Here is a 60,543-nt window from a genome sequence, read left to right on the forward strand (position 1 = left end):
ATAAATTAATTAGTGTTTGGGGAGAAGGTGGAGTCCCCCACACCTGCCCCTCAGGTCCCCATCGCTCCTCCCTGATTGAATTGGCCTGGTTAGCACTGACCCCCCCCCACTTGGTAAGGCAACTCCCCTCTTTTCATGTGCTGTATATTTATACCTGCCTTCTGTATTTTTCACTCCATGCAGCTGATGAAGTGGGTCATAACCCACAAAAGCTTATCCTCATATAAATTTGTTAGTCTCCACGGTGCCACAAGGACTCCTCATTGTTTTTGCTGATACAGACTAACACGGCTGCCCTTCTGAAATCAGCTCCTCCTGCAGCTCCAGCTCACACCCCTCCTCTCATCTCTGGGGCTGCAAGAGGGGAGGGGGCAGGGCCTGCAGAGGTCAGAGAGCTCAAAGGTTGGGTAGACAGGAGTCTTCCCAGGTCATAGAGATAAGCCAGAACGCTGGGTAGATGGGAGTGCTCCAGGTCATAGGGGCTAGGAGGACTGTGGCTAGAGAAGCCTGTTTTTCTATTCCCAGTGGGCTGTTTCCCCATGTCTCAGTGGCACTGTCTGACCCAGGATCCCCAGAGTCCTCCTGGCTCATAGAGGACAGTGGCAAACAGGCTGCACAGTCCCTGGGGCAGTGATGAGATTGGCTTCTCCACCTCGCTCAATAAATGCTCTGTATGGATTGACAGTGCAAAGGCTGAGACCCAAAGCAATCTCCAGGGTCACAGAGACTGCGCTGTCTGAGAGCAGACAGGCTGATCTCAGGGTTTACAGTACTATCTTTCCCACCCACCCCAGCTCAGGGACACAGTCTGAGCCGGGTGTCTGGACCCCAGACCTGTAGCCAGGGTCGGATTCTCTCCCTATTGAATGTGGCTGGCGGGAAAGTGAAGATCGGGGCCCTGTCACCAGCATCGATAAATGTCACCTGCCCCCGGTCACAGTCCAGACAAACCCGGATCCTGCTGGGGGCCCGGCTCAGGGGCAGGGGGGTCACAGGGGAGGTGAGAGCCCGGAACTGACCCCACCACCGCCGCACAGCCCAGATCCCCCCCTTAGGGCTACAGTTCATCTCTCCCTTCCTCCTCACAGACTCTCTGGCCACCCCCACTGCCCAGAATAGCCCATCCCCCACCTCCACCTCCCAGCAATGTCTCCCCGAGGTGAATCCCTCACAGCCCAGCACACAGGGATCAGAGTCAAATCTTTCAGGGTTGTCTTGCAGTCGCTGCTGCGTGTCTGCCCATCTCACACTTTTCCAATCCTCAGACAGGATGAGGATGGCATGAGCCGTGTCTGGATCCAGAGTCACGTTCACTGGGAAGAGAGAATCAGAGCATTAGGGGCAGAGCTCAGCCCTGGGGGAGGCTGGGACCATTTCTCACACTCCCCAGCAGCACCGTTTTGGCTGGGACAGGCCTGGATCCCAGGGAGCTGCCTCTGTCCTGGGCACCTGAGTATGAGCAGAGATGTTCCTGCAGTTCTTCAGCCTGTTTGACAGGAGCCACTTTATTGGTTTCTCATTTCCTTGCAGGGGCTTCAGCTCCCCTTGCTGAGGCTGCTCCATTCCCAGCATCAGAGACACAGCCAGGAAGGTGTCAGGAAGGTTTTAGTGAGAAAGGAGCAGAGGAGGCAGGTACCAGCTATAAGCCCCGCAGCAGAAGGAAACTCCCTCCCCTAATGCAGCCTCCACTCCCAGGCCGGGGAACAGAGAGGAAGGTGCAGCAGTGGGGAAGAGCTGCTTAAGAGCAGAGAGTAGGAGGTGGCATTGGGTGGGGGAGCCCCATCCCCAGCCCAGAGAGAAGGGAGGAGCTGACAGCCTCACAGGGAGAGCATCTCCCCAATCCAGGAAGCAGGGAGCAGCTCCAATGGGAGAGCCCAGCCCTGCCAGAGGAAAGGCAGGATGTTGGAGACGAGCTATGGAGACCTCTTGCACCGGGGTAGAGCAGAGGGATGTGTCAGCCCTCAGGGCAGAGAGCTCTGTTCGGGTAATGCTCAGTGCCACTGTTTCAATTCATTTGTTTGGGCATGAACGCAGCACCAAAGTTGGTGTCAGGAGTGTTTGTGTGACTTCAGCCTGGGAGCTCCTCCCTGTTTAATGCATTTATTTATGGGGCTGTGTGTGTCGTGGTCGGTGTCGGTTTGGTCGGTAACTTTAGCTACAATCTCATGAAAATGTTTTCACTGGAATTTTCTCATAATTTAAAGACAATCTCCACCTCCAACCTCACCCTGTCTGTGTGCTCCGATGGGTTCCCCTCTTGGTGTCTCCAGTGCAGACGGCAGAGTGTCTGCCGATGGAAAGAAGAAAAGAGACGAGATTTCAGACTTTCATATTTATAACAGCATCCCCACTCTGAACTCATAGACAGTCTTCATCATGACAGAGAAACAGACAGAGTCCCAGAGACACACTCACATATTTAATATAAACCAATCTGAAACCTTCTCCTGCCTCTCTCATTCAGGTATCTCTCAGCAATGGAACCAGCATCCTTGCTGCCTCACAACCTGCCCAGGACACCATAATCCATAAAACAGATTTACTTTCTCCTCATCAACCCCTCCCACCTTTCAGATTCCAGCTGGTTTGTCTCATTCACTCGCTGCCTTTTGTCGTAACCTAGATCCAGACCATACAAAGACTTTGGCATCAAAGTAACTTTGCCCTTTTCCACTAATTGGATGTTGAAAGTTTGCAAAATCCTGGCTCTAATTGTGAGCTGTTGGGTCTGTTTACACAGAATCACAGATTATTAGGGTTGGAAGGGACCTCAGAAGATCATCTAGTCCAACCCCCTGCTCAAAGCAGGACCAATCCCCACTTCCCTAAATGGCCCCCTCAAGGATTGAGCTTACAACCCTGGGTTTAGCAGGCCAATGCTCAAACCACTGAGCTATCCCTCAGCATCTCTACAGAGAGCAGCATGACTGGCCCTCGTCCTCCATACGCAGAAATAGGAATAATAATAAAATCATTTTATCTACGTGGACATTGAGGCAGGGGGAAGGTTGGCTCCATGGGCCAGATTCACCCCAGTACATTTATACCGACTGACTTGGCTTTGGCCTGGTGAGCAGTTTGCTTGACATAAGGGAAATGTTGTGACCTTCATATCAAGTGATGTGTTCCTAAGTTGCTATGTGGGACAAAAACGTATTTTGACCACACAATATGCTTAGGGAGAACAGATACCCAAAACTTACTGCCCAGGAGTGGAAAGCAAAGTCCTAAAATCCCTGTGCGGAGGAAAGAGTCAAAGTGAGCTACGCATAATTAGCGGTAATAAACTGATGAGAAAAGAGAATAACGTGAAAATATCTTGGAGCGCAAAGTCCTACCAATAAAAAAGTTCATGCATGTGAATTGTATGAGTTATATAAGATATGAATATTAAATAACACTCAAAGGTGACTGGAAAAGAACTAATAAATATGTAATTTGGATGCGTATAATATGTCAGACATTGTAAGGGATAGTCAGAGCTTCATAGGAGAAATCCCCTGTGACCTGCCTATGCCCCAGGAGAAGGGAACTGGACAACACTTCTTTCTATAGGCGATGGCAAGCAGCAAATATCCCAATGGCTGGTGATGAGGCAGTAGATGGGGAGGGCTCTGAGTTATAGAGAATTCTTTGCCAGGTGTCTGGCTGTTGGGTCTTGCCAAAATGCTCAGTGTCCAACTGACCAGCACATTTGGGGCTGGGAAGGAATTTTTCCCCACGTCAGATTGGCAGTGTGCTGGGGGGTTTTCACTTTCCTCTGCAGTATGAAGCATGGTTCGTTAGCAGATATTAACCTAGAATAAATGGTGCATTCTCTGTATCTTGAAGTTGTTAAACCATGATCTGAGGACTTCAGTAACTCAGCCAAAGGTTAGGGGTCAATTGCAGGAGTGGGTGGGCGAAGTTCTGAGGCTTGCAATGAACAGAAGGTCAGACTAGATGATCATGATGGTCCCTTCTAGCCTTAAAGTCTATGAGTAATTTCTTACTTTAACAGTAATTGTAATTGCTAGGCATACTTTTGATAGAAATAAAGGTTTGAATTAATCAACCTGAGTGTCTTGCACCCCAACGGTGTGGCATTCTCACCCAACAATTAAATAGACCCATCATCTAATTATGAACCAATTGGCCAGACCCATTCTCCTCCCCGAGTCTCAGAGGCTCATCCCAATTTCCCCTCCTAGATCCCTTCTTGGTACCTTTGAAATTCCTCAGAGTCTCCATTACAGCAATAGTCTTCTGGGAGAAACCACTGAGTCTCACTTCCAGTTCAGGAGAAATCTCCACTGCTTGCTGGAACGTCCCCTTCTCACACCTAGGCAGAAACAATGTCACATGGTTTTATTTCATGTAGTGACTCATAAGTTCTGACTATTGAGTTGCAGCTGTAATGGGCCTGGAGTTACAATTCATCTACATCTCCCAGCCTCAGAGCAGGTGCAACACAGCCCATGGCTTTGAAACATTCCCACTTAAGGTCCCATTAATATTCTTCAACTCTCGCCTGGAGAGACCAGCTCTGGAGATAAGAGGGGAATTGAGTCTCCAGGGTGAATTTACTCTTTGGCCTCCATGCTCTGAGGGACATGAGGTTCCCATGCAAAGTGCTGTAGAAATCTGTCCGCTAGGAACTAGAGTGAGACATAAGAACATAAGAACATAAGAAAGGCCGTACCGGGTCAGACCAAAGGTCCATCTAGCCCAGTATCTGTCTACCGACAGTGGCCAATGCCAGGTGCCCCTGAGGGAGTGAACCTAAAAGGCAACGATCAAGTGAGCTCTCTCCTGCCATCCATCTCCATCCTCTGACGAACAGAGGCTAGGGACACCATTCTTACCCATCCTGGCTAATAGCCATTTATGGACTTAGCCACCATGAATTTATCCAGTCCCCTTTTAAACATTGTTATAGTCCTAGCCTTCACAACCTCCTCAGGTAAGGAGTTCCACAAGTTGACTGTGCGCTGCGTGAAGAAGAACTTCCTTTTATTTGTTTTAAACCTGCTGCCTATTAATTTCATTTGGTGACCCCTAGTTCTTGTATTATGGGAATAAGTAAATAACTTTTCCTTATCCACTTTCTCAACATCACTCATGATTTTATATACCTCTATCATGTCCCCCCTTAGTCTTCTCTTTTCCAAACTGAAGAGTCCTAGCCTCTTTAATCTTTCCTCATATGGGACCCTCTCTAAACCCCTAATCATTTTAGTTGCTCTTTTCTGAACCTTTTCTAGTGCTAGAATATCTTTTTTGAGGTGAGGAGACCACATCTGTACACAGTATTCGAGATGTGGGCGTACCATGGATTTATATAAGGGCAATAATATATTCTCAGTCTTATTCTCTATCCCCTTTTTAATGATTCCTAACATCCTGTTTGCTTTTTTGACCGCCTCTGCACACTGCGTGGACATCTTCAGAGAACTATCCACGATAACTCCAAGATCTTTTTTCCTGACTCGTTGTAGCTAAATTAGCCCCCATCATGTTGTATGTATAGTTGGGGTTATTTTTTCCCATGTGCATTACTTTACATTTATCCACATTAAATTTCATTTGCCATTTTGTTGCCCAATCACTTAGTTTTGTGAGATCTTTTTGAAGTTCTTCACAATCTGCTTTGGTCTTAACTATCTTGAGTAGTTTAGTATCATCTGCAAACTTTGCCACCTCACTGTTTACCCCTTTCTCCAACTCCCCTCTCCCCAGCTCATTCCATACAGATATCAGGAGGGAAAGTTTCTTGACCACTGCAGCCCTGGGCTGAATGGTGACCAGTGCCCCAGCAGTGACAGGCCCATAGTCCATCCCCACAATTCTGAGGCAGCCAGTCCCCCAGGGATGTGACATTTCTAGGAAATATGACCTTTCCCCACACATTTGCTTGTAGAGCCCTGCGGACATGCACCTCTAACCAGCTCCAAGCTCTTTCCCAGGGTTGTGAAGTGTGAGGGGGAGTGAGAGAGAGTCACGTACCTGCTCAAGATGCTTCTGACATCCTAGAGGAGAGAGAGAAAAGAATCTCAGTCCCATCTGACACACACACGGGATCCTAGGGAAGGGATTTAGCAAGTACGAGCAAAAGAGCCCCTTCCCTGACCCAGAGCCATGAATTCGCTGAGCTAATGGTGCTTTTCCATCTCTAATATCTCTGTTCTCTGTAACTCTGTAAAGAACAATAGTCACTCACATGTCAGGAATGAACACGCCGAGTTACACTGAGATCTCCGACTGCTGGACCCCAATGTTTGTGATTCAGGAGCCCTCCCTTCCCTGTGCGGGGATCTGGGATGTTTCTCACTCAGTCTCACCTGCAGGAATTCACTTGCTGGCTTCTGACACTTCTTCTCCATGTCACTGATCCGCTCACTGAGATGGGAAATCTGCTCGGAGAGTTTACTGACATTTTCATTCTGTATCTTCACAATCTCCTCACCCAGCTTGTCCAGCTGGGCCAGCAGGAGTCGCTCTTGTTCCTCCAGGAACTGCCGCAGTCGCTGAAATTCAGACACAATCTTCTGCCTCTTTGTTTCTGTCTGTTTCTAGAATAAATAAGGACAGGGCTGGTCAGGAACATGGATGAAGCCTGAAGGCCTTTCATACAGTCCTACAAGAGAGAGTTTATTTACAATCCTGAAGACATCGGTGTAGGGACCAAGACATGAGCCGTCAGGCCTAGTGCTCAGAGCTGCAGTTGGAAGCCAGGAACTACCGCCAAAGTCAGAGCTTGAGTCAAAGTTAGGATCTCACCCAGGGCTGAGGATGGAGTCAAGGTCAGGAGTCATGCCAAAGGCTGAGTTAGAATCAGTGTCAGGAGTCACATTAGGGGTCAGGACTGGAGTCGGAGTCAGTCAGCCACATGAAGGGTCAAGATAGCAGTACTGCAGGTCAAACCTGAGCCAGGAACAAAGGCCAGGCCAAGCCAGAGTCAGAGACCAGTCCAGCAGCAGACCAGGAGTTCACTCAGTTGTTTTCACAACTTCCTGTGACTCCTGCTGGTGTAACTCGTGCATCCGAACGTCTGCTCCAATCAGGAGCTTTGTAGGCAGATCCTCTGGTGGGCCAGAGTTCCACTAGCCCCTCCCCTGCTGGCTGTGGAGAGCTGCTGGGTTGTAGTGACCCTCTGGGACCCATAGACTGGGGTTCAAAATCTGCGATCTTTCACATCGTAGCACTGGACTCTACGTTCTCATCACGTGGGAGAGGATTTTCTTACAGCTTCCCATTTGGCCCCAATGTCTCTTAAAGGGATGTCTCCATGTCTGACATGGTTCGGACACTGCGTCTGGTGGCCTCAGAAGGTACATCACACAGCAGCGAGCCTCCAACACTCAGGCTCTTGCAGCTCATGCTACTGCACCAACAACAGCTGTTTAGACATTGGGCCTCTGGCTGGAGCGACTGGGATATAATCAGTGCAGTTTGGGAGAAGTTTTGTGAACGCCACAAGGAATAGTAATTAACTCATTAATTAAAACACATCTTAGATGCTGCGGAAGATGCTGTTGTCTTTCTCCAGGGGGGAGAACATTTGTGATACACACATCTGTGTACACACACACACACAGGGGCAGCTCTACATATTCCGCCGCCCCAAGCAGTCATGCGCGGGAGGCGCCCCGGAGCCCCGGGAGCAGCGGACCTCCCGCGGGCTTGACTGGTGAGGTTGGTCCGGCGGCTGCGGTTGAGCTGCCACAGTCACGCCTGCGGGAGGGCCAGCCGACCCGCGCGACCAGCGCCCCCTCCGCAGTCATGCCTGCGGCAGGTCCGGTCGTCCCGGGGCTCCGGTGGACCTCCCGCAGCCGTGACTGCGGCAGGTCCACCGGCCCAATCTGCCGCCCCTGCCGGCAAGTGCCGCCCCACGCGCGTGCTTGTCGCGCTGTGGTCTGGAGCCGGCCCTGCGCGCGCACACACACACACACACACACACACACAGTATTCCATGATCATGGAGAAACACACACAAGCCCACATTCACCAAGGCCACAGAGAAATCTACCAGCAAACAACCCTTCCATCCCTTCACCTTCCCCAGGTGAAGAACAACAGGCACCTACCAGATGCTCCTGGCTTCTCTTCGTTACAGCCTCTTTAAATCCCAGCAGCTTTTCTCTCTCTTCCCTCAGGGTCTGCAAATGGGCCTGGATTTTTGCCTGACAAGCGGAAATGATTTAATAGGTTTATTTTGAGGCTGTCTGTTTGTAGGGGGTGGTTTTCCACCTAAAATGCAAGATATGTCAGTCTTCCTAGATAGACTAGGTGGGGGAAGGTAACATCTTCTACTGACCCAACTCCTGTTGGTGACAGAGACAAGCCTTCCAGCTTACGCAGAGCTTAGCTCTGGGGAACATACTCTTTCCTAGACCTGAGCTCCGTGTAAGCTTGAAAGCTTGTCGTTCACCCACAGAAGCTGGCCATGAGCAGATATTACTTCACCTACCTTGTCTTTCTAATATCCCGGGACCAACGCAGTTACAACAACATTGTGTGCAACAGTGGGTTCTTCTAGATGTAGAACATCAGAGACACCAAGGAAATGAAACCTTATTTACAGAAACTAGGAGCGTTTTATATTCAGAGTTGAGTTATTACGTCCGCTTTCTCCATTGATTTAAACGGGCAGGAAACTGGTGTCACATGGTGGAGAATTTATAAAGCTGGTTTTGAGCAGATTTCAGAAACAGTGATATCAATCCCAGAAGCCTCTGGGGCAGCCATATAGGCCAGGATGTTCAAAGGAATCCAACTCCATTGACTTTCAGCCCTGTACCCCTGGGAATGGGACGGGTTGGACAGCACTGATCTAAGGCCTAGGGCAAACCCCATTAGATGTGTTGGTTTGTGTTAGGAACAGCTGGGGTTTGCCCTACTGCTGTCCTAGCCCCTTTCCGGGGCAATGGCCTCCGGGTAGCTCCCCCACCGTCCCCAGCAAAGGTACCGGAAGCAGTGGATTCTGAGAGATTTGCATAAGCTGCATTATGAGACTAAAGGAACCACTCTGACTGGTCCTTGCCCACGTACACAACAGAACAGGTCAGACTGGCACCGGTCAGCTCCAGCCTGGGGTTGGTTTTGCTACAATCCAGTGAAATCCCAGTGGTACTTGGCATGGACCTGAGCTGCCTGGAGCCCTTTTGTGTGCGGACTGAAGGTGCTCGGGGTCCCACACAGCGTTTAGCCCAGTGATCTCCTCTAGTGCAGGCCGGCAGCATCTGAGTTTAACCCCTCATGGAGCAACACAGGAGTTCAGAATCCAGTGGGAAACCTCGTCTCCCTGCTGGGCCTGGGACCTTTATCAAGGAGTCTTTTCCTCCTACTGTCCGCACTTCATCACTGCTCAGTGCTGCTGAGGGGGGCAGTGTAGCCTAGCAGTTAGCATGCTGGACGAGGCTTTGGAAAAGCAGGATTTATACCCAGCTCTGCCATTGACCCACTAAGTGACTTTGGACTAGTCACTTCCCTCACTCTGCCTTGGTTTCTCCTCCCATCCTTTGTCTCTCTTGTCCAATGAGACTGCGAATGGCTCAGGGCAGGGATTGTCCCTCACTGGGTTTTGTGCAGGGCCCCCCACAATCGAGGTCAGATCTCAGCTGGGGGCTGTAGGGGCTGCTGGGATGCCAATAACAATAATAAACACTGTGATCCAATCAGTAATAACAGACACAGCTTGTAACTCCCACTTCTCCAGCCTGAAGGCAGCACTCCCACATAGACTGGCCTGCAGCTCTTGTGAGTCAAACCTCACTGGTCATTTAACAACTTCCACTCTGTAGGAGGCTCCCAGAGTTCACTGGTGGGAGCTGGGTTTGAAAAGATTCAGCTGCTCGGATAAAACTTTCCCACATCAGACAATTTTTAAATCGCTCTGTTGCCTTTCTTGCCAGGCTGGAGTATCATTAATTTGTACAGCCTCTTTCATGCAATGAAAGCTACACACAGCTGAATGACACAGTTGCACCTGTCTCGGGCAACTTGTGATGCCAGTAACCTGTAATTAAAAGCCTAAGTTATTACCCATTAGACTGGACAGTAACTCGGTACCTTGTACTCCTGGGCAGCTTCCTCTATGGGAACCACCGTGTGAGTGCGGTGAGCCCAGGATCTGTCACACACCACACAGATGGGGGTTTGATCCTCTTCACAGAACAGTTTCAGAGCCTCCTGGTGTCTTTCACACACCCCTTCCCCTCCGGCCCCCTTTGCTGCCTGTGAACTCAGCCGTTTGGTGATTTCTACAACGTTTGCCAGCTGCCTGTTGGGCCTGAGGTTTCTCTGTTGCACAGTTTCTCTGCACTGAGGGCAGGAGGCGGCTGTATCGGATCCCTCCCAGCACTGGCTGATGCAGGCTCGGCAGAAATTGTGCCCACACTCCAGAGTGACAGGTTCTGTGAAATACTCCAGACAGAGGGGACATGTAGCTTCCTCCTGGAGACTTTCCACAGGGTTCTCTGCAGCCATGGCCCCCTCTGGGCAGTGGAACAGGGTAACAATGTATGTTTCAATTTTCTGAGTTCACACTATGCCCCACCTGCAGCAACACATGGGTGTTTCCCTTCCTGGAACTGACTCGTGCTGTTGGTTAAGCAGGAATAAGCCCGTTGTGAATTTCAGCCCTGGAGGCTTTAGTGAAAAAAATACCACTAGGGCTCTGGTCCTGCAATCAGCTCTTTAGCTTGTGTGGCGGGTCAGTGGGATTTGACTGGGGCATCCCTGTCCCCCTGTGATGCTGAGTCTGCAGAAGCAGGGAAAAGATCTTAATCTTTATCTAAAAAGATAAAGGAAAATGTTTGTTTTTATATTTAGGTTCTTAGACCTTAGCTGGAGAACTCAGGCCAGAAAACAAACGGTTTCTTTGGTTTCTGAGTGATGAAGTTTCACTCTGGTCACGTTCTCAACCTTTTCTACTACGCCATGAGCCCAAGAAGCTTCCCATTTTATTCAAATGAGAGCTGAGATTCTCATGGCATCACAGGATTCCAGGAGCTGGGGATTTAGAAAACACACCGGGTACTGAAAGACTTGAGTTGAAATCATGAGTTTGTGGCAGCCCCAGCGTGATTTGATGTGGAAAAGAAACAGCTGCACTTCTGACTATTGAAGGGCCTTGTCTGCCTCCCATCCCTGTACCATGTGTTTAGCCTCACAACATTGCTACGAGGTGGTGAAGTGCTGTGACCCCATTTTAAAGAGGAGAACACCCAGCGCAGAGCAGAGAAGTGGCTGCCTGAAGCCACACAGGAAGACTCTTACAGAGCAGAGAATTGAATCTGGGTCTTCCAAGTGAAGAGTTAAACCACCAGACCAGACTTTTTGTCTGCATTAGGAGCCTGGGAAAGGAGGTGTCATGGTGTATGCAAACCCCATCCCCTTTTGGGGCAGGGCAGGGTTGTGATACTACCCCTGTTACAATCTACCCAACTATCCCTAGGCTGAGAGCTGCATGACCCAGTGGCCGGGGGGTGACTGCCAGCCGGGATAAGGGGCCCTGAGCCCTCCCTGCTCCCCCGGGTCCCGGTCCAAGGCCCAGTCAGTGGTGAGTGTGGTCGCCCCCCAGTCAGCAGGGGTCCTACCACAGCATGCTGACCTTCCTCGGGTGGGAGATAGCACTCGCACCACCTCCCTGGGCCACTTCCTACCGTGTCCCCTGAAACCGGGGTCTGTACGTCATTGGGGTCTCCAAGATCTTCAGTGAGGGTCGCTCCCTAGGCTTCCGAGTCCACTCCTGGGCAGGATCTTCCGCCACCATGTCCTCCCTCCTCGGGGGTCAGCCTCGAATGAGCTGGGCTGCTCCCTTTTATACTGAGGCACCACTTGGTACATACCCAGCATGGTCTGAGGGGCGCGACTTCCACCATCCATAGCGTTGGGTTAACTCTTTCTTGCCTAGCGTGGGCTATGCACAGCCCATCACAGGAGGATAAAGACAAAGATACATGCAGGGAAAATACATCAGTAAAGTTTATCTAATAAACCTCTGACTGACCCTCCCACAATCACTGGGCCAGCCCTGTGCAGAGTCGGGTGATCACAGTGGACAGGAATCGACTACGTGGTGAGATTGAAAACAGAGTATTTTCTCAGGCCTGATCTACAATGCTCAGCCTGCCTTTGAACGCAGTCACGTTCTGTGTTCAGGGCCCAGCTGACCACAGCCCTTCCCCTCTCCTGGTCTGTTTGTGTTCCCTAGAGAAACTTCTCCACCTGTGACCGCTGCTTCTAATCAGACCCCTTGGGAGGAAGAGATGAGAAACGGAGAAACAAACATCTCTCCCTCATCCACAATCTCTGCCAGTCCCTGCTCCTGGTCTGGTGGGGAAATACACTAAAAAAGAGTCTGTTTGGATTCTGAGCTGGTGAAGGTGCTTCCTCCCCAGCAGCTCCCACAGCTGGTTGGCTCAGGTTTAATAAGCCAAATTGCACCTATGTGGGAAGTGGCTGAAAGTCCATATGTGTTGCTCAGGGGCCGGGTTGGTCCATAGTGAGGCAGGTCTCCCCGTCACACACAAACATAACCAGCAACTTCTGTGCTGACTGGCTCCTTTCTCATCAGTCTCAGGGGAGAAACCAAGGGCTCAATGGAGTGGGGAGCTCCTCTTTCCCCCAGGCAGGGTTGTATAATTTTTGGTGATGCCCACAATAGGTCCATTTCCCCCCCCCCACCCCACCTGCCTAAGGCTCTGGGAGGGAGTTTGGGTGTGGGAGGGGTGGAGGCTCTGGGAGGGAGTTTGGGTACTAGGTGCGGGCCCTGGGCTGGGGATTGGGATGCAAAAGAAGGTGCATGAGGGGGATTGGGGTGCTGGGTGTGGGAGGGGGATTGGGGTCCTGAGTGCAGGCTCTGAGCGGGGGTTTGGGGTGCTGGTGTAGGCTCTGGGCTGGGGCAGGGGATTGGGATGCAGGAGGGGGCTTGGGGTGCTAGCTACTGGGTGTGGGCTCTGAGGTCTTGGCTACACTTGCAGATTTGCAGTGCTGCAGCAGGGTGTGAAAAAACACCCCCTTCAGCGCTGCAAGTTGCGGCGCTGCAAAGCGCCAGTGTGATCAGAGCCCCAGCGCTGGGAGCGCGGGTCCCAGCGCTGTACGTTAATCTCCATGAGGAGGTGGAGTACGGACAGTGCTGGGAGAGCTCTCTCCCAGCGCTGGCACTCTGACCACACTCGCGCTTCAAAGCGCTGCCGCGGGAGTGCTCCCGCAGCAGCGCTGTGCAGCGCTAAGTGTAGCCATAGCCTGGGAGGGAGTTTGGGTGCTGGGTGAAGGCTCTGGGAGGGGGTTTGGAGTGCTGGGTGTAGGCTCTGGACTGGGGAAGGTGATTGGGGTGCAGGAGGGGGTTTGGGGTGCTGGCTTCTGGGTGTGGGCTCTGGGAGGGAGTTTGGGTGCTGGGTTTGGGCTCTGGGCTGGGACAGAGAGTTGGGGTGTGGGAAGGGACGTGGGGCTGGGCCATGGATGAGGAGTTTTGGGTGCAGCAGGCAGGCTGCCCCAGGGCTGAGGGCTAGAGAGGACTCCCCACAGCCCTCTCCCTGCCAGCAGCAGGGAGCTCTAGGGGAGCGGTCCCCCTCAACTCGCCTCCTGACACTACACTCACACAATCCCCTCCCACCACAGACTGCTGCTCAGGAGGTCCAGCCAGGATAAGCCCCCCCCCCCCCCCCACACCCGGAGTCAACTTGAAGTTACCTGCCATGGGGGTGGGGCTGCCATGCACCTCCTCTTTCCACAGGTGTAGCAGCCACATCCGCCTGTCCCTGGCGCTGCTCCCTTGTAGCCAGCAGCAGAGGTGGCTGGCCGGGGAGCGCAGCGTGGAGCTGCAGGGGGCAACCGCCCACTGCCCGGGGCAGGCAGTGATGCTCGCGGGAGGTGCGCAGGGATGGAAGGCGGGGCTGGGAGAGAGACCTGGCCCCGAACGATGGTGAAGCCACCCCGCCCCCAGCCCTGAATTTGCTGGAGCCCAGGCACCACGGGCCCATACACACCTCTGCCCTGATATAACGCAACCTGATATAACATGAATTTGAATATAACGCGGTAAAGCAGCGCTACGGGGGGGGCAGGGCTGTGTGCACCGGCGGATGAAAGCAAGTTTGATATAACGTGGTTTCACCTACAACACGGTAAGATTTTTTGGCTCCCCAGGACAGCGTTATTATCGGTGTAGAGGTGTAACTCGTCACCCCTGCCCCCAGGTCAGGCTGGGGCCTTTTAGCTGAGGGCAGCAGATTGTGCATCTGGGAGCCTGGAAGAAGCAACCTGAGATAGGAAGAGGAAATTCAAGTGTGGTGGGGAAACCGTGATAGCTAGAGAAGCTGCTGGGGATGTAGACTGAGGTGAGTAACGCAGATCCACAGCTGTGACTGCCCCAGCCCAGCTGTTCCCTGGCTGCTGCTGGCTGAAGGATTTTCCTTAAGGGGAAGGAAATCACTGCTGCTCTGTTGCTGCTGAATGTATTTCTTCAGATTTGTAGTGATCCATCAAACACATTCACCCTGCTGCTGGCTCAGGTACGTAGGTTTTTCTTTCCATACCTCAAAGCAGAGCAGAGTTATAATAGTAAAAAAAAATCATAGATGGCAGGATACAATATCAGAGGCGGTAGCCGTGTTAGTCTGGTTCTGTAAAAGCAGCAAAGAATCCTGTGGCACCTTATAGACTAACAGACGTTTTGCAGCATGAGCTTTCGTGGGTGAATACCCACTTCTTCGGATGCAAGACATCTTGCATCCGAAGAAGTGGGTATTCACCCACGAAAGCTCATGCTGCAAAACGTCTGTTAGTCTATAAGGTGCCACAGGATTCTTTGCTGCTTTTACAGGATACAATATATAACTCCTCTGACTGTAGGAAGCAGAGTGCCCAGCTGGTTAGAGAGGGACATTCAGCCCTGGTCTTCCCAACAAAATTACTTTGGTATAACTACATCGATCAGGGATGTGGATTATTCATTGAAGTCATATTGACTAAAGTGCTGGCACAGACAGCGCTATGTCGGCAGGAGAGCTTCTCCCACTGGCATAGCTACCTTCTCATGGAAATGGAGTCATGAGGCCGACGGGTTAGAGCGTCTTCCCCAGAAGTGCCACAGCAGCGCAGTGTAATTTTGTAAATTTGTAGCGTAGAGCAACTGCCCTGAGATAGGCAGTTGGGGATGGCCCCTTTGCACCTTTCTGAGTAAATGTTGATGGTTGTCGGATCTTATGTCCCTCCACAAATGTAGGCTAAAGATTAATACAAAGTCTAGGTGAAATGTTACTCTTTATTTAGCTTCTTTAATCAGGTGGATTTTTACACATACACAAAACTGGAGCCCAGCTGTGGGACTTGTCACTAAAATTTCACTGCAACATTGATCAGTATCATGAAATAGCTACATAGAACCACAACTCTGCATGGAGCTTTACAGGATTGATGCTGCAGTGATCAATCCACTGGGGAACCCACTAAATCAACCCCTGGTCACTCTACCAGAATGAGATAAGTCAGGGGAGTCGACGAGAGAGTTTCTCCTGTCGGCCCAGTGCAGCATGGACCCCGTGCGGTAAGCAGATCTAAGCTACTTCAACTTGAGTTACACAACTAACATAACTCAACTTGCATAGCTTAGACTGACTTTTCCTTGTAATGTAGACCTGCCCTCCCCCTCCCCCTTGTCTCCATCCCCCATGACCCACAGATTGCTGGATTCTGCTGCTCGCCCAGAACAAGTGGGCATTCTGACACCTCCTTCAGATCATTGCTTGAAACACTCCTCTGCTAGGATGTCTACAAAAAAACCTTTGCAGTGGTGAGGCAGCTGGTGTGCTGAAAGCATGGCTGATCGTGCTCCCCAGGGCTGTCTCCTTGTGCATAGGCGGCAGGTTTGTATAATTTTTGGTGGGGCCCAAAACGGTGGTGCCCCCCCGCTCCCGCCCTGTAAGCCGATATAAAATGAAGCTACAACGCGTCAGCGCCACAAGATTACAAGGGTCAATTAAAAAGTGGAAAGTCAGAAGCAGCACTTGCCTACTTCAATATACAGTATTATATTTTGTTGCACCTGTTGTGATGAAGTGGGAATGTTCTTAATATTTTCTCTGAATACTGTTGTGGGTGCCTCAGTTTCCCCTGCAAGATGCCAACTGAAGGTGTTTGGGGACAAAGAGATCAGGTGGCCTCCTTGTCCGGAAGAGACACAGAGGCCAGAGGAGGGAGTGTCAGTTTGGAGCTGGCTGGGGAAATGGGGAGAGACTCAAAACTTGGTTCTGGGCTCCCCACCCCGCAAGATGGACCTGACAGAGGGGTTCTGTTTTCTGTACCAACAAGCTCTGTTTAAACTGTGTTCCCGTCATCTAATAACCTTCTGTTTTACTGTCTGGCTGAGAGTCACATCTGACTGTGGAATTGGGGTGCAGGGACCTCTGGCTGCCCCAGGACCCTGCCTGGGCGGACTCACTGCGGAAAGTGCATGATGTGGAAGGGCATGCTGAATGCTCTGAGGTCAGACCCAGGAAGGTGTAAGCTTCTTGCCCTGGAGACAGTCTGCTCAGAGAGGAGGCTCCCCCAGAGTCCTGACTGGCTTTGAAGGAGTGGTTCCAGAGCATCCCAGCATCCCCTTCCACCCCATGCACTTCCCAGAAGTCCGCACAGGCACTAACACTCCCTCCTCTGGCCTTTGTCAAGAAGGCTAACAGCATTTTGGGCTGTATAAGTAGGGGCATTGCCAGCAGATCGAGGGACATGATCATTCTCCTCTATTCAACATTGGTGAGGCCTCATCTAGAGTACTACGTGCCGTTTTGGGCCCCACATTGCAAGAAGGATGTGGAAAAAATTGGAAAATCCAGTGGAGGGCAACAAAAATGATTAGGGGGCTGGAGCACATGACTTCTGAGGAGAGGCTGAGGGAACTGGGATGGTTTAGTCTGCAGAAGAGAAGAATGAGGGAAGATTTGATAGCTGCTTTCAACTACCTGATAGGGGGTTACAAAGAGGATGGATCTAGACTGTTCTCAGTGGTAGCAGAGGACAGAACAAGGAGTAATGGTCTCAAGTTGCAGTGGGGAGGTTTAGGTTGGATATTAAGAAAAACTTTTTCACTAGGAGGGTGGTGAAACACTGGAATGGGTTACTGGAATAGGTTACCTAGGGAGGTGGTGGAATCTCCTTCCTTAGAGGTTTTTAAGGCCCGGCTTGACAAAGCCGTGGCTGGGATGATTTAGTTGGGAATTGGTCCTGCTTTGAGCATGAGGTTGGACTAGATGACCTCCTGAGGCCCCTTCCAACCCTGATATTCTATGATACTCTAAACTGACCACCAAATTTAAGTTGCGTGTTTTTCCCGTCAGGTGAGGGACTCTGGGGCAGGGCTGGGGATAAGGAACTTGGGGTGCAGACAGGCTGCCCCAGGGCTAGGGCCAAAGAGGACTCCCCTCCACCCTCCCTGGCAGCAGCAAGCTCCAGGGGAGGGACCCCTCCTCTCCCCCGCAGTTCACTGCACATGCTCCTAGGTCCCTCTCGGTCCAGAAAGCCCACTCAGCTCCCCTATGGTGGGTACCGAGGGGGGAGGTTGCCATCACGTGTGGCCTCCCCTGCTGCCACTGGGGATGGGGCTGCCCCTTGCCCAGCATGGTGCAGGAGTGGGGACTGCAGGGTGGTAGCTGGGGAGGGGCACAGTATCACAAAATTCACCTAAGCCCCAGCTGCACAGGTCTAGGAAGCTCCCCTCCCCAGTGGTGTAGCCAGGTTCTAACATCAGGGGGATCGAACACGTAAAAAAAGATGCCAGCCAACATATCCAATTACTAATCAGGCTATAACAGGCTGCCCTGGACCCCATCACCCCTTGAAGCACAAGGTAGGGGTAGGCACCACCATGTTGTGCAACAAACACTTGACAACATTACTGGACTTAGTGATGGACAATGTGGGCAGGTGGGTATTATGTCATTCAATCATTCAACCCATAAAATTGCACACATTTTGCCTCAGTGAAATTAAATATCCAGAGAATTACTGGGCCTGTGATGATGACCAGGGCTTGCTCACCTGTGGCTTCCTGCTCCCTGTGCTGTGGAGGCACAGCCAGGCAGGTCTGCATCTGTAAGCAGGCACCCTGCCTCAGGTGCAGCTCCCGTGGGCCCTGATAGCCAATAGACTGGGAGCCTCCCAGCCAATGGAATGGGCTGGGCTGGGCTGGGGGGCGGAAGGCAAAGGGGGAGATTGTAGGGAGCTTTGGAGGAGGGGAGGCAGTGGGGGAGGGGAGTGGGCTGGCACAAAGGGGAGGGCTCTCTGGAGAGGAGTGACAGGGGTCATTGGGAGTCTCTCGAGGGGGCTGTGGGTGGTGTGGGGCTCTGTGGGGCCGGGGGCTGTGTTGGCCCGAGCCAGCCGCACCCTGGGTCTGCCCGGCGGGGGGGTGTTGCTATAGTCCCCTCAGGAAGCTCCCCCCATCCTGTGTATTTTATACCAGCCCCGGGGCGCCCATTGCTGCTCCTTTCCCCGCCCACAGGCTCCATCTGTCTGTCCCCACAACCTCCCAGCTGTGTCCGTCTGTCTGTCCTCACTACCCCCCTGGTTGTGTCCTGGTGTGTGTCTGTCCCACAACCCCCTGGCTGTGTCCTTGTGTCTGTCTGTCCCACAACCCCCCAGCTGTGTCTGGCTGGCTGTCCCCACCACCCGACTGTGTCTGTCTGTCCTCACCACCCCCAGCTGTGTCTGTCTGTCCCCACCAATGCCCCCCCAGCTGTGTCTTTGTGTCTGTCTGTCCCCACCACCCCTGGCTTTGTGTGTCAGTGCCACAACCCCCCTGGCTGTGTGTCCTTATGTCTGTCTGTCCCACAACCCCCGGCTGTGTCTGTCTGTCCCCACCACCCCAGCAGTGTCTGTCTGTCCCACAACCCCCCAGCTGTGTCTGTTTGTCCCCACCAACGCCCCCCCGGCTGTGTCTTTGTGTCTGTCTGTCCCCCCCACCCTCGGGGGTGTGTGTGTCTGTGCCACAACCACCCTGGCTGTGGTCTTTTTGCTGTCGGTCCCACATACCCTGGCTGTGTCTGTCTGTCCCCCCCTCCCGGTGTGTCTGTCTGTCCCACAACCCCCCGGCTGTGTTCTTGTGTCTGTCTGTCCCCACCACCCCCTGGCTGTGTCTGTCTGTCCCACAACCCCCCGGCTGTGTTCTTGTGTCTGTCTGTCCCCACCATCCCCGGCTGTGTCTGTCTGTCCCCACCACCCCCAGCTGTGTCTGTCTGTCCCACAACCCCCGCGCTGTGTCTGTTTGTCCCCACCAACGCCCCCCCCCCCCGGCTGTGTCTTTGTGTCTGTCTGTCCCCACCACCCCCGGCTGTGTGTGTGTCTGTGCCACAACCCCCTGGCTGTGTCCTTGTGTCTGTCTGTCCCACAACCCCCCGCTGTGTCTGGCTGGCTGTCCCCACCACCCCGACTGTGTCTGTCTGTCCCCACCACCCCCCAGCTGTGTCCGTCTGTCCCCACCAACGCCCCCCCCCCAGCTATGTCTTTGTGTCTGTCTGTCCCCACCACCCCCGGCTGTGTGTGTCTGTGCCACAACCCCCCTGGCGGTGTCCTTATGTCTGTCTGTCCCACAACCCCCCAGCTGTGTACGTGTGTCTGGCTGCCCCCACCCCCCCGGCTGTGTCTGTCTGTCCCCCCCCCCCCCGCTGTGTTGTGTCTGTCCCACAACCCCCTGGCTGTGTCTGTTTGTCCCCACCAAAACCCCCCTCCCCGGCTGTGTCTGTGTCTGTGTCTGGCTGCCCCCACAGCTCACCGGCTGAGTCTGTCTGACAGGCACAGACCCTGCTGCTGCTCGGCTCAGGGCTCAGACGCTGCCAGTGGCTCGCTCCCCCTCCCTGCTGTGGAGGCGTGGCCAGGCAGCTCCGGCACCGCCCCCGGCAGCTCCCATTGGCTGGGGTTCCGGGCCAATGGGCTGTGAGCCCAGTCGCTGCTGGGGCCTCTGCCGGGAGCTGTTGCTGCAGTGAGAGCACCGGGTGTTGCGCCGCGGGGACCCCCAAAGCACAGGGCCTGGGGCCCAAACAGTGGTGGAGCTGGGCCCAGCTTTAGGATTATTGGTGGGGCCTGGGCTCCACGGGCCCATAGAAACTCGCCGCCTATGTCCTTGTGTCCTTCTGTTCCCGCCATGTCTGTGTGATGGGCTGTACCCCTGTGTTCGCCCCTTTTACAGGATTATGATAAACGTGGTACAAAGTCTGCCTTGTGAGGTATCATTTGAAATGAAGGTCTGGTCTCCACCACAGAGTTAGGTCAACACAAGGCAGCTTACAGTGCTGCACTGACACAACCAATTTGGGGCGGGGGGTGAATCCCATGTCTGCTTCAAAAGTGACAGCTAGGAAATTAAAGGGATATAGACAAGAAGAATGTTTTATATGTTTTATTGACCTTAAGTAAATGCAAGCTTACAAGGAGCGGAGAGGAAACTTTCATAACCAGACCACATGGCAAAAACATCCAAAGATTTGAAGTGTTGTTCTGAAAGGAACTAAAGTGGAGACACTGTCCATGAATGATGGGGTAGAATTAATATTACAGTCTCACTTTCAGAAACATTGTATAGATCTCCACCTCCCTCTCCCTTTCCTCTTCACTTGTCTTTCATTTCATCCAGCGTTTTCTCTAGCACTTGTTCTCCATCTGTTTAGTTGTCTGAGTCTTCCTAACTCTTGTCTAATCCGCGTCACAGATCATTACAAGGCAGGTGTCCTCTGCTGAATGTATTCCCTCCCCTCTTGGTGCCTCATGAGTTTTTCCCTTCTCAGGGTTGTTTCACCTTCATTCTTCTGATTTTAGCTTCACCCACTTTCCCCAGGCTTCTCCCCTTACTCCTGTTTTAGTTTATCTTCACCTTTTCCCATTTCATTTCTTCTCTCCCTTCTGGTGAAACCTGCCCCATACCTGACTCTCCCCGCCTCACAGCCACCTCTTCTTCATCCAGGTGACATCTCCCCACCCACAACTCCTCAGTGCCTGGGTCTCCCTTCCCCAGGCTCCCTGCTGGTGCAGAGCCTCCAGCTTCTCCCCAAACACTAATTAATTCATTGTGTCCCTGCCACCCCACATCTGCTTGTCCCCAGCCTGACTGTTAATTCTACCCCCAACCCCCCCCATCCCTTCTGCCCCCAGACCCTCCCTCAGTTCTGACCCTGCAGCCCCCACATCTGACTCTCAGGGCCCCTCTGCTCCTCCTGCAGTCCCGGGGGGTCTTCCCACTCCCATCCTGGTGCTGCAGGGAGGGAGGGTGGAGGGGCTTCCAGATGTCATAGAGATCAAAGGTTGGGTGGACAGGAGTCCTCCAAGGGCATAGAGATGAGCAAGAATGCTGGGTAGATGGGAGTGCTTCAGGTCATAGAGACTAGGATGACTGTGGCTAGAGTAGCAACGCACTGTCAACCTCTGGAACTCCTTGCCAGAGAGTGTTGTGAAGGCCAATACTATAATGGGGTTCAAAAGGGAGCTAGCTAGCTAGATTAATGGAAGATAAGTCCATCAATGGCTATTAGGAGACAGGCTTGGGAGACAGGCCAGTCCTCGCTTATAGAAAGCCCTCCAACCTGAAGCAAATACTCACCAGCAACCACACACCAACCCAGGAACCTATCCTTGCAACAAAGCCCGATGCCAACTCTGTCCACATTAGGTGGACAGATTAGGTCAAGTGACACCATCATAGGACCTAATCACATCAACCATACCATCAGAGGCTCGTTCACCTGCACATCTACCAATGTGATATATGCCATCATGTGCCAGCAATGCCCCTCTGCCATGTACATTGGCCAAACTGGACAGTCTCTACACAAAAGAATAAATGGACACAAATCAGACGTCAAGAATTATAACATTCAAAAACCGGTAAGAGAACACTTCAACCTTCCTGGACACTCAATTACAGACCTAAAAGTCGCAATACTCCAACAAAAAAAACTTCAGAAACAGACTCCAACAAGAAACTGCTGAATTGGAATTAATTTGCAAACTGGACACGATTACATTAGGCTTGAATAAAGACTGGGAGTGGATGAGTCATTACTCAAACTGAAAACTATCTCCCCATGCTAATTTTTCCCCTACTGTTACTCATACCTTCTTGTCAACTGTTTGAAATGGGCCACCCTGATTATCATTATGAAAGTTTTTTTTTCTTCTGCTGATAATAGCTCACCTTAATTAATTACTCTTGGAAGAGTTGGTATGGCAACCCCCATTTTTTCATGTTCTGTGTGTGTGTGTATATAATCTTCCTACTGTATTTTCCACTGCATGCATCTGATGAAGTGGGTTTAGCCCACAAAAGCTTATGCCCAAATAAATTTGTTAGTCTCGAAGGTGCCACAAGTACTCCTCGTTCTTTTTGCTGATACAGACTAACACAGCTACCACTCTGAAACTTATATAAATATATATTTCCTAGTAGGCCAAGATTTTTAAAATGCATTATTTCCCAAGGTCGTTATCTCACATTGTCGCCATCCTGGGGAGTTTCTATACTAAACATTTTTATTATATTATAATTAATTTTTACAGAAGAATGGCCATATTGGGTCAGACCAATGGTCCATCTAGCCCAGTATCCTGCCTTCTGACAGTGGATAATGCCAGATGCTTCAAAGGGAATGCATAAAACAGGTAATCATGGAGTGATCCATCCCCTGTTGTCCACTCCCAGCTTCTGGCAAACAGAGGCTAGGGACACTCTGAGCATGGGGTTGCATCCCTGCCCATTCTGGCTAATAGTCATTGGTGGACCTAACCTCCATTAATTTACTAGTTCTGTTTTGAAGCCTGTTATAGTTATGGCCTTCACAACATCCCCCGGCAAAAAGTTCCAAAGGTTGACTGTGCGTTGTGTGAAAAAAAATACTTTCTTTTGTTTGTTTTAAACCTGCTAATTATTAATTTCATTGGGTGACCCCAAGTTCTTGTGTTATGTGAAGGAGTAAATAACACTTCCTTATTTTTTCCTCCACGAGTCAAGATTTTATAGAGCTCTATCATAGCCCGTCTTAGTCATCTCTTTTACATGCTGAAAAGTCCTAGTATTTTTAATCTCTCCTTGTATGGAATCTGCTCCATACCTCTAATAATTTCAGTTGCTCTTCTCTGTACCTTTTCCAACTCCAATATGTCTTTTTTGAGGTGGGGCGACCAGGACTGCACACAGTATTCAAGATATGAACATACCATGGATTTATATAGTAAAAGTGGAGGAGCTTGGTTTACCAGACTGATCAGTAAAGCCAATGCTGACAAAACTATGTGAAAAGGCTGCAAAACACCAATCTTCTGGACTGCATTGACATGCAAAAAGCCTTATAAGCCAGTCATTGTCAAAGCCAATTTTAGAAGTACTTAATGAGGCTGTTAAGAATGCTGGAGACACAACACAGTTTAGGCAGGGATGAAAGTAATTTACAGGATTTACGGGTACTGCCAGAGTCCTGAGGGGGGCGTGGCCTCATCCAGAAGAGGCGTGGCCTCTCAAGATTTAAAGGCCCTGGGGCACCAGCTGTGGCTGGGAGACCCAGGGCCTTTAAATCAACCAGGGGCTCCCAGCTGAAGAGGTGGCTGGGAGCCCCCCAGGGCTCAGGGGCAAATTAAAGGGCCCGGGGCTCTGGCCACCAGGGTGTACCCTGAGCTTTGCGGGGCTGGGGCAGGGATTTAAAGAGCCCAGAGCTCCTGCCGCTGAGGGAAGCCCGGAGCCCTTTAAATCCTGGCCTCAGCAAGAGTCCAAAAGGACTGAATATCTTGGGGAAAAATAAAAGATACACTGGGACTGAAGTTCAAATCAGTCCAACCTGGGAAAACCCACTCGCTTTCCCATGAGCGATCCTTGGCTGTAGTCTTAAAATTACTGCTACCATTATTATTGGCTGTGGAAAGTTTCTACCAAGATGGGACGGATCTAAGTAGTGAGGCTGGTGGACTACTTTTGCTTTTAAGTTCAGAGAAGACAATCACAATTCGCTCTCTTGTAAGTCTATTAATGAAACCACTCGGGTCATTAAACAATGGCATCCAGGCATCTGCTACAACAATAGTTGATCTCTGTCCAGCAATTGAAGCTACATTTGGATCAATCAGAGAGATCCATTGAAAACGTACTGTAAGAAGCAAAGACTTCAGTCCAGAAGTTGACTAATGAAGGCATTTATATTGAATCCTTCAGTGAAGAGGACAAGAAATGTTTGTTAAGCCAGCTGAAAAAGTATGCAGACTTGATTCTTACAAATCTACAACAGCAACCTCTGGATTCTACTCAATCTCTGTGTAGCTTTTACAGATGCCTGTCTTACATGCCCCCTCGCTTGGGCCAAAACTTTGAAAGGTCTCAAATCTGCCTTCTTCCCATTCTACTCCTCTCATGGTACTGCTCTGCTACTTACCCCAATAAAGGAGAACTAACAACTTAAAATGTTCAAAAATTTGAAGTAACACTTAACTTTCAAACTCCTGAACAGCAAATGTAGCTTTTCTTGTCTGCATAGTAAACACTGGCATTTTAACCTGTTTGAATAATCAAAGTGGTGCTTTCCGTGCCTTCTTGGTTACAAAGATTTGAACTGCTTCCTACTGAAGGTCCACAGTCTGGGCCAGCTCATGCTCTATTGAGATGGTTGCAAGGCCGACCAGCCTCTCCTGTGTCATTGTGGAGCGTAGATGGGTTTTTATTAACTTCAGCTTGGAGAAGCTGCGTTCTCCACTGGCAACTGTTACAGGAAGTGTTAGAAGTATGCAAAGAGCAACAAAAGCATTTGGAAAGAGGGTGATCATCTTATTTGTGCACATATATTCCAGAATAGCCTTTGGAGTTGATCCTGCTGAAATGTATCTTGAAAGGGCTTTCAGTTCATCATCTAAATCACTCGCCTCAATATCACACATGTCATCATGTGTCAACACTGTCTCTAGTGCCCTGCATTGCTGGTGTAGGTTTTCTTCAGGTACAGTGAGGAGTTTTGGAATATCATACAACATCCCAAATATACTGCTCTGTTCCTTGAGCTGCATGAAACGTTCTTCAACTGACTGTATTTAACCAATCTAGCACCTGGTTAAAGAATTTAACTTTGAATTGTTGTTTGGGGTCTCTTATGGGATTAGCCCATGCCTCGTAATCAAAATGTCGTCTTCTTCAGTGACTGTTGTATTTTTGAATGGGTGGGAAAATCCCCCTCAGGGATACAGTATGAGCCAGGTGTCTTTGTCCCCCACCCAGAGCCAGGGTCGGATTCTCTCCCCAGGGACGGAGCCCGGCGGGAAAGTGAAGATCGGGGCCTTGTCACCAGCAGTGATAAATGTCACCTGCCCCCGGTCACAGTCCAGACAAACCCGGATCCTCTTTGGGACCCGGCGCCAGGGCAGACGGGTCTCCGGGGAGGTGAGGGCCTGGAACTGACCCTTCCACTGCCCCACAGCCCAGATCCCATCCTCAGGGCTACGGCTGATCCATCCCTTCCTCCTCACAGACTCTCTTGCCACCCCTACGGCCCAGAATCGCCCACCCCCTACCTCCACCTCCCAGCAATGTCTCCCCGAGGTGAATCCCTCACAGCCCAGCACATAGTACACAGTGTCAAATCTCCCAGGGTTGTTGGGCAGTCGCTGCCGCGTGTCTCCACAGCTCACACTTTTCAGATCCTCAGACAGGATGAGCTGGGGATGAGCCGTGTCTGGATCCAGAGTCACACACACTGGGGGGAGAGAGAATCAGAGTATTAGGACCAGAGATCAGCCCTGGGGGAGGCTGGAACCATTTCTCATATTCCCCAGCAGCACCGTTCTGGTTCGGACAGGCCTGGATCCCAGGGAACTGCCTCTGTTCTGGGCACCTGAGTATGAGCAGACATGTCACTGCAGTTCCTCAGGCTGTTTAATAGGAGCCACTTTACTGGTTTTTCATTTCCTTACAGGGGCTTCATCTCCCCTTGCTGGGGCTGCTCCATTCCCTGCATCAGAGATGCAGCCAGGAAGGTGTCAAGAAGGTTTTAGTGAGAAAGGAGCAGAGGAGGCAGGTACCAGCTGTAAACCCCACAGAAGGAAACTCCCTCCCCTAATGCAGCCTCCACTCCCAGGCCAGGGAACAGAGAGGAAGGTGCAGCATTGGGGAAGAACCGCTTAAGACCAGAGAGTAGGAAGTGGCATTGGGTGGGGTAGCCACATCCCCAGTCCAGAAAGAAGGGAGGGAGGGCAGCATCAGAGAGAGAGCATCTCCCCAATCAATGAAAGAGTGAGAAACTCCAATGGGAGAGCTACTCTGGGGGAATTCTGCGCCATATGCACATGCATAATTAATAGCCTGCACACACTTTTATTTTTTATTGCTGAAAGTAACTTCTGCCAGAAAGTTGCTGCGGTTCTGCCTTTTGCCCCCCAGGGGCCGCTGTGGCACTAGAACTGAGCAGCTGCTCCTGGGTGGGAGCAGCCCCAGGTCAGGAGACAAGGGATACAGCGGGGAGACAGGCACGTGGGGTTGGGAGCGGGTCACAGACTAGGGTTTCTAAGGGCTATTGAGGAAGGACAGATGGGAACAGGGGCTGCATGGGAGTGGAGGCACAGAGCCACATGGGGACAGGGAGAGGGGTGCAGGGCCACATGGGAGACGGGGGTGGCTGAGTGAGGACACAGAGACACATGGGGATGGGGGAGTGTGTGTGTGATTGGGGATGGAGGGACACATGGTGACAATGGGGAGGGGGTACAAGGACCCATGGGGACAGTGGCAGATGTGGCTGACTGAATGGGAGAGGCTAGGGGGTAAGCTAAGGTCTGCATTGGGGAGGCTCTCTAAAAAGCCCTCCAGGCCTCTCCCTCACCCCCCAAAAAAATTCCTGTTCCATATTTCTCCCACCCACAGTCAACAATCCTTCAGATTCACTCCCAGGCTCCTTCCCTCTCCCTCAGCTCCTCCATTCCCCTGACTCCCCCAAATCATCGCACTGCTTCTGAGGGGGCAGAAAACATGGTTCTATATTCTAGTTCCAAGGAATTACTCAAAGTTCTGTATTATATGCCTAGTAAGGAATCTGACAAAAAACATTTCCTGAATCTTTTTCATTGTCTGTATTGTTACAGACATACTGGCTGACAGGTACTTTGAAATAAATTACCAAAATAATTGAAACTATTGTGATTATATTGTGTTCTTTTGACAAATAAAATATGCAGAATTTTAAAATTGTGTGTGTGCAAAATTTGTAATTTTTTTGGCACAGAACTTTTAATGTGTTAGTGCAGAATTCCCCCAGGAGTAGAGAGCTCAGGACTGCCCAAACAAAAGGTAGGATGTTGGAGAACTGTGATGAGGGAGACTCCCTCTGCCAAGGTTAAGGAGAGAGATGTGTCAGCCCTCGAAGCGAGCTCTGTACTCATTCCTCTCAATTAAATATTTAAAAGCCAGTGAATGTCTATACAAATTCCAGGGTCAGAGTTAAGGGTGTTTGGATGCTGCTCAGGGAGAGCATTTCTGTTCATCAGCATGGACATGAATTCAGCACCAAAGTTGATGTCAGGATTGTTTGTGTGACTTCAGCTTGGGATCTCCTCCATATTTATGGTTTTGTTTTTAGGGCTGTGAGCATCATGGCCACTATCAGTTTGGTTGGTAACTTTAGGTACAATTTCATGAACATGTTTTCATGGGACTTTTATGATAATGGAAAAACAATCTCCATCTGCAATCTCACCCTGTCTGTGTGCTTCTAGGGGTTCCCCTCTTCTTATCTCCAATTTAGCTGGCAGAATGTCTGGAAGGGGAAAGGATAAGAGAGGTGAGATTTCAGGCTTTCATATTTATAACAGCATCACCACTCTGAACTCCTAGAACTGTTTTCATCATGACAGAGAAACAGACAGAGAGGCCCAGAGACATACTCGGGTATTTAATATAAACCCATCCGAAACTTTCTGTTTCCTCTCTCATTCAGGCATCTCTTAGCAATGGAAGCAACATCCATGCAGCCTCACAACAATCCCAGGACATATCACATGTAAGAGAGATTTATTTTCCCCTCATCATCCCCTCCCACCCTTCAGACTCCAGTTGGTTTGTCTCATTCACTTGCTGCCTTTTGTTGTAACCTAGACTCAGATCCAGCAAAGACTGTGGCATAAAAGTAACTTTACCCACTTTGACGCTAACAGGATGTTGAGCGTTTGCAAAATCCTGGCTCTAATTGTGAGCTGTTGGGTCTGTTTACTCAGCGTCTCTACAGAGAGCAGCACGACGGGGCCTTGTCCTCCATAGGCAGAAACAGGAATAATAATAAAATCACTTTATCAGTGTGGAAACAGAGGCAGGGGAAGGTTGGTTCAATGGGCCAGATTCACCCCTGTACCAGCGAAAGGAGAGGGGGAGGGGCCATTTGTGACTCCGCTGTTCAGTGGCTGCAGGGGCTGGTGCAGACCTTGGCACAGGCTGAGGAAGTTCTGAACCAGCCAGAGCTACATCCCTGTGACAATGGCCCCCGTGTGTCTTGCCCAGCGTGCAGAGTGTCAGAGGCCCAGCTTTACACTGCCCACCTCCCTCTGTCCATCATCCACCCCCTCACCAGCAACTACACACCACGCAACAGAAACACTAACCCAGGAACCAATCCTGGCAACAAACCCTGTTACCAACTCTGTCCACATATCTATTCAAGGGACACCATCATAGGACCTAATCACATCAGCCACACCATCAGGGGCTCGTTCACCTGCACATCTACCAATGTGATCTATGCCACCATGTGCCAGCAATGCCCCTCTGCCATGTACCTTGGCCAAACTGGACAGTCTCTACGCAAAAGAATAAATGGACACAAATCAGATATCAAGAATGGTAACATTCAAAAACCAGCAGGAGAGCACTTCAATCTCCCTGGACACTCAGTAACAGACCTGAAAGTTGCCATACTTCAGCAAAAAACTTCAAAAACAGACTTCAGCATGAAACTGCAGAGCTGGAATTCATATGCAAACTTGACACTATCAGACTGCATCTGAATAGAGACTGGGAGTGGCGAGTTCACTACAAGAAGTAATTTTCCCTCTTTTGGTATTCACACCTTCTCATCAACTATTAGGAGTGGGCCACATCCACCCTGTTTGAAATGACTTCATTTGCACTGGTCCTCTGCACAGTGAAGCTACACACCCATCTTTGCATGTGTATATATACCTCTCAAAATGAAATTTCCACTTCATGCATCTGATGAAGTGGGTTCCAGCTCACGAAAGCTTATGCCCAAATAAATCTGTTAGTCTCTAAGGTGCCACAAGGACTCCTCATTTTTTTTGCTAAAACAGACTAACACGGCTAGCCTTCTGAAACCTGAAATAGCTTGGACAGCAAAAGCCCTTTCAATTAAAAAGTTCTTGCATGTGTAGTGTACGAGTTATGGCTAGGGAGCTACCAAATTCACAGCTATGAAAAATGCATCACAAACCATGAAATCTGGTCTTTTGCTTGCTTTTACCCTACACTATACAGATTTCACAAGGGAGACCAGGTTTCTCAAATTGGGGGTCCTGACCCAAAAGGGAGTTGCGGGAGAGCGGGGGGGTCACAAGGTTATTTTAAGAGGCTCATGGTATTGCTACCCTTACTTCTGCGCTGCCTTCAGAGCTGGGTGGCTGGAGAGCAGCGGCTGTTGGCCAGGCACCCAGCTCTGAAGGCAACGCCCCACCAGCAGCAATGCAGAAGTAAAGGTGGCATTACCATACCATGTCACCTTTACTTCTGCACAGCTGCCTCCAGAACAGGGAGGCCAGAGAGTGGTGGCTGCTGACTGAGGGCCGAGCTCTGCAGGCAGTATCGCAGAAGTAAGAGTGGCAATACCAGCCCATGCCATCCTTATTTCTGTACTGCTGCTGGTGGCGGCTCTGCCCTCAGAGCTGGGCTCCCGGCCAGCAGCCACCACTCTCCAGGTGCCCAGCACCAAAGGCAGTGCCCCGCCAGCAGCAGCGCAGAAGTAAGGGTAGCAGCACCACAACCCCTCCTACAATAACCTTGCAACCCCCCCACAACTCATTTTTGGGTCAAGACCCCTACAATTACAACACCAGGACATTTCAGATTTAAATAGCTGAAATTGTGAACGTTACTATTTTAAAAATCCTCTGACCATGAAATTGACCAAAATGGACTGTGAATTTGATAGTTACACAAAATACTTAATATTCATAACACTCAAAGGTGATTGGAAAAGAACTTATAACTATATAATCTGGATGCGTATATGTCAGAAAGAGTAAGGGGTAGTCAGAGCTTCATAGGAGAAAAGGATCTGCACCAGGAGAAGGTAGCTGGGCAATATTTCTTTCAGTATGTCTGTCATTTCTTACTTTAACAGTAATTGTCATGGCAAGACATGGTTCTGGAACAAATAAGGGGTTGAATTAATCAACCTGAGTGACTTGGACCCCAAGTGTGTGGCATTCTCATCTAACAATTAAACAGAAGCATTATCTAATTATGAACCAATTGGCCAGAGCCATTCTCCTCCCATAGAGTCAGAGTCTCATCATGATTTCCCCACCTAGATCCCTTCTAGGTACCTTTGAATTTCCCTAGAGTCTTCATCAGAGCGACATTTTTCTGGGAGAAATCACTGAGTCTCTTTTTCAGTTCAGGAGAAATCTCCATTGGTTGCTGGAACTTCCCCTTCTCCCACCTGGACAGAAACAATTTCACGTGATTATATTGCAGTTACTGACTCATTATAAGTTCTGGCTATTGAGTCATTGCACTAATGGGCCTGGAGTCAGAAATCCTCGACTTCTCCCAGCCTCAAAGGATGTGCAACACAGCCCATGGCCATGCAACCTTCTCCTCAAAGGACCCATTCATATTCTTCAACTCTGGTCTGGGGACAAAAGCTCTGGGGATTAAAAGGGAATTGAGTCTCCATGGCCAATCCACTCCATGGCCTCCATGCTCTGAGGGACAGGAGGTTCCCAAGTTAAGTGTTGTAGAAATCTGACCACTAGAAAGTGGACTGAGACATCAACTCTCCCCTCCCCAGCTCATTTCACACAGGTCTCCAAACAGTCCTCAGGCGGGAAAGACTCTGGACCCCTGCTGGCCTGGGCTGAATGGTAACCAGGGCCCCACCAGTGATAGGCCCATATTCCACCCCCAGGGACGTGACATTTCTGGAATGTAACTTAGGTCAGTCTCTCTCATTCCAGAGGTAATTCCAGAGTCTTCTATAAAAGGGTGAGAACCTCAGGAACAAATGGACCAGTGAGATTAGTATCCAACAAGTGACCTTCCCCAAACATTTTGCTGTAGAGCCCTTGGGAGATGCGCTGCTAACATCAGCTCCAAGCTCTTTCCTAGAGTCATGAAGTGTGAGGGGGAGTGAGCAAGGCCGGTGGGTGAACCTAGGACTAGGGGAGGCAAGGCCTCAGCCTCGCCCCAGGCCCCACCCCAGGCTCTCCACAGGAGCTTAGCCCCCTCACCGTAGGGGCAGGACCCCAGCCCCTAAGCACCCCCAGCCTTCCCCACCCCCTGAGCGGCCCAGCCCCAGAGCATGGGGAGGGTGAGCAGCCCCAGCCTCTCTGGCCCCAGAGCACAGAGAGGGTGGGTGGCCCCAGCCTCCCCGGCCCAGGAGCACGCGGCCGGAGCCTGGAGGGAGCTGTGCCGAAGCAGGGAGATCGCTGGGGGCAGAGTGTGGGTGGGGCCACACTTGGTAGTTTGGGAAGGCATTGCCTTCCCCTGCCTCTGATACTCGCCGCTCATGGGAGCGAGAGAGAGCCACGTACCTGCTCCAGGTGCTTCTGTCATCCTAGAGGAGAGAGAAAAGAATTTCAATCCAACCTGACCCACTCTTTGGATTCCAAAGAAAAGATTTAGCAAGTATGGGGAAAAGAGGTCCTACCCTGGCCACAGAGCCACACGTTCACTGAGCTAATGGGGCTTTTCCTTCTTTTATATAAAAGTGTCCGTAACTCTTCAAAAATAATAGTCTTTCACATCTCTGCAATGCACACACTGTTACACGCTGATCTCTGACTGCTGTGCCCATATTTTAGGAGCAGACCTGTGCCTGTCGGGGGGATCTGGGATGTTTCTGACTCAGTCTCACCTGCAGGAATTCACCTGATGGCTTCTGATACTTCCCCTCCAGCTCACTGATCAGCTCACTCAGATGGGAAATCTCCTGGGATAGTTTACTGACATTTTCATTCTGTAGCTTCACAATCTCCTCGTCCAGCTTCTCCAGCTGGGCCAGCAGGAGTCGCTCTTGTTCCTCCAGGAACTGCCGCAGTTCCTGAAATTCAGACACAATCTTCTGCCTCTCGGTTTGTGTCTTTCTCTGTAAAAAAAAATTTTTTTAAATAGGTCAAGGGCTGGTGAGGGGCCTGGATGGAGCCTGGGGTCTTTTCATGGAGTGCTGAACGTGCAGGGAGAAGAATTTCTTTGCAAATTCTAAGTCATATGACAGTTAACAGTATCCTGTGCTTTCTAGAGAGGATTTTCTCACACCATTACATTTGGCCCAGAATCTCGTAAAGGGACATTCCCATGTCTGACACGGTTCAGCATTATCGAGGGCTTCGGAGATTCACATCCAAAGCAGCAGGGGGTAGCACTCAACACTAGAGCTGGGTGACCTTTTCTGTGCTAAATTTTTTTCCAAGGAAAATGCAAATTTGTCGACACTAAAACATTCCACGAATTCCTGTCACCGTCACTCAGTTGTTTTGTTACAAAAATGGTTTGAGCATTGGCCTGCTAAACCCAGGGTTGTGAGTTCAATCCCTGAGGGGGGCACTTAGGGATCTGGGGCAAACTCAGTATTTGGGCCTGCTAGTGAAGGCAGGGGGCTGGACTCGATGACCATTCAAGGTCCCTTCCAGTTCTATGAGATAGATCGCTAGATCTATATATATAAAATAAAAAAATCAGAACATTTTCTTCTTTTAATTTTTTTCCAGGATTTTAAAGACCAAATTACTTTTTGTTTGAAAATGTCCTTGTGGTTTTTTTAAAATATAATTATATATTTTAAAAGAAATGATCAAAGTTGAAACAAAACATTTTGATTTTGTCAAAAATGAAACATTTCATTTGACCAAGAAAAAGTCAAATTTGTGTATAAAATTTTCAACAAATCAAAAATCATTTTTGGTTCAACGCTTTCAAAAAAAAAATCAGTCGGGGGAAAGATCTGGTATTTGCCAAACTCTGCTCAGAACCACATTAACAGAGGCAGATGGGGAGAAAAAATAACAAGTGAAACTCTGACACACAAAACTGCAGGCTCAGGCAGAGAGCTCTGCATTGGATACATTCAGTTCAGATTGAGAAGATTTTTATCGCAGCCACAATGGCTGCAAATTAATTCATTAATGGAAATGAAAGCTTAGAATCTGAAGAGGAACATGTTACGCTTTTCTATCCTTGCAACAAAGCCTCATGTCAACTCTGTCCACGTATCTATTCAAGTGACACCATCATAGGACCTAATCACATCAGCCACACCATCAGGGGCTCGTTCACTTGCACATCTACCAATGTGATATATGCCATCATGTGCCAGCAATGCCCCTCTGCCATGTACATTGGACAAACCGGACAGTCTCTATGCAAAAGAATAAATGGACACAAATCTGACATCAGGAATCATAACATTAAAAAACCAGTAGGAGAACACTTCAGCCTCTCTGGCCACTCAGTAACAGATTTAAAGTGGCAATTTTGCAACAGAAAAGCTTCAAAAACAGACTCCAACGAGAAACTGCTGAACTTGAATTAATATGCAAACTAGATACTATCAATTTAGGCTTAAATAGAAACTGGGAGTGGCTGAGCCATTACACACATTGAATTTATTTCCCCATGTTAAGTATCCTCACACCTTCTCGTCAAACTGTCTTAAATGGGCTGTCTTGATTATCACTACAAAAGTTTTTTTTCTCCTGCTGACAATAGCTCATATTCATTGATTAGCCTCTTAAGAGTTGGTAGGGGAACTCCCACCTTTTCATGTTCTCTGTATGTATACGTATCTCCTCACTATACGTTCCATTCTATGCATCCGATGAAGTGGGCTGTAGCCCATGAAAGCTTATGCTTCAATAAATGTGTTAGTCTCTAAGGTGCCACAAGTACTCCTGTGCTTTTTTCTAGGGAAAGCAGTTATCGGGACCGTCTGTAGGGATGTGCGAGCACACATACACACAGACGTCCACACAGTATTCCAGGATCACGAAGCAGCAGACCAAAGTCCACATTCCCCAAGGCCACAAAGCAATCATTCACAAGAGTGACACGTGAAGGATATAAGCTGTCATAAAATATAAACTGTAATTAAAGAGAAACCGACATAAGAAATAAGGAGGGTGAGAGTTGTAGTGACAATAAGAAAATAGTCAGGACTGTAAAACAACGTCTCTGGACAGCACCCCAAGGCATACAAGGGGAATGACAGGCATGGAGAAATTGTCAGAGCACAAAAGAACTGTAAACCAGAAGGTTGCGGAGGGATAGAACCCAACACATCACACCCAGGAATACGTGGCTTTTATTTAAGCTGGAACTCAGAACTGTAAACAAAGATCGCACAAGAGGATTCCTCAAGACAAAACTAAACACCCTCCAAATTCTGGGCTGACGGGGGCAGAGAACTGCAAGATTGCAGTGAACGTGTAACCGTGGGGGTTTGTTCTAGTGCATTGGATTTTCTGCTTCAAAAATCTGTTAATTCATAAATTGTTACCTATAAAGAGAGTTTAATTAAGCTAATAGTTAATATATAGTAGATAAGAATAATAATTTACAGTATGGCAGTGCTTTTCAACCTGTGGTCTGCAGGTCCATGGGGGTCCATGCACTGTCTAAGGGGTCCGCAAAAGACTTAGGCCTTGTCTACACTTGCAAGTTACAGCACATTATATCACCCCTGAGCACCCTAACTCCTGAGGCGTCCACACTGGAAAGGTACATAGAGGCCTTGGACTCTGCGGCTGGAGCGCTCCTGGTAATCCACCTCCACAAGAAGCATAGAGCTTGCTGCGCCCAGGCAGGAGCACCGTGGTGCCAGTGTGGATGCCCTGGTCTATTAGTGTGCTCTGGTAGTCAGTTTGAACTCTACTGCCCTGCCCTCTTCTGACCAACCACTGAAATATGGCGCGAAATACGGAAGGAAGTGAGCGGACTGCTGGGATGCAAAGCAATGCAGGACGGGGCATTGGGACAGGACCCAGGATGCCCCATGCCCGCCCTCCCCCTTCCCACCAGCCTCAGATTCAGAATGGGAAGAGGTGCTCTGTGGGATAGCTGCCCATAATGCACCACTTTCAAAGCTGTTGCAAGTGCCGCAAACGTGGCCATGCCACTGCGGTTGCAGCTGACGGTGTGAACACAGGGCAGCGCTTTCCCTGCTGCTGTCTCTGAGGGTAGGTTTAACTCCAGGCACCCTACAGCTGCAAGTGTAGACGTAGCCTTAGACTGAAAACTGACTGAACAGAATTCAACTATGGGTGTGTGGTGGGTGGTGCACGGGGCAGACAGTAGCCATGTGGCTCTTTTGCTGAATGGTGGTTGCAAATGTGGCTCTCAAGTCACCTAACTGTGAGTACCACTGACCTAAGGGATCCGCAAAAGACTTACACTGAAAACTCACTGAACAGGATTCAAGTATACACACAGCCAATCGAGTTTCTAAAAGGTGTCCCCACCCCCATTTGAAATACCCAGAGGGCTCTGCAAATGTAAAAAGCTTGAAACTCACTGGTTTATGGTGCAAGCCTAAGTGGTAATTCCGCTAAAACAACTCATTGTCATTTACTTGTGATTATTCCCCACTTAACTGATTTCTGCTTTACCGCCAACTGATCAAGATAAAACACAATTGGGCCTCTAGCTTGCCCCTGCCTCTCCCTATTGGTCTAATTCAGAACGCTCCTCCGCCTGGGTCATTACAAATGCAGGTTAATAATGATGAGCACCTACCAGGTATTCCTGGCTTCCCTTCTCGCCAGTCATTTTAAATCCCAGCAGCTTTTCTCTCTCTTCCCGCAGAGTCTTCAAATGGGTCTGAATCTTTTCCTGAACAGAAAATTATTCGAGTGGTAGTGTTTTTATTTTTAGGAGTGAGAGGGTGGGTAGGAGCTTTTCCAACACAAACCAACACTCTACTGATGAAAATCCAGTAGGTTTATAATATCAGAAATACCAAGAAGTGAAGTCATATTAAGGGACACTGGGAGTGTTTCATTTTCAGACTCCTTGAAATTGTTTGACCATGTGTCTCCATTGACTTACACCAACATGAAACTGGGGGCACCTCCTTGGATTTTTCATTCCACTGTGTGAAATATCCTGTTTTTGAGGAGGTTTAACCAACAAAGTGATACAAATCCCAGAAGCCACCAGGGCTTGAAATATGGCCTGGGATTCTCCAAGGAGTCCAGCTCCCACTGAATTTCAGCCCTGAACCCCTGGGGACTGGACTGGATGAATAGAACTGGCTTGGGCACTAGGGCAAACCCCATTAGATATGTTGATTTTTGACAAGAATGTTTGACGTTTGCCCTAATTCTGTCCTGAACCCTTCCAGTGCCAATGCTGCCTGGGTACCTGTTCCCCAGCTCCCAGCAAAGCTCCCAGAAGCAGTGAGTTCTAGAGATTTCAAAATGCTGCACTGTGGTACAGGAGTGTAAGGACTAATGGAACCACTTTGGCAGGTTCTTCAGCCTGACCCCGGTCAGCACCATCCAGGAGTTAGTTTTGCTACAATCCAGTCTAATCCCCATGGTATTTGGCATGGACCTGCACTGTCTGGAGTCTTTTTGTGTGCAGACTCAAGGTGCTCAGGGTCCCACACAGTGTTTAGCCCTGTGATCTCCTCTAGTGCAGGGCGGCAGCATTAGAGTTTAACCCCTCATGGAGCAGCACAGGAGTTCAGAATCCCAGTGGGAAATCTCATCTCCCTGCTGGGCCTGGGACCTTTATCAAGGCATCTTTCCCCCCTTATGGCCTTTCTTAATTCTTGTTCAGCCAGGAGACTCCCAGTTTTGGGTGATGCAGGTTTGGCAGAAAACATTCCCACTCTCCAGAGTGACAGGTTCTCTGAAATACTCCCGACAGGTAGGACAAGTAGGTTCATGCTGGAATTTTTCCACAGGTTCCCTGTGTGGAGAGATGGACTCAGCCCTGTGGGACAGGAGCTACCACTCCTGCCCCTCCACACCAAGCCCACAACCCATCTACAACTTCCCACCACTCACTGGTGAGTCACAAGCCACCATTTGGGAAACAGTGCCCAAGGGCTCTCGCCTCCCTAAGCCTACATAAGAACATAAGAATGGCCATACTGGGTCAGACCAAAGGTCCATCCAGTCCAGTATCCTGTCTACCAACAGTGGTCAATTCCAGGTGCCCCAGACAGAGTGAACCTAACAGGCAATGATCAAGTGATCTCTTTCCTGCCATCCATCTCCACCCTCTAACAAACAGAGGCTAGGGACACCATTCCTTACCCATCCTGGCTAATAGCCATTAATGGACTTAACCTCCATGAATTTATCCAGTTCTCTTTTAAACGCTGTTATAGTCCTAGCCTTCACAAGCTCCTCAGGTAAGGAGTTCCACAGGTTGACTATGTGCTGTGTGAAGAAGAACTTCCTTTTATTTGTTTAAAACCTGCTGCCCATTAATTTCATTTGGTGGCCCCTAGTTCTTATATTATAGGAATAAGTAAATAACTTCTCCTTATTCACTTTCTCCACATCACTCATAATTTTATATACCTCTATCATATCCCCCCTTAGTCTCCTCTTTTCCAAGCTGAAAAGTCCTAGCCTCTTTAATCTCTCCTCATGTGGGACCCGTTCCAAACTCCTAATCATTTTAGTTGCCCTGAACCTTTTCTAATGCCAGTATATCTTTTTTGAGATGAGGAGAACACATCTGTATGCAGTATTCGAGATGTGGGCGTACCATGGATTTATATAAGGGCAATAAGTTATTATCCATCTTATTCTCTATCCCTATTTTAATGATTCCTAACATCTTGTTTGCTTTTTTGACTGCCACTGCACACTGCAGGGATGTCTTCAGAGAACTATCCACGATGACTCCAAGATCTCTTTCCTGATTCATTGTAGCTAAATTAGCCCCCATCATATTGTATGTATAGTTGGGGTTATTTTTTACCATGTGCATTACTTTACATTTATCCACATTAAATTTCATTTGCCATTTTGTTGCCCAATCACTTAGTTTTGTGAGATCTTTTTGAAGTTCTTCACAGTCTGCTTTGGTTTTAACTATCTTGAGCTGTTTAGTATCATCTGCAAACTTTGCCACCTCACTGTTTACCCCTTTCTCCAGATCATTTATGAATAAGTTGAATAGGATTGGTCCTAGGACTGACCCTTGGGGAACACCACTAGTTACCCCTCTCCATTCTGAGAATTTACCATTTATTCCTACCCTTTGTTCCCTGACTTTTAATCAGTTCTCAATCCATGAAAGGACCTTCCCTTTTATCCTATGACAACTTAATTTACATAAGAGCCTTTGGTGAGGACCTGTTCAAAGGCTTTCTGGACATCTAAGTACACTATGTCCACTGGATCCCCCTTGTCCACATGTTTGTTGACCCCTTCAAAGAACTCTAATAGATTAGTAAGACACAATTTCCCTTTACAGAATCCATGTTGACTTTTGCCCAACAATTTCTGTTCTTCTATGTATCTGACAATTTTATTCTTTACTATTGTTTCAACTAATTTGCCTGGTACTGACATTAGACTTACTGGTCTGTAATTGCCTGGATCACCTCTAGAGCCCTTTTTAAATATTGGCATTACGTTAACTATCTTCCAGTCATTGGGTACAGAAGCTGGTTTAAAGGACAGTTTATAAACCATAGTTAATAGCGCCGCAATTTCATATCTGAGTTCTTTCAGAACTGATTCTGAAGTCCCTGCCAAGTCCACAGGAGAGGAGACTGGGCCGTGGACTGCCCCTCATACCTGCTGACACTCCAGCACCTAAAACATTCCCCATAGAAAAGTTCAGGCACCTAAGTCTGCACCACAGAAAATGGACAGTTTTGAAATCTGGAGTGGTGGCCACCCATGATGACCTAACAATCGCGATTGCCAGTGTATGCAAACACAACCCCTCTTTAGGTGTCCCCCACTCCCACCCCCCGTTCTCTCTTTATCTACCTGCTGCATATTGTCTTAGACTGTGACTGTGAGCTCTTTGCCTGTAAAGTGCCTGGCACAATGGGGCCTTAATCTCTCATTGTGACCCAGAGTTGCCACTGCAATAGAAAATCAGTACATTATATTTATTACTAATTATTAATTATTATTATTATTGTCAACATGGAAACTTTATGGGCACAAGGTCCCCACACTGAAATCTATGGCCAAAATTTCCAAAGTGAAACCTGCAGGGCTGGGACTCTCTCTCCGTGGCCTCAGGAGACGTGGAAGAGGGTCTATGCCCATCACAGGGTGGCTGGCCCTATAAAGGGAGAGGGGTCTCTGCCCCACCTGTGACATTGCCACTTCTCCTCCCCGGGTGGGGAAAATGAAGGAGTGATGACCAAGGGGGTCATGTGATTCAATCACGCCTGAGATAGGTAAGACAGAGGCCCTATGGAGAGCCAGAGGGAGGAGGCCTTGGATCTTCTTTAGGCCGATACGGCCGACCTCCAGACAAGCAGTCCGGGGAGTCACTGCTGGGAGAGCAGGGGTGTTACTGGCCACAGAAAAGCCTCTGTGGCTTGTTTCTGGGAACCTCAAAGGGAAACTAAATCAGGGCCTCTGCAGAGCCACCCTAGGCCACAAGGGGGCACTCTGGAGACAGTGACCTTGTTACAGTGCCCCATTGCTCCAACCCCATCCCTGCTTCCAGCAATCCCATGTCTGACTTTATCAGGCAGACTTGCTAAGGCCTGTCTGCAGGACCCGAACTCCACTCCCGTGCGGCCCCCCCCCCAAGTCTCATGGCGGTGGAGCTCCCTTCCTGTCTGGCTGAGGGGCGCTGCAGAAAAAGGATGAAGGGGATGTGGGCCAAGCAGGCAGCCCCAGCTGCATCCTCCTGCTCCCTCGGCCCCAAGAAGAGGAGGAGCAGCACGGAGGTGGTGTTTATAGCTTTGGGAAGGGGTGGAAGTGGGGAGGGGCAGAGAAGGGGGGGCGGGGTCATTCAGTGACCAGGACTCCACATATGGAGAGTAGAAGGGGTGGGATGCAGGTTCTTCACTAACCCTCACTCTAGTGTGTGAGCCTTAGGACGTTTATGGAGAGCCACCTGCAGGAGCCTGAGGAGGATTCGCAGTTGCTGAGAAACCTATTTAGGCCTCAAATCCCTTGTTCTTCGTCAGTGGAGGCTCACTGAGTGGCTGTCTCGGGCTAAAGTTCTGGGGGAAGGTGAGTTCCCCAAGGCTCTGGTTATAAAAATAACATTTGGTCATTTCCTACCTTGAATTCTTTGGCAGCTTCCTCTGCAGGAATGACGGTGTGATCTCTGTGCTCCTTGGATCTGTCACACACCAGGCAGATGGGGATTTCATCCTCTTTGCAGAACAGTTTTAGAGGCTCCTTGTGTTTCTCACACAGTCTCTCTGGTTTTGGTTCCTTCCCTGACTGCAACCTGAGTTCTCTGGCTGCTTCCACAATATTCCTGAGCTGCCTGTTCAGCCTGAGGTTCCTCTGGGGAAAAGTCACTCTGCACTGAGGGCAGGAGACATCAGTAGTGAATCCCCCCCAGCACTGGGTGATGCAGGCTTGGCAGAAACTGTGATCACAGTCTAGAGACACCGGATCTTTAAAATACTCCAGACAGATGGGACAGGTCAGTTCATCCTGGAGCGTTTTTGCTGGATTCGTAGCAGCCATGGCTTCTAGTTGATAGGGATCAATGCCCCCCCGTTGCTGCTTGGCGTAATTTGTATGCCTTAACCCCTTGCCCTACTAGTATATATGAGCAATGGGTTCAATACTTCTGCAAAAAGTGTCTGTATAAAGGGCACCAGGAAGTAAAGCAGAAAAGAGGAACCAAGCATAGGCGGCGAGTTCTATGGGCCCGTGGAGCCCAGGCCCCACCAATAATCCTAAAGCTGGGCCCAGCTCCAGCAATGTTTGGGCCCCAGGCCCTGTGCTTTGGGGGGGGTCCCCGTGTCGCAATGCCAGGCGCTCTCACCGCAGCCGCAGCTCCCAGCAGAGGCCCCAGCAGCAACTGGTCTCACAGCCCATTGGTCGGGAACCCCAGCCAATGGGAGCTGCCGGGGGCGGTGCCGGAGCTGCCTGGCCACTCCTCCACAGCAGGGAGGGGGAGCGAGCCACTGGCAGCGTCTGAGCCCTGAGCCGAGCAGCAGCAGGGTCTGTGCCTGTCAGACAGACTCAGCCGGTGAGCTGTGGGGGCAGCCAGACACATGGACACAGACACAGCCGAGGAGGGGGGTTTGGTGGGGACAAACAGATACAGCCAGGGGGGTTGTGAGACAGCCAGACACAGCCGGGGGGTTGTGGGACAGACACACACAGCGGGGGGGGACAGACAGACACAGCTGGGGATGGTGGGGGCAGCCAGCCAGACACAGCCGGGGGATTGTGGGACAGACAGACACAGCCGGGGGTTGTGGGACAGACAGACATAAGGACACAGCCAGGGGGGTTGTGGCACAGACACACACAGCCGGGGGTGGTGGGGACAGACAGACACAAAGACACAGTCGGGGGGGGCATTGGTGGGGACAAACAGACACAGCTGGGGGGTTGTGGGACAGACAGACACAGCCGGGGGTGGTGGGGGCAGCCAGCCAGACACAGCTGGGGGTTGTGGGACAGACACACACCAGGACACAGCCAGGGGAGTTGTGAGGACAGACGGACACAGTTGGGGGGTTGTGGGGACAGACAGATGGAGCCGTGGGCGGGGAAAGGAGCAGAGACCCACACAACCCTCTGCCCCCTCGAGAGACTCCCAATGACCCCTGTCACTCCTCTCCAGAGAGCCCTCCCCTTTGTGCCAGCCCACGCCCCTCCCCCACTGCCTCCCCTCCTCCAAAGCTCCCTACAATCTCCCCCTTTGCCTTCCGCCCCCCAGCCCAGCCCATTCCATTGGCCGGGAGGCTCCCAGTCTAGTGGCTATCAGGGCCCACGGGAGCTGCATATGAGGCAGGGTGCCTGCCTGCAGATGCAGACCTGCCTGGCTGTGCCTCCACAGCACAGGGAGGGGGAGCCCGAGCCACAGGTGAGCAAGCCCTGGTCATCATCACAGGCCCAGTAATTCTCTGGATATTTAATTTCACTGAGGCAAAATGTGTGCAATTTTATGGGTTGAATGACTGAATGACATAATACCCACCTGCCCGCATTGTCCATCACTAAGTCCAGTAATTTTGTCAAGTGTTTGTTGCACAACATGGTGGTGCCTACCCCTACCTTGTGCTTCAGGGGGTGATGGGGTCCAGGGCAGCCTGTTATAGCCTGTTATAGAACTACCTAATTAGTAATTGGATATGTTGGCTGGCATCTTTTTTTACGTGTTCGCTCCCCCTGATGTTAGAACCTGGCTACACCACTGGGGAGGGGAGCTTCCTAGACCTGTGCAGCTGGGGCTTGGGTGAATTTTGTGATACTGTGCCCCTCCCCAGCTACCACCCTGCAGTCCCCACTCCTGCACCATGCTGGGCAAGGGGCAGCCCCATCCCCAGTGAGGCTATGGTGAGGGGTGGCAACAGAGGAGGCCACACGTGATGGCAACCTCCCCCCTCGGTACCCACCATAGGGGAGGTGAGTGGGCTTTCTGGACCTGAGAGGGACCTAGGAGCATGTGCAGTGAACTGCGGGGGAGAGGAGGGGTCCCTCCCCTGGAGCTTGCTGCTGCCAGGGAGGGTGGAGGGGAGTCCTCTTTGGCCCTAGCCCTGGGGCAGCCTGTCTGCACCCCAAGTTCCTTATCCCCAGCCCTGCCCCAGAGTCCTCACCTGACGGGAAAAACACGCAACTTAAATTTGGTGGTCAGTTTAGAGTATCATAGAATATCAGGGTTGGAAGGGGCCTCAGGAGGTCATCTAGTCCAACCTCATGCTCAAAGCAGGACCAATTCCTAACTAAATCATCCCAGCCACGGCTTTGTCAAGCCGGGCCTTAAAAACCTCTAAGGAAGGAGATTCCACCACCTCCCTAGGTAACCCATTCCAGTGTTTCACCACCCTCCTAGTGAAAAAGTTTTTCTTAATATCCAACCTAAACCTCCCCCACTGCAACTTGAGACCATTACTCCTTGTTCTGTCCTCTGCTACCACTGAGAACAGTCTAGATCCATCCTCTTTGTAACCCCCTATCAGGTAGTTGAAAGCAGCTATCAAATCCTCCCTCATTCTTCTCTTCTGCAGACTAAACCATCCCAGTTCCCTCAGCCTCTCCTCAGAAGTTATGTGCTCCAGCCCCCTAATCATTGTTGTTGCCCTCCACTGGATTTTCCAATTTTTCCACATCCTTCTTGCAATGTGGGGCCCAAAACTGCACGTAGTACTCTAGATGAGGCCTCAACAATGTTGAATAGAGGAGAATGATCATGTCCCTCGATCTGCTGGCAATGCCCCTACTTATACAGCCCAAAATGCTGTTAGCCTTCTTGACAAAGGCCAGAGGAGGGAGTGTTAGTGCCTGTGCGGACTTCTGGGAAGTGCATGGGGTGGAAGGGGATGCTGGGATGCTCTGGAACCACTCCTTCAAAGCCAGTCAGGACTCTGGGGGAGCCTCCTCTCTGAGCAGACTGTCTCCAGGGCAAGAAGCTTACACCTTCCTGGGTCTGACCTCAGAGCATTCAGCATGCCCTTCCACATCATGCACTTTCCGCAGTGAGTCCGCCCAGGCAGGGTCCTGGGGCAGCCAGAGGTCCCTGCACCCCAACTCCGCAGTCAGATGTGACTCTCAGCCAGACTGTAAAACAGAAGGTTTATTAGATGACGGGAACACAGTTTAAACAGAGCTTGTTGGTACAGAAAACAGAACCCCTCTGCCAGGTCCATCTTGCGGGGTGGGGAGCCCAGAACCAAGTTCTGGGTCTCTCCCCATTTCCCCAGCCAGCTCCAAACTGACACTCCCTCCTCTGGCCTCTGTGTCTCTTCCGAACAAGGAGGCCACCTGATCTCTTTGTCCCCAACACCTTCAGTTGGCATCTTGCACGGGAAACCGAGGCACCCACACAGTATTCAGAGAAAATATTAAGAACATTCCCACTTCATCACAACAGGTGCAACAAAATATAATACTGTATATTGAAGTAGGCAAGTGCTGCTTCTGACTTTCCACTTTTAATTGACCCTTGTAATCTTGTGGCGCTGACGCGTTGTAGCTTCATTTTATATCGGCTTACAGGGCGGGAGCGGGGGGGCACCTCCATTTTGGGCCCCACCAAAAATTATACAAACCTGCCGCCTATGGAACCAAGCTGTAATATGCAGAGTTTAGCAAGAGCTTTTGCAGAAGTAACCGCAAGCAGGGGTCCAAAGATAGGCAGACCATCAACGAAACTGCCAAAGTACAATCACAGGAAAAACCCAATATGGAAAGAACTGAGCTAGCTTGCTTAATTTGCCATTGATGATCCCAAATAAGTGAGTCTTAAGTAAATGTTGATTTGCGGTTTTAGCCTTTATAAGCTTGGTGAAATCTGTTGAAGACAGGGCCAGTTATCCCCTTGCGTGGGGCCATGCTGACCCTCCTTGTATGCATACTTGCTGTCTGATCAAAATTCAACGGTGTGGTCAATTTTCCACAACATAGTGCAGGAAAGAGACAAGAGAGGAATTTACTTTCACTTTCTTCTGCTCAGAAATGGGTTGATTGAAGTTTGCATTTTTATTAGGCATTTCTTTTCTGGGCATGGTCACATGCTGTTTCTCTTTTGTCAACTGTAAAGAGCCTTTGAATGAAGTCTGATGGGTACAAATTGACACTAACTCCTCCAAAATGTTGCAGATGACTTACTAACCTGCAACATACCCTGTCCTTTAGTCGCTCACTTGTAAAAATTAGAGTTGATCAAAAAAAATTCTAATGCAACAATTTTTCTGTCAGAAAATGCCATTTCCTTGAAATCAAAACTTTCCTTGGGAATGTGTCCACTTGGATGATTTGTTTATTTCAATGATGCATTTCAATAAGGTTAAAATGTTCCCATCTGGCTTTTCAGTTTGAAACAACTTTGTTTGAAAATCTATTTTACATTACATAAAATGAAAAAGTCAAAATCTGACTAGAACTGTACAATTTTGTTGAAATGAAACATTTCAATTCACCCCAAATTATTAATATGTATTTAGTGTTGCAGGAAGGGTGGTTGTTTTTTTCATTCTTGTTCAATACAAAAAATAAAAATGAGATTTTCTACAAAATGGATTTTCTGGTTCCTGCACTGGTCCAATGCAAGGCACCAACTCCTTCTACATGTTACTAGATATCGCCAGCACACGAACCACATAGACAGCAACACCAAAACACCTGTGACTGAAGTTCCGTGCCCACATCTCCAGCAACTCCTGTGCACCTCCTTCAGTGAGACAGCCATGGAACCCTTTCCAGTAACTACACTGCTCTCTATCCATTCCTCCAAGAATCAAATCAGCATATGCATGTCTCATGAAAATCACTTTGGAGAAGTAGAGAGGATCAGAACATGTGCCCCTTCCGCCCCACCGCCACCCCTTGGAAAATTTGTTCAGTGAAAAATTGAATACTGAAATATTTTGGCTAAAACCCAAAATATTTCAATTTGGAAATGTCAGTGTGGTACCCGACAGGACTTTGGCACTCAGTTTTTTCATGCTTCCATTTTCTTATGCAGACCAGGGGTCCCTGATAAGATGATATCTCCCATGATGCACCAGTGTCTCTCCTCTTGGGGAGGCATTGTATCATGGGAGTCCCATGGCCATGATGCATCATGGGAAATGAAGTCAAGCTGGGGAACCTAGCCCCATACAGTAGAATGGGGACATGAAGCAACCATACTATATCTCCCATGGGACACTGTAGTTGAATACCCATTTAAAATATATATTGTTTTTTCTGATTAAATAATTCCATTTTTAAGCATTTTTTATTTAAAAAAATTAAAAGGTGACACTGTCTGTAAAAATATTCTTAATTCAGACTCCAATTTTCCATCAAAACCCACAAAATCTTCAAGCAGCCTTAACCACCGGGACATCACATGAGCCCTTCCATTGATTATCTAGTTGTGTCAAGTACTCTCATTTCCTTTCATATGTTACCATGGGGCTATCATATTCTATGTCAGTGGTTCTCAACTAGGGGGCCCTGGGCAAGTTTCAGGGGGTCCGCCAAGCAGGAGTGGCATGAGACTTGCTGTGGCCCAAGGCAGAAAGCCAAAGCCCCGCTACATGGGTTTCAAGCCCTGCCCCTCAGGGCTGAAGCGGAAACCTGAGCAACTTGGCTTCACAGGACCCCCTGTGGTGTGGGGCCCTAGGTAGTAGCCTTGCTTGCTACCCCCTAATGCTGGCTCTGCCTTTTATATGCAGAAAAACAATTGTTGTGGTGCAGGTGGGCTGTGGAGTTTTTATAGCATGTTTGGGGGAGGGGGGCTCAGAAAGAAAAAGGTTGAGAACTCCTGTTCTAAGTGATGTTCCACCGATGGTTTGTCAATCTTCTGAGATTAACAAAGTCTCCCATGCAAGGGATTTGGGCACCCAATTCAGCTGGCACCTCCTCGATTTCTTCTTTAACTCATGTAAAGTAAACATAAGCAAGATGTGTAGCCACAATCTTCACTCCAAACTATTCGCTTTTTGGGCCGTGGTTAATTAAATATTTGGGGGCGGTATTTTCAAAAGTACGAAAGGGAGGTTGGTGCACCAGTCCCATTCAAAGTCAATGGGACTTGTGTGCATCATTCCCTCTGGTGCTTTTGAAAACCTCATCCTTCTTTTGAGGATAAGGATCCTGCAAACAGTTTGGCATGTGTTTACCTGTGTGCATATGAATTCTCCCGTGACTTCACTGCTTCAAATATTTGAGCACCCAAAGAAGTGTTTGTGGCAGAGATATCGAATGATGCCTTTAAAAAAAGTGAGAATCTGCATCTGGCAAATGTGTGTTTACTTCCTCTCACTTCAAATCAGGGCCAGGAATCAGATCAAGTGTTAACGCCCCCTTTTCCCCCCCAATAGTAAATGTAGAAGCATAAGTGGCTACAACTGGACTTCTACCTGAGCACTGACTCCAGAGTTCATTGAGATAGTGTAAAACTTACTATGGTCCCTATTCTCCCCGTCGTAAGCAGGGGATTGCTCCCGCTTTGTGTGGCTCTTTCCTGGCTCATTCACTATCCCAGTGGGATTGGCTAGCAAAAGGTTCTGAGTCTTTGCTCTCACTCCCTTTACCCAGAGGAGCTGCTGGGCTGGAAGTGGAATTGGTAGGGTGCTGGGAGCAGAACTGATGCGGGGGCTGGAGGAAGGGCAGATGCGCTGGGAGAAGTGAAGTGGGGACAGGACTAATTTGAGAGTTGGGGGCAAAATAAATTAATGGGTGGGGCGATGGGCAGATGAGGGGGTAAGATCTTGTGCAGTGTGGCAAAAATCCCCTTATAAACGTGGGTGAATGGACAGAATGAATCCCAGGACAAGGGATGGAAAAGCAAACCAGCCTCCCACACACAATGTCATAATGCAAATTTTTCTCATGGAAATAGCAGGGGTGGCCAACCTGTGACTCCGGAGCCACATGCGGCTCTTCAGAAGTTAAGATGTGGCTCCTTGTATAGGCACTGATTCCAGGGCTGGAGCTACAGGCACCAACTTTCCAATGTGCTTGGGGGGGGGGGAGGGGCTCACTACTCAACCCCTGGGTCTACCACAGGCCCTGCCCCCACTCCGTCCCTTCCCGCCCCCTCACCTGAGCCTGCTGTGCCCTCGCTCCTTCCCCTTCCCTTCCCCCCCAGAGCCTCCTGCATGCCACAAAACAGCTGATCGGGAAGTGCAGGGAGAGAGCGGGAGGTGCTGATCGGCGGGGCTGCCAGTGGGTGGGAGCCCTGGGAGCAAGGTGAGGGAGCTAATGCGGAGGGACGGGGGTGCTGATGTATTATTGTGGCTCTTTGGCAATATACATTGGTAAATTCTGGCTCTTTCTCAAGCTCAGGTTGGCCACGCCTGGAAACAGAATCAAGACCCTTTGAATGAATGAATCTTTCATTTTCAAAACCAGTGGAAGAAAAATCTGAATCTGAATATTTGTATGAAAAAAAATTTCATTCCCCCTGACCAGCTCCTTTTTATGGCAGGAATTCAGAATGCTCATATCAATGTTTATGTTTAAGCATTTATTCAATATGAAACTATTTAAATGTTCACAGCTGTGGGAAATTAGAGGAGTGACCCTAAGAAAACTGTTAGGTGGGGAAATATTATTGACTATTGTTTTGAGGGCAAAGTTAAGATCGTTTTGCTTGCCTTGCCAGTGAATCTGTACACTATAAAATGTCCATGTTTGTTATAAAATTAAGCACAGAGCTGGATTTCTAATACTGTATTACTGTACAAATGTGTTCGAAAATCATGAAATTGTCTTAAAATTAAAATAATAATAAAAATAAATTTGAGGTGTTTATTTGCTTCCTCATTTTGAGCCTTTAAGTCCATACTCAGATCACACATTCAATCTTTCCTCCACAACAATAAAATCTAATCTCCCCCGCTCCAAAACAGCTTCTTTGTACATAATTGGATGCATCTGGGAACAGGGTCTGTGTAAAAAAAAACAGAAAACCCATATGAGTTAAAGATAAAATCACAAAAATTTGTGACACTGCTAATGTTTGAGTGGGGTTAACTTTAAATTAATTTAATTTTAAGTCTAGCATTGCGGAAAGACAATATGCATTTGAACTATTTATGTCCGAGCAGCCTTACTGTCAGCTATTTTCTGATCATTATTTGGTGTTAAAAATGTGCACACAAATACACATTATATATTTCATCATACTATTTGTGTATAATGTTTGGAACTATGTTACACATAGGAGAGCAACAGAACAAATATTTGGTCTTGGAAGGATACGATTTTTATTGATTAAATGCTGGTCAATGTTAGTATCACTGTACACACAAACTGATAATTGAAATGTACAGATCAGCAAAGAAGGAAAACTTCTGCTTGAAAACTTAGAATTTGATTTAAGAATATTTACTGTGCATATTTTGACATGAAATGTTAACAGTTGTGTTTTAAGAGATATAAAGCTTTAACTGTTTGAATCTCACCATCTACTGTCATTAAAGAATTATCTGACACCCCTCTCCAATTTCCCACAACGGTGAACATTTAAACTGATAAAAGCAAAAGCTTGAACCCCATAAGTAAGTGCAACCGTGAAACTTTAAATAGATGAATATGGAATGAATGCTTAAAAATAAACACATATTTGAAATGATTAAAAAAAAGAAATGGAATCATCCCAAGCCTACAACTAATTATTTTGACCCTTCACGACACCTGAATTCCACCCACTAATCCATCTCCAGCAGGACCACTTCTAATATTCCCAACATTTGCACCAGCTTCAAAGAATAAATATTCACAACCGGCAGGGGTCAGAGGGAACCTTCTGCAAACATGGATCTTTTCTACAAAATTATACTGAGGTTAGGGACATATCAGGCAATATTCAATCCTGACTCAAAAGACAGAGTTAACCTATAAACTAAGGGTTTAGATTTCTGAAAATACCCTAACCATATAGTTAAGGACTGGAGGAATAATATGGTAACATTTATATTGTCTTTATATCAACTGATAATTTCACTTCACCTAGAGTACTGTGTGCATTACTGATCACACTATCAGAAAAGATTCAGAGAAGGGCCATGAGAATGATCAAAGGCCTGGAAAAACTTATATTAAGAAAGATTCAAAAGAATGGGGCGGTTTACTTTAGAAAGGAGACGAATACAAAAGGATAGGATAAAGCAATATAAAAATAATGAGACAGAGAAGGTAATTCGGTAACATCTTTTCTTCCTGTCTCGTAACACAAGAACAAGAGGAGTCAATGAAATGGAAAGGGATCAAATTCAAAACCAGACTGTGGAACTCCTTGCCACATGGTGTTTTTGAGGCCAGTAATGTAGCAAGTTTCAAAAAAGGTATTGGACATTTATATGGATAACTAGAAGGGCCAGAATTGTAATAGTTATGCAAATATAGAAGGAATAAATGGATCAAGGCTTAGAATGATCTCTTAACTATTAGGAATTAGTAATAATACTTTCATATAGTGTTTCCCATCACTAGATCTCAAAGTGTTTTACAAAGTATCATTGACCCCATTTTAGAGGTGTGGAAACTGAGGTCCAGAGAGAGGTGCGGCCTTAAACCTGAATCTGAGCCTGGGTTTACTATGTGGTGTAGACCGGGCCACTGAGTTCTGTCGACCGTGTGGTTCTTCCATCTTCTTCAGAGACACCTGGGGCCAACTGCTGTTGGAGACAGGATCCTGGTCTAGATGGACCCTGGGTTTGAGCCAGCCTGGATCAGCATCACTATGTTCCAGTGATAAAATTGAGGCAGCAGAGCGCGTAGCCCCATTCTCTGATATTATAGACACTAAACCAAAGCAAAATCAGAGGCTGGTTTAAGCAAATTTTTACCCATCAGTTTCATTTCTCTCCTCAGACAGACAAGGTTTAATTTCTGCTTACGTTCCCCACCCCTCCGAACGTTGCCAAGCTCAAATCACCCAAAACAAACCACTCCACTTTGGGTCGGCACCAGTCCATGTCCATAGCGCCAGCAGCCGACCCTTGGTAGAGCCATCATACCACCAGACCCCCAAAAGACCCCCCTCAACAGTGCACCACCCCACCAGAAATGCTCCATGCGTCACTAACCAACCTGGCGCTGTGCACTCCACTCCCTCCCCCCACAACCCCCAAACCCAGCCTGGCCACTCCCCAATCCTCCCCAGCCCCAACTCGGCCCAAGCTATGCTGCAGCCCCCCTTCCCCCTGCTTTGCAACCCCCTGCTCCCCACAGCCTGCATCCCCCCTAGGTAGGGTGACCAGATGTCCCGATTTTATAGGGACAGTCCCGATTTGGGGGTCTTTTTCTTATATAGGCTCCTATTAACCCCCACCCCGTCCTGATATTTCACATTTGCTGTCTGGTCACCCTAATCCCCCCTCCCCCGTGCAGGTGGCACAACACCACCAGAAAGATCACTGACCACAGCCTACCAGCCCACTGTTTCCAGCCGGCCCGACCCGCCCCCGGTACCAAACCAATCCCCCTTCCCCTACCTAGAGACTAGAGTAGTCCAGGCAGGAGGCAGCCGGTGGGGAGGGAGTAGGCACTGCAGGGCACAACACACACACACATGCACAACAATCTCACAGCGAGGACCACACGTAGGGAAGAGGAACCCAACCCACAGCTGACTGATTCCTGGTTCCCGCCTTCCTCTGTGATGCCCTGTCCATCAGGCCGAGCTGGAGCACTGGCCTCTCCCCCATTGGCCCTGCGGACTGTCAGTCTCAGAGTCCTGGTTTCTTCCCCTCTCCTTGGTTTGGGTTTTGGGAGCGGGATTGGGCAACCGGGAGCCAATCACACTCTCCGGCAGGAAATTAAAAAAAAAAAAAAAAAAAAAAAGCAAGAAAAGCCCCCAAACAAGTCACGTGAAAAACGCTCAGTTGGGATTAAGCCACATTTTAGACCCTGTTACACTGTGTGCAGGGAGCCATGGCTGCAGCAGGGAATCTTCTGAAAAGCCTCCGAGATGAAGCTACTTGCTCCATCTGTCTGAGTTTTTACAAGGATCCCGTGTTTTTGGATTGCGGGCACAGTTTCTGCCGAGCCTGCATCACCCAGTGCTGGGAGGGATCAGATACAGCCACCTCCTGCCCTCAGTGCAGAGAGACCTTCCCCCAGGGGACCATAAAGCCCAACAGACAACTGGGGAACTTTGTAGAAATAGCCAAGCAGCTGAGTGTCCCAGCAACAGCAGGAGGTTTGTGCCACGCGCACCAGGAGCCTTTCAAACTCTTCTGTAACCAGGACCAAGTTCTCATCTGTGTGATCTGCAGGGAGTCCCAGGCTCACCGCGCTCACTTGGTGGTCCCCACAGAGGAGGCTGCCCAGGCCTACAAGGTAGGAATTTGCTGTGCAGGGTAATTACTTCGGTTTGGGCATGTTTACAGCTTTTATTACAATAGTTCCTAAAGGCACCGAGATCATGGCCCCTGTTGCGCTAGGCTCTGTACGAACACAGACAGAGACATCCCTGCTCCAAAGAGCTGAGTCTAAGCCAGTGGTTCCCAATTTTTTCCTTACCCTGGCTATACCCCCCCCTGCCTCCCAGCTGCAATTTGGAGCTGAGAGTGGGGCCACAGCTGTGGGGGTGCCTCGGGGTTGGAGCTGGGGGCTCAAACTGGGGCCGGGAGCCATAGCCGATCTGGGTGGCACTTCCTCCCTGCCCCTTGTGGGGGCTGGCTTGGCCCTGCCATGGTCCCCCAAATGTTCCTCTATGTGCCACAGTTTGGGGACCACTGATCAACAGTCAAGGTGGACAAACTGTCGGAGAGGGAGCCGAGATACAGGTAGGCAGAGACTAGGGATTCCCAAAGGTACTTAAGGTGTCTATACCCCACATTTAAGTAGATACATCTGGAGTTTAGGCAACTAAACACCAGTTTTAGGCTCCACGGCAATCCACAGAATTCCTGCCAAGCCCAAACTCACCCAGTGCCTGTGTATTCAGGGTACAACTTCTCTCAGTGCCTTTGTTTCTGCCTCTGGGCGTGTGCACAGCTGCCCCCCAGGCATCTGGCTGCCTGTCGCCTGGCCACACCCAGAGCAATCCCTGAGCTGGGGGAATATACCTATCTCCTAGAACTGGAAAGGGCCTTGGAGAGTCATTGAGTCCAGCCCCTGCCTTCACTAGCAGGACCAAGTACTGATTTTTGCCCAAGTGGCCCCCTCAAGGATTGAACTCACAACCCTCGGTTTAGTAGGTCAATGCTCAAACCACTGAGCTATCCCTGGGGGAAATTGGGCATTTTGCTTCTCTTATCTGTGGGGCCTGATCTGGTGGGCAATTGAAAGGAATGGGTGGGAAACAGAGGCACAGAAGGGGCAGTGATTTAACCAAGCTCACAAAGCAGCTCAGTAGGAGAGCCAGGAATTAAACCCTAGCCTCCCCAGGCCCATCCTAGTACCCTAGCCACTAGACCATGCTGCTTCTCATCGCTCCTGTCATGCAGTTCTCTACCATCGCATTACAAACATCTTGGCAGAGCTGCAGATTGGAGTTTCAACAGAGCTAGTGCCCCAGCTTGAGCATTTCACATCTGATGGCCGCTGCTTCCAGGCAAGCCGCAGGAAAATAACACATTGTCAGCAGTGTTCTCAAGGGGTTTGTTCTCTGCTACTTTTGGACGCATACGGTGCTCTGAAAGATTTCTGTTTAAGAAACAAAGGTTAATCTGCTTAACTTTTTTTCCTCAAGGAAAAACCAGGATGATGAATTCCTGTTTTCTCAGGTTTGCTGAAGGATGGTCACTTTGCTGCTCCTGAAGCAGAAATCATGGGCAATGGGTATGACAGGCCAGAGGAGGCACAGCTCTGCGTGGCCCCACCACCCCTCCACCTCCAGACTCCCTCCTGCTTCCTGCCAGAGCTCTGCAGCTCTTCCCCCGTGGCTGGTCTGGGGGGGCCTAAGGCAGAATGGGCCGGACTGGGGGCTAGCCTCCCTGAACCGGTGGCTCGCATCCTGCCCACACAAACTTTGTTTTGCAACATTCTAGGGCTCATGAAGTCTGAGTGGATTGGAACCTTTAAAAGCCTGTTGGACAGAGCAATCCACTCTGGACAGAATCTGCTGTGCTCTATGCCACTCTCGCTTTAAGAACAAAGTGGACTATATTAGTGCCACAATAAGATTAAAGGAAGAAAATGGCTGATTCCCAGGACCACGTTGAGTCCCAGCACCTCAAGAAGTGAGAACAAGCCCTTTCCCCCATGCCAAACACTTGCACAATATTTATGCACTTTGTGAGTGTGTTGGATTTTTAACCAGGAGTCTCTTTCTCCCAAGAGTTCATTAGGCACTGGAGTTTAATGTACTCTTTTTTTAAAAAGTGTGTTAAACATTCTTCCCAAAACTCCCTTCCCTTTAAGTTGCTCAGTGTTAACGCTCTGATGTCCAGCTCTCTTCATATAGTTTTCTCTGTCATTGCATGGGAGCAGGGCACCCTACCCTACACAGCTGCAAAATGGATACGACTTCAACCCTTTGCCCTGCAGCCTTTGGAGGATTTGCTGGAGGCAAAGGGCTGTTCTAGAGAGAGTCCCTAAGTCTCTATATCAGGTCTGGTGCCCCCAAGGCCTCTCTGTTCCCTGGCAGCATGACACATACAGTACAGCATAGAAGGAAACAAGTAGGGCTGAGATTGGGGTCTGAGATGCCCAGCTGCCATGAAATGAATGGGAACTGTGCTTTTAGATCCTCTGTGTGGCTCTGCAACAACTCTTCCCCTGGTGAATTACAGAAGAAGATCCTCGGAGCACATTTTCAAAAGCCCCAATTGACTTTAGAGTCAAAGTCCCATATGCAAAGGAAACTTGGGCCCGAATCCCCAAATGCTTTTGGGTGTTGTGCTGCTCAGCATTGCAATGCCTAACTTTTAGGTGCCTAGAAAATCACTAAGGACATAAGAACAGCTGAACTGGGTCAGACCAATGGTCCATGTAGCCCAGTATCATGTCTTCTGATAGTGACCAATGCCCGGTTCCCCGGAGGGAATGAACAGAACATGGCAATTATCAAAGGATTCATCCTGTTGGCCAGTCCCAGCATCTGGCAATCAGACAAGCCCTTACGGTTGCCAGCCTGTAATTGCTAGGGTTTCCTCTGGATCCTTTTTAAAAAACTGGCTTTCCAAGAGCTATCCTCCAGTCATCTGGTACAGTTTGGAACAAAAAATCCTGAATTAGGCATTTGGGGGCTAGCTGGGGAGACATCTAATCTAGCCCTTGGGAGATGCTGATGAGAGGGGTATGTCCTAAGCCCCACCCCCCTCAGAGTTTGGTGTAGGAATGCGCCTGTCTCTGGGATCCATGCCTGGGAATCCCTCTCCTGGAGTTTGGCAGTTTAGGTACCTAAGTTGTTTCATGCAGGATGGAGTTCTGCGCCAATGTCACAACATGGTCAAGGAAGAGGTTGCAGACTTTCTCCATGACCATTAGCCTGGGGGTAGGGCACTCATCTTGTATGTGGGAGACTCCAGTTTAAGTTTTCCTTCTGCCTGATGAGAAGAGATTTGAACAGGAATCTCGCACCTCTCAAGAGGCAATTGAGACATTGCCATGAGCACTGTCTTGGGGCAACTTGAGCCGGAGATAGAAAGTCAATGGTAGTTGAGAACCTAACTCCAGGAGGCTTCTTTGAAAATCCCAGCTTCAGATAACAAAATTGGCGCTGCAGTGTATATAAATTGCACTGAGGACAGACTCCTCAGGAGGCTGAACCCCCCCCCCCCCCAAACGTTGTTTATCTTGCCTCAGGAACAAATTCACACCCAATTGAACACAATGAAGAAAGAGAGAGAAGAACTTCTGGAGTGGAAACAGGAGGGAGAGACGCAAAGCCAGGAATATCTGGTAGGTGCCCATTGTCATGGTCCAGCGGTTCCATAAGTCAAGGTTGATATTTCTCTCTGTGCGGAGAGTATCAGTCCTTGTCTATACACAGCACTGCTTTGATTTTAGCTATGGCTACATCTACACGGCACAGCTCTGGAGGCGACCTGCAGGGTAGGTGTAGCTACACAGCACAGTGAGAAACAGGCTGTGTCCATGCTGTGGTGTGTAGCTACAAGTGTGAATAAAAGACTCCAGCAGGGGGAGGCAGCAGAGCTGCCGGAGCCTTTCTCCACTTCTGGAGCCTTTACCTGTGGTAGGGAAAGGCTCTGGCGGCGTGGGGGGGCAGCGGAACACTATACTGCTAAAAATAGCAGTGTAGATGGGGAAGGCCCTGCTTGAGTGGGTATAGACCCATGTCCGTAGGGTTTATACCCAGAGGGTTCAGGCATATTGCGACTCTACTTGCTTAAGCAATGCCTCGCCATCTACATTGCTATTTATGCCCATGTTAGCAGGGGCATATAGTGTACATCCTCTACATTTGTGTAGTACAAATGTACCTCAAATCACTTTTTAAAGTAATGTCTTTATACTGGTGTAAACCCCTGACATGCAGACATTTAAACCTAATTTAATTTGACCCTAGTGTGGTGTGTGGGATTCACCTTGTCCAGATAAACAGAGCTAAAAGGTGCTAACTAGGAGCAAGGTTGAAGTTAATTCAGGGTTAGCTAGACTGCAGGGGTTGGCAACCTTTCAGGAGTGGTGTGCCGAGTCTTCATTTATTCACTCTAATTTTAAGGTTTCGCCAGTAATACGAAAGTTTAGTAAGGTGCCAGTAATACATTTTAACCTTTTTAGAAGGTCTCTTTCTAGAAGTCTGTAATATATAACTAAACTATTGTTGTATGTAAAGTAAATAAGGTGTTTAGAAGTTTCATTTAAAATTAAATTAAAATGCAGAGCCCCCCAGCCCAGTGGCCAGGACCTGAGCAGCGTGAGTGCCTACCTCTGCTGTAATGTATTGGATAACACCCAGATAACTTCAAGTGCTTTGCCTCTTGTCCACACACCTTTACAAGGTGTGATCATCTTTGTCTTTGTTTATCATCCCTCTGGTCTGATACATCCACTGGCTTCCATTTCGACTCTAAGCATTGATCTTATTCCCCACACGTCAGTGGGTCCAAATCCAGCTACAAACAGTAATTTGAGGGGAGATTGTTTTCAAAGGCACGTATGGTGATTAGGTGCCTAATTCACATTGACTGTCAATAGGACTTAGGTTCCCAGTGGCTGTTTTGTATCTCAGAAATCCTCCCCCTGAATCTCCATCTATAAGCACCAGAAACGACTGCTTTCCTCTGGGACAATGTAACGTACAAAATGCTGGATGAAACATGTAAGAGCTGGAGAAAAAGCATTTTGCACAGTATGTTGTACCTGGCATTTTGTGTAGATAACCAGCAGAACTTTCCTTCAGTCGTCTCCACAACTCTCTGCCAATGTATTCCTGATATGGAGTCAGACCCCCCCTTCTAACCTTTCTGCTATTGGAAGACTCTAGATGATCAGCAGAATATACTAAGCCACCCTGACCTGAAGACTCATCATTTTAGAGATATTGGGTGACATTTTTGAAAATGCCTACGTGATTTTGGAGCCTAAGGTTTACAGTTTTGCAAGTGGTTAAGGGCCAGATTCTCGCAGGTATTTAGGACCTTAAAATGCAGAGAGAGGCCTAGTGAGATTTTCAAAAGCAACTAAGTAGCACCTAACGTCCTCTGTAATCAAAGGAAATTAGGCACCTAAGTGATACTGAAAATCCCTGTAGGGGCTTATATGCATCTTTGGACATCTAAATAGCTTTTAAAAGCAGCTCCTTATACATTTTAATTAAATGGGTTTCAGCTCTAAATGATTTTTCTGTTTCTGAAAATTTACCCTAAGTTCTATTTTCAAAAGTCACTTTCAAAGAATCTTAGGCTTCTAAGCACCAGAAGTAACTTTTGAAAATAGGAATTGGACTCCTAAGTCACCAAGGCACTTTCAAACATGTTATTCATTCAGGCCAGCTGAATCTTCTCTCTAGTAACTATCAGGCATATTCTCCTGAAATCTCATCTGTATGTTCGTAGTAGGGTGAAATGAAAAGAGCTGGAAGAACTGTTTCCAGTTCCAGACTCTCCCCATCTCCCTGATAGGCTGTTCACCTTTCTCATTTGTGAAAACTGGACGCTGAGCGCTGGAACCTGCCCCGTCCCAGGCTCCGCCTCTTTCCCTCCAGGCCTCGCCCCCCACTCCTCTTCCCCCGCTCACTGTCACTTGCTGCTCTCTCCACCTCCCTCCCCCTGCCAGCTGAGTGGGGCTCTAGGGTGGAGGTGATTGGGGCGGGGAGAGCCACGCTCCAGGGGTAGAAGGGTGTTTGGGGCAGGACAGGGGAGCTGCCCATACTATTCTCCCCCAGAGCCATCCCTGAGTGCTCCTACAGGCTCCCAGCAGCAACTGCTGCTCTTCCCACCACCTGGTGGTGGAAGCCAGTTACTGTGGAGAACCGGACTTCTACTGCCAGGTTCCCTTTTCAACTGGACTTTCCGGTCGAAATCTGGACATCTGGCAACCCTAGTCCCTGACCTGTCCTTTCCCTGTTTGTCCCTTCATTACAGGGAAAGATAGAAGCTGAGAGGCAGAAGATTGTGTCTGAATTTGAGCAACTGCGGCAGTTCCTCGAGGAACAAGAGCGACTCCTGCTGGCCCAGCTGGAAGAATTGGACAAGGAAATTGTGAAGCTACAGGATGAAAATGTCACCAAACTGTCTGAGGAGATTTCCCGTCTCAGTGACTTGATCAGTGAGATAGAAGAGAAGTGTCAGCAGCCAACAAGCCAATTCCTGCAGGTGAGACAGTTAGAGACACCCAGATCCCTGCCCAGGGAAGGGAGAGATTCTGAATGATTAGCTTTGGCATTTATTAAGTTCTTGGAGAGCTCCCACTCCACAATGGAGACTGTCAGCGTGTCCTTTAGCAAAGCGAGGGAAAACAACATTTGACATTTCTAATATTTCCAGTGTGGAAACAGTTTTGCTGTTTTAAAGGCAGATGTCTCGGGCCTTTTTGATGCATCATACATCAGCCCCTTTGTTTTAAGTTTAAACCAATTTTTACCAAAAAATTCCTGGGTTTTACAAGCAGTAGCAGTCATTTTTTTCTGATTTTCATCCTACTTTTGTATCATTCAAATATATAAAAAATACAATACGTTGCATGAGATCTCTGTATTCGGATAATACATTAGTCAGTGTGTATATGCAAAGCTGCCTGCTGAAGTAAGAGCGTATTGTTCTAGAACTGGGGTGGGCAAACTTTATGGCCCGAGGCCCACATTGGGGTTGCAGAATAATATGGAGGGCTGGGTAGGGAAGGCTGTGCCTCCCCAAACAGCCTGGCCTGCACCCCCTATCCACCTTCTCACGCTTCCTGCACCCTGACTGCCCCCCGAGAACCCCCAACCCATCCAACCCTCCCTGCTCCTTGTCCCCTCACCGCCACCACCCGGAATCCCCCATCCCTAACCACCCCCCCGGAACCTCACCCCACATCCAAACCCCCTGCTCCCAGTCCCCTGACTGCCCTGACTGCTATCCACACCCTCGCCCCCTGACAGGCCCCCCAGGACTCCAACGCTTATCCAACCCCCCACCTATTTCTTGACCACCCCCCAGAACCTCTGCCCTATCGAACCGCCCCCTGCTCCCTGTCCCCTGACTGCCCCCGGGACCTTCTGCCACTTATCCAACCCCTCGGCCCCAGCGTCCTTACCAGGCCACTCAGAGCAGCATGTCTGGCAGCTGCGCCACGCAGCCGGAGCCAGACATGCTGTCCTGCTGCTCAGCAGGCATGCACAACACTGCTGCCCAGAGCGCTGCCTGTGTGGCGGCAGGGGAGGGGAGACAGCAGGAGAGGGGCCAGGGGCCAGCCAGCCTCCCCAGCCGGGAGCTCAGGGGACAGATGTGGCCCACGGGCCGTAGTTTGCCCACCACTCTTCTAGAAGCAGGGGCGGCTCTAGGAATTTGGCCGCCCCAAGCAGGGCGGCACGCCGCAGGGGGCGCGCTGCCGGGCACCGGTCCCGCGGCTCCGGGGGACCTCTTGCAGAAGTGCCTGCGGAGGGCGTGCTTGTCTCACGGCTCCGGTGGAGTATCCGCAGTCATGCCTGCGGGAGGTCCACCGGAGCCGCGGGACCAGCGAACCCTCCGCAGTCATGCCTGCGGAGGGTCCGCCGGAGCCGCCTGCCGGCAAAATGCCGCCCCAAGTGCGCGCTTGGCGCGCTGGGGTCTGAAGTAGGCCCTGTCTAGAAGATACACACAATAAATCAACAGGCACGCATGCAAGCTCTGTAGTGCATGTGCATCTGAACGTACTGATGAATCTCACCCACCTCATACACGTTTCAAACTGTTAGACAATGGGTTAAAGATTTGATGCACTAAAATGGGAAGAAAATAAAAATCTGTTACAGAATACATTTCAGAATACAAGGAAGTATTCAAAAGAGTTAAAGAAACAAAAACAGGAGCCAAGGATGAAGTTGAGTGTATGCACTGCAAATGGGGTGGCCCAATTATCAAATGTGAATATTTATAAGCCAATAGTTCTAAGTCTACACCAGTAAACTGTTGGTTCAAATGAAAAGTTTTATTTGGGGATTACAGATGTATTGTTTTCTTAAACTCAGAGGGGCATTGTGTTTTGAGCTCTGTTTTAGTTCTGCAGCAAACCACAGTGATGAACGGAATTCAAAGCATTAATCTACTGAATACTTTTTTCCTGTCTTTCCATCCACCAAAACAAACCCCGATATTTACCCAGAAAAATTAAGGTTTTTCGCACTGATTTTTAGCTGTTTTTGTTGTGGTAATAAACACTGATAAATTCTCA

At 49.3% G+C, this 60,543-nt stretch overlaps 2 protein-coding genes and 1 pseudogene across 3 annotated transcripts; 1 reads left to right on the forward strand and 2 right to left on the reverse strand.

Annotated features, from left to right (window-relative positions):
- Positions 1–209: 209 nt before the first annotated feature.
- LOC123345281 (zinc finger protein RFP-like) lies at positions 210–10,546 on the reverse strand. The gene is made up of 7 exons (XM_044982038.1): positions 10,051–10,546; positions 8,067–8,162; positions 6,321–6,551; positions 5,986–6,008; positions 4,206–4,321; positions 2,228–2,287; positions 210–1,313 (listed from the first exon to the last, which is right to left on the reverse strand). The coding sequence occupies exons 1-7, from the start codon at positions 10,465–10,467 to the stop codon at positions 796–798; spliced, it is 1,461 nt and encodes a 486-aa protein (XP_044837973.1). The 5' UTR covers positions 10,468–10,546; the 3' UTR covers positions 210–795.
- A 14,502-nt stretch (positions 10,547–25,048) lies between these two features.
- On the reverse strand, positions 25,049–41,155 carry LOC123345255 (zinc finger protein RFP-like). Of its 2 annotated transcripts, XM_044982002.1 has the most exons (7): positions 40,429–41,153; positions 35,939–36,034; positions 32,067–32,297; positions 31,744–31,766; positions 30,535–30,650; positions 27,681–27,740; positions 25,049–25,688 (listed from the first exon to the last, which is right to left on the reverse strand). In XM_044982002.1, the coding sequence occupies exons 1-7, from the start codon at positions 40,843–40,845 to the stop codon at positions 25,171–25,173; spliced, it is 1,461 nt and encodes a 486-aa protein (XP_044837937.1). In that variant the 5' UTR covers positions 40,846–41,153; the 3' UTR covers positions 25,049–25,170. The 2 variants fall into 2 exon arrangements, with proteins under 2 accessions (XP_044837937.1, XP_044837938.1); XM_044982003.1 differs by lacking the exon at positions 35,939–36,034 and having other exon boundaries at positions 40,429–41,155.
- Positions 41,156–51,588: 10,433 nt separating this feature from the next.
- LOC123345254 overlaps positions 51,589–60,543 on the forward strand; it is a 12,653-nt pseudogene continuing 3,698 nt past the window's right edge.

The sequence above is a fragment of the Mauremys mutica genome, chromosome 12 (assembly GCF_020497125.1).
Source record: "Mauremys mutica isolate MM-2020 ecotype Southern chromosome 12, ASM2049712v1, whole genome shotgun sequence".
Taxonomy (NCBI): domain Eukaryota; kingdom Metazoa; phylum Chordata; order Testudines; family Geoemydidae; genus Mauremys; species Mauremys mutica.

What these genes read in the sequence shown, in the direction of transcription:
- LOC123345255 (XM_044982002.1), bottom strand. Translation starts at nt 40,845, where the DNA reads ATGGCTGCTACGAATCCAGCAAAAACGCTCCAGGATGAACTGACCTGT. An exon ending in AAGCTGCCAAAGAATTCAAG is followed by an intron (nt 36,035 to 40,428) that starts GTAGGAAATGAC and finishes TTTTCTGTTCAG; the next exon opens with GAAAAGATTCAGACCCATTT. An exon ending in GACTCTAGGGAAATTCAAAG is followed by an intron (nt 27,741 to 30,534) that starts GTACCTAGAAGG and finishes TTCCCCTTCCAG; the next exon opens with ACATTCTGCCAGCTAAATTG.
- LOC123345281 (XM_044982038.1), bottom strand. Translation starts at nt 10,467, where the DNA reads ATGGCTGCAGAGAACCCTGTGGAAAGTCTCCAGGAGGAAGCTACATGT. An exon ending in AGAGAAGCCAGGAGCATCTG is followed by an intron (nt 6,552 to 8,066) that starts GTAGGTGCCTGT and finishes TATTTATTCTAG; the next exon opens with AAACAGACAGAAACAAAGAG. An exon ending in CAGCAAGTGAATTCCTGCAG is followed by an intron (nt 6,009 to 6,320) that starts GTGAGACTGAGT and finishes TCTCTCCTCTAG; the next exon opens with GATGTCAGAAGCATCTTGAG.